The following is a 72,089-nucleotide window of genomic DNA, read 5'->3' as shown; positions in this document are numbered from 1 at the left end:
TGTTGCTTACCAGCATAGAATCGAGAGGGCATACCAAAGTAAAGTTGTTCCTCGACAGTTCAGGGAAGGGGACATGGTACTCTAGAAAATCTTCTACACACCTGCAAACCCACACGCCCATTAGGCAAGTTCAAACCTAATTGGGAGGGCTCATTCGTGGCCGCCCGAGTGCACGCAGGCAATTCTTACAAGATAAAGAATCGTGAGGGGTGCGAGCTCAACGACCCCATCACATCTCAGAAAATACTACCTGTAACGGGCTCAAAAGAGTGGTGAAAACCTGAAAAGGACATCATGAGTGAAAAAAAAAATGGACGCGGTGAAAACCTAAAACGGCATCACGGGTAAAAAAAAAAAAACTCTAAGAAGGAGCTTTTGATTAAAAAACACTCAAGTACAGACAAGTACTTGCAAGTACTAACAATACGGCACAAGCAAACCCTAAGGATGAAGACTCCTCCTAAACCCTGCAGGTTTCCAACAAAACCAACTTAGAAATATGCGGGTGCGTGATATGAATGGAAAACCGAAGTGACTTCGATGAATCCTGGAAGAACTTCGATACCTCTCCAAGATGGAAGCTCAACAAGAATCCAAAGAACTCTTCATGGACCCGCGAAGCACATAATGAAAGCTCTAAAGGTAAAAAGACAACTTTGAGACTTTTGAGTTCTCACGATCCCACAAGGAATCCTATCATCATCTTTGAGTAAAATATAATTAAGAAACTGACCACCAAAGGGGCCACAGGTGGAAAAACTGTAAGGCCCGTCTCTTTTAAAAGCGCTTTTTCAATCTGATTGTTAAAACCCTCAATTTCCAAAACCTTTTTGGAAAGGACTTCCTCCATCACTACAAGAGGTTAAAATGTTAGTCGATCTGGCCTCGTTCTCGAAGCCAACTTCCAATGGCTGTTATGAAGGCTTGAAACTAGTCAAGCACTCCATGGTTGTATGAGTATAACTACAACCTATCACATATCAAAGAGGGGTGAACCTCGCCAATGACGATATTGGCCAGTCTAGGAGCGTTTTTCTCTCGATTGGATCCCCTGAGGCAAAATGAGGCACGCTCATCCCCGTGTGTGTGTATGATGTCCCAAAGTCCAATTCAGAATAACGTCAAACTTGTGTGACATAAAAGAGCTAAGGTAGGATAAACGTCAAACTCGTGCGACGTAAAAGAGCCGAAACAGGATAAGCGTCAAACCCATGCGACATTAAAGAGCCAAGATAGGAAAAAATGTCAAACTTGTGCGACGTTAAGAGAGCCGAGACATGAAAAAAAAAAACGTCAAACTTGTACGACGTTAAAGAGCTGAGGCAGGAAAAAAGGTCAAAACTCGTGCGACGTTAAAGAGCGGAGACAGGAAAAACGTCAAACTCGTGCGACGTTACAAAACCGAGACGGGAAAGACGCCAAACTCATGCAACCTAAAAGAGCCGAGGCAGATATCGTCTACCCCTGTATGACGTGAAAGGTCAGGTGTATTCAAGGCACAACCATCCTGTTTCAATGAAAAGACGTCAAACTTGTGCGACGTAAAAGAGCCGAGGCAGGTACCGTCTATCCCCGTATGAAGTGAAATGTCGGGTGTACCCAAGGCACAACCACCCTGTTCAATGAAAAAAAGTCAAACTCATGCGACGTAAAGAGCCCAGACAGGTATCATCTAGCCCCGTATGACGTGAAAGATCGGGTATATTCAGGGCACAACCACTCTATTTCAATGAAAAAACGTCAAATTTGTGCGACGTAAAAGAGCCGAAGCAGATACCGTATAGCCCCATATGACGTAAAAGGTCGGGTGTATCCAGGGTACAACCACCATGTTCGATGGATTTCATCTGTCCCCGTATTGACGTAAAAGGGTCAGGTGTATGGTCCATCGCTGCATGACGCTAAATTGCTTCAAGGGCTCTATAGTTGCAAGAGTTAAAACTGCTAACCAACCTTGCTTTTCGAAATATCTTTATCTTTTCAAAATTTTCACTATAAGTCTTGTGTTTTCCAAAAAAAAATTTAATTTCTTTGTTAAAATCGTAACATGTCCTTCCTCCGGGTTTTATTTCAAAATCTCCCCCTATTTTCAAAAATTTTAAAAAATTCTTAAAAAAAACAAAGGAGCTTGGACACCCATATATGATGATTACCGCGTTTGCCGCGATTGTCGCGTTGCTGCATCATCTCTCACTTCGAATTCGGCCAGACAAGTCTCTTCATATGGAAAGTCTTTTCCTATAGGCAGCCTTAGGAAACCCTAAGGAGATCAAAGAAAATGCCAGGGTTAAAAATTCAAACCCTGAAGTTAAGTGGCATGGTTAGAAAATACAACTCGGGTTTCAAGCTTGTGTAACTCACCGACATCTCACGCCGAAAGCCCTAGAAGGAAAAATGCCCTAGGTGGGTGAGCTCGGTGAACGAAATGACTTGGAGGGATAGTTGGTGTGCCCCCTGACCACGTGACCTCAAGAAGAAATTTAAAATATCTACTTTATCTTTGACGTTCGCCTGCCCCTCGAAGGACAGGGAAAGCCAAAATTTCTACTTCTTTTCCACTCACCTACTCCACGAAAGACAAGGAGTGCCAAAGAGGGGCAACTATGGACACCTCATTTTAAATCTGACAAATTCTATGGTTTTCTGAACCCTTAGGACCTCATTATCCTAGTAGACCCAATTTAATTACCCAAACCTACCTAAATCCTATCCCAATTTGAAGTAGAGTCCAAGAGCTTTTCCAACTGTCTAAGAATCACTTGAATCGGATCTATGGATAAAAAAGATATAACAAATGACAATTTAATCCTTGTGAGACCCAACTGTCAGGCCTTAGGCTGGGATGTAACGGGCCCGACAGGCCCAGACACGGTCTGATAATGCAGACGCAGTATTTATATGCAATTAATGCATTTTATGATGCAGTAAATGTGTTTTCTTTAATTAGATAAGGCTAAACCTTCAAGATACATCCAAAAAATTCTGAAAAAACTCCAAGCAATTTAAGAAATAATCACCAATGGAATCTTATAAATACCCCCTCTCCCTAACCAAAAAGAGATCAAAAAAATCTTAGAAATTCTTGAAATTAGGAAAATTATCCAAAAATGGGAAAAACCCTTAGAAAATTCTTAAAAATTTAGGGAAAATCCCCAAAAATCCAAAAAAATTAGAGAAAATCTCAGAATTTATATTCAACCTCTGGAGATCACAAAACCCTTAAAAAACTAAAGAAATTCTCCTCCAGACGTCGAGAAAGACCTACAGCTTTAGAAATTAGTTTAAGGTGTTAAATTCGAGAGATCATCATCGAAAGATCTGTCAAATTTTCATCGTAAACAAAATGTAAAGGATATTTTGGGAAAATAATGTTAAGGGTAAGTTTGAAATGATGTAAAAGAATTGTGTACAATTCCAAAATCACAATTCCGAGATTGAGAGTGAAGAAATTGCGTTGAATTGAGCTCTTTGTGTGCATAGTATAAATTCTAAAAGTAAACCTTCTTCCTCCCTATTTTCTAACCGACCATCCTTGACTGAACATAGACAGATGTACGTATGGACTTTATGGTGGGACTTCCCAACACAACGAGAGTGTGACTCTATCATGGTGGTAGTAGATAGGTTCTCTAAAATGACCCAGTTCATTCTTTTTTGAAACACTTTAGACAAGACTCCCGTTGTTGATCTTTTCCTTAAGGAGGTGGCCCTAAGGCGGTTTATGGTTAGCCACCAAGCAAAGCGCTTGTCCTAGTCCCAATGCCCAAGGGAGTACAAGCTAGCAATGATGCAAAAGCTTTGGCCGAGCACATCGAAGTTTTCTATCAACAAGTTTGGGAAAACTTATAAAAGTGCTACGATAATTATAAAGCCAATGCCAACTTGCACTTCTAAAAAAAGACCTTTAAAGTAGGAGACTCGGTAACGGAGCACATTAGGCATGAGAAAGAGGCATTTACTATAAGCTTAAATATAAGAAGATTGGCTATGGTCTAGTTCTTTAAAAGATGAGAGTTGGAATGCCTACAAGATCGAGCTTCCCAAAGGATAAGAAAGCAGGGGTATTTTGGATTATTTTTTTTTGTAATAGACTTTTCGAGAATTTCAAAAAAGCTAAAGGGTTTCATTTAAAATTTGAGCCTTGGAAAAATTAGGAGGGAAAAGGTAGAATTTGAATTTAAAATTTGCTTGAGAAGAGGCATTGTACATGGGGATCGTGTCCATTAATACTCCTAAGAAGGAATGTTAATCCTAGACTTGATTATAAACCCTAGGCAGAAGATCAACGAATAACTCGGTGAGATCAACAAGATATAGGCTAATTTTGCCAAAAATTGGGCTGAAATTAGAAAAAAAATTAGAGAAACCAACAAGCCTTGGCCCATAATCTGCAAATCTTAGACTTGATTATAGTTTCTTGGCCTTGTTGTTCAAAAAAATCTAAGCTCTGATACCAAATTAATGTAGGAAATTTGCTAAAATAGTAAAATTAACAAGAATTTTAGGCCAAACACAAGCAATAATTTGGAGAAACCTCCTCCCCCAAGCTAAGATTCTAAAAGTCTAAATTTTTCTCTCTTTCAATTCTGTAAATCACATGGAATGGCTTCAAGGACTCCCACACACCTCTCAAATAGTCCTCATTAATGTTCAATGGACATTAGTTGTCCATACAAGTAAGAGAAATTGACCCTTATGTCTTAACTTAAACATAAAATTTAAAATGCATGTTTTACACCTGATAAACCAAAGTATACTATAAACAATACTTATCTAAACAACTCTTAAAAAACTTAAAAATATGAACAAATCTTAGAATCACTAAAAAAACTTAAAAACCCTAAAACAAATCCTAAAAATGTACATAATTTGAAATTATACAAAAAATTGAAATAATAATATTTTATTATCTTACATCCCATCCATTGTTAGAAAAACTAGGCGCTCTAACTGTTAACCACCATATTAGATCGGAACCGATTTTGGGCAGTTTTGGTGATCGACCAATATTTTAAAAAAAAATTCAAAAGAATATATATAAATTATCAAAAATAAGGAATATGGTTTGTAATACATTTGTTAATATTCTTTACATTATGGAAAAGATTAAAAAAAAAAAATTTATTAATACTCACTTTAATTAAAAATTGATTCGTTAAAATCTATTTTTCATTAATTTTCAACTTCATTTGAATGTATTTTGTTTTAATCATTCTTTATATGCTTTTCATATTTTAATTGATTTTTTAAAAAAAAAAATTATTTTTTTGGCCGCCCGAGACTTGCCCGGTTAGAACAGTTGAATTGGCCGATTTATCGATTAGGTCAGTTAAACCGCTTCCGGGCCATGTCCGATTATATGTTCGGGTTTGATTTTGTGAACACTGATCCCAACATACCAGTGGTTCAGCCAAGACCGGGTGGTCCAGTTCTGTCTTGGTTACTATGCTATACATAGCTGACATATAATTTCAATTTGTCAAATATTTCTTCGCTCAAGCTCTCCCATGCTTGGGAGGAGGAAATCACCATCGAGACGTACCGATGTAACATGAAGCATAGTCATCCGAAATAAGAGTTTTATAAATAGCATGCTGTTTGTGTGCTACCGGTTCAGTCGACCCCACCAATTCAGTGAGCTCGGTCAATAAAAAAAATACAAAGTTCAAATTTTTTTTGAAAGTTCAAACTAGGTTAGGAACTTCAAATGATTCTAAAAACAATAATTTGATTCTATTAAAATTTTATAATGGATGAAGTTTTTATAAGGCCTAGGCTTTATGAAAGCAAAATAAAATCTCATCGCAAATCCACATCCAGAAAGCATTTTTGATAACGAAAATATCCATTATGGCTCTAAAATCAATTTCCAACACCAACAATAAATTTCAAACTAAAAAAATGGTACAAATCTTGCAGATATATGAACAGTTATTTTTAGGGCGAAATGGGCAATCTTCATAATTTGCGATAATAGACACTATTTTTTTATAGTTTAAAGTCCTAATTTGTTTTCCCAACCATAATGTTCAAGCCAAGATGATTGTTGCAAAGGTTTTTCAATGCTTGAATTGCAATTTTCGATGAGTTATGGGATGAGGCATTACTTGCTTCAATAGGGCTGTAGCCCTATCAAGCCATTTTCCTTTTTTTAATATAATTTTGGGGTGAATAAGTTTGAGTTCCTATTTAGCGAGGTTCTTATCAGTCACTCCCATTGTTAGAAATACCAGGTGATCTAACCGCTAATTGTCCGATTAGATCGGAACCAACCAGTTTCGGTTTAGGGCAATTTTGGAGATCGATAGGTATTTAGAAATAAATTTCAAAAAAACATATATATAAATTCTCAAAAATAAATATTCTTTACATTTTGGTAAAGATTAAAAATTGTTTTGTCGTTAATACTCACTTTAATTCAAATCGATTCGTTAAAATCTATTTTTTCATTAATTTTCAATTCTATTTGAATGTGTTTTTCTTTAATCATTTTTTAAATATTTTTTATATTTTATTAGATTTTTTTTTTGTATCTTTTTATTTTTTCATCACTTTTTTGACAGCCTAAGACTTGGCCGATTAGAACGGTTGAATCGGCCGGTTTACCAGTTAAACCGGTTAAACTGCATCCAAGCTCATGTCTAGTTAACCGTTCAAGTTCAATTTTGCAAACATCGGTCCCCCCACCAGTTTCGAGTTAAATGAGAAAAATCAGCAGGTCCCATCTATCTTTAAAATGCCGCGTTACATAATTCACCTTGTGAAAGTCTTTGGATATATTTCAGGCGTGGTCGCACTATATGGAGTACACCTAGAGCTGACCAGCAGACCTCATTTTGTATTTTCCATCAACTTCAATACTGTAACTGTCACACCCCCGAAATCCAACACCAAAGGAATTGATTTCCCCCATATTTACCAATATTTCTCCACAGGACTCGCTAATTTTCTTAGTATATTTCTGTTGGAAATCTGTTTAGGGGTCATTCTCATGAGCAGAAAGAGGGGGAAAAAAACGAAAAGAAAAAAAGAATATCATGTTTCCAGGAAAATGGAACCGATCATCAACAAGAAAGAAAATACGAAGGGATAAACAACAAGGGAATCAAATGATTCAAGAGAAAATGAAGCCCAAGATTTTGTTACACATGAAAGGACAGCTGAATGTTATTGACGCTTCAAAATGGTGAAGCAAATGATTCAAGATAAAATGAACCCAAAGATTTTGTTACACAACAAAGAATGGACAGCCGAATGTTATTGAAGCTTCAAAATTCACCATTGATGCCTTCCAGTGGTCCAACAAAAGAAGAAACGAATAGAAATTTCAAATGAAAGGAAAGCACAGCATTGACAGTTAGTTGAGACTTTGGGTTTAAGAACACCGTTACCTTTTACCTACAACCTGGCATCAGAAAAACCCAAAATTCGAACTGTGTTAAATGACGAACGAAAAACTGATCATTTTCCATCAACATAAAATGGGAATAAGACAAATGGCACTAAGATCAGGCAAAGTGAAGGGCGTCAAGAAGGAAATGAGCACCAGCCAATAGAGATAATGCGGGCAAAGTGAATGGAGTCAAGAAGGAAATCAGCACCAGCCAATAAAGACAAAAAGCTTTTTTGGTCCGAGTGAGAAACTGAACCATGCTGATTTTCCTTGTTTTTATCTGGTTCAGGGCCTCGGATCAAAAAAGTTCCATGTGTGATTCAGGATGTATACCGGATATCCCACCAGGTTTACTGTACTGCAAAATAATATCCAATTGCACTAGATTCTAAACATTTTCAGAGAACTGCAACTGCCATTGAGGAAATGAAAACAATAAGCAGTAACATCATGAATGACGGACACTGAATAAGCATTCTCAACCTCAAAACCCTGCATAATTTCTACCTCTTGTGGGAAAACAGGTATCTTTATCTACATTTGTTTTGGGGGATTGGGTGTTGGTTTTTTTTTTTTGGGGGGAGGGGGGGAGATGAGGAGAGAGAGAGAGAGAGTTACGTGAAGAGCTGAGGCCTAGTGCGAGACATCTGAGGTCGCTTCATAGGAGAGAGAATGAGGTTTCGCAGAGTGGCAGAGGGGTTGGCCCCACCGCCGGTAGCGCCCATTGCGGAGGATCCAAACATAGGGCGTGGGGCCCTCCTACCTGTCAATGGGTCCCCTGAAACCGGCACTTGCTTTGCTGGAGAAACGCCAGACACGTCGAAGGTGCCACCACTGTTGGCTCCTGAGGAATTCTTCTGCCTCGACTGTGGGGCCCACATATCTTCTCTTTGTCCTGGAGTTTCAGGGGTGGAAACCGACCCACCACCTGCATCATATAAATCAACTATTTTCTTGGGGAGCAATTGATTCAACATAACGAATTTCGCACACTAAACCGTAATCTTAAGTTCCACAACAAAAAAACTGAATGGTCCCCCTTACTCTTCAATGGAAAGCAAAATCAAATGGGAGTTGCAGACATATAATTCAGTTATTCGAGGAAAGTAGGGCATATACAGCTTGTGTATGGAATATGATACCGAGCCAGGGCATCCATCTACTAAACGATGGAGAATAGCCAAGTTCCTGATCATACATAGGCTGTGTATGATACTCTTCCTCTTCATATGATATAAATTACCTTGTCTGAGAAGGGGGTCTCTGTTATCCATCAGATTAGCAGGGCTAGCAAAGAGGTCATGTTCTGATCTTTGAAAGAAGTTATTTGCTGGTTGGATAGCTGATCTCTTCATGGACTCGTACTCACTTCTTAAGAGATCATACATCTCATCAAGTTTCCTCTTCTGCCTGATATTAAGTGCACGGATGATTGAGCAAGAGCCACACAAACTCACGCAATTAACATGTTCGCAAGAGACAGAACAATGTGTATTTGAAACTAACACAAAAGGAGATTTTTCTCTGAGGACAAGACAACCATTGGTTTAGGTTATTTCTTGAACAATAGGGATACTTATTGCTTTTCTTGAACAATAGGGATACTTATTGGTCACTATAAAATGAGCGGTTCACAGAGGCATAATCAGGGTAATTTTGCTTATGTCAAAAATGGAACAACTGGTAACTACTATGTAAAGGGATGTGAGATCATGAATTTTCATCTTCAGAAAAAAAAAGTGGATTGAGAATTAATTGGAAAGCATTTAATAACCATATGAAAGACAAGAACCTCATAACATAAACTCCACCATGCATTGGACAAGGCATGGAAATGGACATGTAGATTGTATGGGTTTGTAATTGTTAGAAGAAACAACTGGGAAGAAGCATAAGCTGTTGAAGTTCCAATATCATAAAGATCATGGTTCAATTACTCAGCTTGGGCTCAAAACTAGGGGCATGCCCGAGCCAAGTAACTCAGGCTTGTTCAAGTGGCCTCTCCAAGTAGTGTATGGGTCCAAACGGCGCTACAGAATAAAAAATTAAAAATAAATTTTTTTGTTAAAAATAATGAACAGAAAAGGGCCAAGTAAACTATACACTATATTAAAAGTTTGAATGAGATGGAAAAGAATATATAAACGATGGATTCATAAAAAGTTGGGAAGTAGTTAAGATTGATAGCCAAGAAATGCCTAAAAGATCGCATTCTTCGATATCTTGGATCGATAATCCAAAAAAATGGAGCGATTAAAGAAGATATCGTACATAGAATTAGAGCTGGGGGGGGCAAATTGGAGATGTGCAACTGGAGTTTTATGTTATCGCCACATACCAATAAAGCTGAAGGAGAAATTCTATAGGACAGCTGTGAGACCAACTTTGCTCTATGGGGCAGAATGCTAGGTGGTCAAGAAACAACAAACCCATAGGATGAGTATAGCTGAGATGAGGATGTTAAGATGGACAAGTGGCAAGATAAGAAGGGAAAGAGTTTGAAAGGAATACATTAAGGAGAACTCAAGTGTAGCTCCAATAGGCAATAAGATGAGAGAAAGTAGACTTAAGTGGGCAGATCATGTGTGGCGTAGACCCAATAGAACACCTGTTAGGAGATGCGAGTTGAGTCAAGTGGAAGGCTCAAAAAAGACAAAGGGTAGGCCCAAATGGACGTGGTTAGAAGTAGCGAGAAAAGATATAAGAACTTATGGCCTCACCGAGGGTATGGTCCTTGATAAAGCAGAATAGTGGATCAAGATTCGTATAGCCGAACCCAAATAGTTGGAAAAAGACTTTGAAGATGATAAAGATGATGGATTCAAAATAAATTGATTTGTAGCTGGAAACATTTTAGAGAAATACATTACAAGAAAAACTCACAGATCATCATCAAAAACATCAAAATTATATGTTGTGTATTTATGCATTGATTTTACAAAAACAAATTTATAGTTTTATATATATATGCGAATGTTTTATTTTACACAAGTTTGTACACTAGAAATTGGCTTGACAAGAGGCCAAGTCCAATGATGAGATAGATTCAAAGAAGAAAGACTATTATTCAACAGAATTGATAAAATCATGCACATGTAATGTTTCATAAACTTAGCCATTGTGTTATACTGGTTATACTGTGTTATCACACCTCAAGGATTTTGTATATCCATAACATGATATTATACAAGAATACGCGATTGTTACCAAAGGCTCTATAACTGTGTCCCTAAGTGTTGTATCAAAGAAAGGTACCTTGTTTCTAATAAACGAACCTATTTCCGCCCTAGCAAAAATAGGGCTGACCCAAAATTTTGTTGTGGTTTCCCCTCCTAAACACCTTACAAGAAGCCCTTTATTCCATCCTCCCAAACCTTTTCCCCTCTCTCTTCTCTTCCCTCGAAGTTTTTATGGTTTTTCCCAATCTAAAAACAGACTGTGATAGTGACAATTTTGTAAAGAGTTCATCCACAAGTAAGCAGTATATCTTTTACAGATTTAATACAATATAGTCATCATCATCATCAGGGCCCTTTTCCAACTAATTGGGGTCGGCTATACAAATCTTGGTCCACCATTTTGCTCTATCAAAGGCCAATATCCTCAGAGAACCCAATATAGTCAATTTCATCAAAAAAGATATAATACAAGTGGTCTATTTCCATCCTCAGGAAGGGACACAGGGCCGCTCCACTTGGGCCAAGGCGCTAGGTGCCCATTTGGGTGTTGCCTTGGCCACCTAGGTGGGCTCCTAAAGGAACTTCCGCCGAGGCAAGGAGCGCTTAGGGCATTGGCCCCCCTCAAGGCACCGCCTAGAGGCACCAAGGCAGGTTGTTTTTTAGAACACCCGGTATTTGTTAAATAAGCTAAAAAGTGTCATGTTCTCATATTTTTTTCCTGTAACAGTGACAAGCTGTTTTCAGATTTCTATACAAAAAGAGTTCTGATTCTCTATTCCAGCAAAGGTTGTCAATAACTACCATGTTTGTTCCATGACAGCCTGTCCCGTGCTTAAGTGATAGACATCTTACATTTTTCCATTTCTTTTTTGTTACAATTTTACGTTTTTTACAATTTCTTTCTTCTCATCAACTGTTTTTTCAAATTGTACATTCAATGGCTTGCCATTGAATGATATCAACTAACTCAAAGAAACACTATAGGTACGATAATGTGCACACTATACGGTGTAAAGGATTAAATTGCCACTGAATGATGATATATGAGGTACAATTACCTTGATTTCTCTGCGAATTTCTCCTGAAGCTCCTGTTTATCCTTTGAAAGGCTCTCAACCTCCTGCTCCAACATTTGGCATCTCTTTGCCATCTTCTGATATGCCGTATGTACTTGCTCCAGTTTCTCTGAGAATTTTTCTTGTATAGCCTCACATTTCTGCCTACATTGCCCAACGATCTTATTCATTTTGTACTGCATTTCAAGATCCTTCTGCCCAATGAAGAACATCACACTTCTGTATGCACTCTTCATGACTGACTAGCTTAAGGAAGACAACATTTCCAGCAAACATAAGAGCATAAGTATTTTGAAGTTACCATACCATACCTTGATTTTAAATTTCAACCACAGTTACATAATGCTGTCTATTTTGATATCTATTTTCACCATAGCAAAAAAAGTGATATCTATTTTCAGCTGTTTATGAATTATTGCCAAAACATTCTGGCCAATCTAGAATTCTCATAGTCAGAAAGACACATCAGAGCCATCTTCAACTGAAACTCAACCACAATTCCGTTGGTTTCTGGCGGCCTCAAGTCCCTAAATTCCCCATCCAACGGAAATTCAGCCAAAACAGGTGGAATTCAACCACACATGCACCCATTACGGATCAACTTCAGGGACAGGATGAAGTTCATATTTGACCCTTGCCCAAACAATTACTCTAAAGTTTCAAAATCTACTGTATACATAATGAATAACATCTTTACTATTATAGGCAAGCATGGGATTTGAACCTGTAACTCAGCATCAGAGAGAGCTTTTAAAATACTATGTTAAAGGGAAAGGGATTTGAACCTATAACCCAGCAGCTGAGACAGAGCTTTTATAATACTACGTTAAATGGAAAAACTTTGATCAGCTATGACCTTTGGTATGTGAATCATAAATCCGCAACCACGCATGCACACATTATGGATCAACTTCAGGGACAGGATGAAGTTCATATTGGGCCCTTGCCCAAACAATTACTCTTAAAGGTGTCAAAATCTACTGTGTACACAATGAATAACATCTTTTACTATTACAGGCAAGCATGGGATTTGAACCTGTAACCCAACAGCTGAGACAGAGCTTTTATAATACTATGTTAAAGGGAAAAACTTTGATCAGCTGTGACCTTTGGTAGATGTGAATCGTAAATCCGCTTTATTTATTTATTTATTTTGTTATGAAGCACAGACCTTATACTCTAGCAATGATCAAGCTCCTCAATTTCACATAGTACTGCAAGAATACCACGACCTTTTTTTCCTTTCTCTGTTTTTTTTTTACCTTTCCTTTTTTGGATGGCCAGGCAGGGATTCAAAATACAAGACATACAGGAATATAGTCTTTATGCCCCAGTCAGTAAGCCAAGTTAAATACATTTTTTATGTTATTTAGACACCAGATTATTGAATAAAAATTGATGGATTAACATGACTACTTTTAGTAAGATTAGTAAGTACTAGCAATCGACAGGAGTGCAGAATAACATTGAGACACACTGGACTGTCAAGTTCATAATACTGGCAGTTTCAGTTTCTTGACAAATACAGAACTATGAAAGCTTGTTTCTGGAGAAGTATGTGGTCTCTTAACAACTAAGTTGACCTATTGTTTAGTCATCACCATCATCATCATAGCCTTACCACATTTACTACCCTATTGTTTAGTAAAGAATTTAAATACTATAGTTCGGACCTTGGGATATTCAGCCAGTGCTTCTAAATATGGATTTGCAATCGCCCAGAACAATAAACAGCTCATTGTAACTATCAGGAACATATATCGAACCTGTTATCCTCTCTACACTACTAAGGCAGAAAAATAAGTGTCGAGGTTTTGTAAATTATTAGGTCAGTTTTGGTATTGATGGCCTCACCTAGATTTTTTTCCATTATTTCTTATTTGGAACATGAACCAACGGCTCAGGATACCAGCCCATTGCAAAATTTGGGGGATCTAATTGACCCATTGCATTTTATGTGGTACAGATCTATGGAGAGAATATCAGGCAAGTGATGCATAATATATTATGGTATGCGTTTTAAAAACTTAGAAGCATGGCATGTGGAGAATCTGAAGATTGAACAACAAAGAAAAAAGGATACGAATTTGTGGAGATATTCCAGCCATGACCATCTGCATCAGGCACACGAGCTCAGATTGATTAGAAGAGAAAAATGTGAATCCCAGTAGAATATTTTTCTGTCACTTTTTTCTTTTCTGATATACAGATGAGAGACTCTTACGTTTATCCATTCATCATTTGGATTTAGATCCACAGGTTTCATGAGGCTGAAAAATGCAAAACAGAAAACTCAAACACAAAAAATGAAAAAATTCTATAAAAATACAATATTCTGTTGTATCTGCTCATAGAAATGGGTGCATGAGTGTAGAAATTCCGACATTTTTATACAAGTGTGTGCATTGACATGTTTGTGTATGCTGCATATGCATTTACAAGTTTTTGAGGGAGAGGGAATACTGCTAGATCTTTGTTTTTTTTTTTGAGATGCAAGATGTATTTGTTTCTAAATCCAAATGATGCATCAAAAAACATGCAAGATGCAACATGTTTGTGCATGCAGCATGCTGTATTACAGGGGAAGGCAGAGGCAGTCCAATTTGCATTTTTCCTCTAGTTTGAGTTAAATAGGTGTACAGCAATCTGAAATCTCTAGGGTTTCATGAACAAAGCTAAAGATACATAAAACTTGTTATAAAAGAGTTCTAGGGTGGGCAAGAAAGGAAACTGCCAACCTTATCAGTCAACAATTGACAGTCTCATGCTTTCAGATATTAGACAATATACCCTAGGTAATACACACCTACTGATGACAAAGGTTATGATAATGAGTTGTTGTTCATTTGTAAGTACTCGAATTTGATTCCTGTGAACATCAAGGTATGCAATAGGGACTAAAGTTATGTATCAGTGTTTTGGGCAAGATACCAGGTCCCTAGATGCAAAAGTTCTCCAAAAGGTATGACATTAATCGATTGTTAATTTGTTATTACGGACTGAACGACTGAACTAGTCTAGTGAACTTGAACGACTGAACTACTGTAGTGACTTATTAGAGGAACTTCAAGGAGGTCTACACCCAGAGTTCGCAAGTAGGACTGGAGAAGGTCTCAGTGAGAGCTTGTTCTCCACACAATTTAGAGTTCCACATAACATATATTGTGCTTCTTGAGCAAGAAATGTACATCTTGTGGTTGTGATCATTACCGTGGTATATTCAACCATATGAAGAGGAATGATTGGGATCACCAACAATAAAAAGTTCAGTGTATCTCACCTATAACCTACCAATGGGAAGAGACACAATTGGTAACTTCCCATCAAATGAAGCAACTTGACTCATCCCCATACCGTGAACCATAGATTTACTTGGTAGTACCGCTATGGCAGGAATAGATGGAGGTTAAAAGAATATTTTTTCAAAGGACATGCAAGTTCTTCAATATCAATTTGTTTCTCTAAAATACAAAAATAAGGGGCATTCAAAGAGCAAATCTAGATAACTTGCAGACATTTCCAACTGGATAGAGTACCACAAACGACATCAATGGATGCCAATGTCAAGGGCCAAGAACAGACTACATGTCATGGTCAAGTTGGGTCAAAACATAGGATGATGAAGATTTGACTCTTTGCCAGACAAATGACAATAATAATTTGGAATTTTTTCCTCTTTTAAAAGACCAAAAAAGGAGTATGTGAGATAATCGAGTTTGAAAATCTTAAATATCTACCATACTAGCGATGGACACGTGCTCCACACATGTTTTGAGTTATACGATTTAGATATTTCTATTTTATCATACCTAAATACATGGAGGTCACAATCAAACCTACCTATCAAATGTGAAATTCAATGGCCGGGGTTATGTGATGAGTCTTGAAATTTTTCTTTCAGCCTTTGAACCAAGACAATGCAGAGTCTAAGCCACATGATTTGAGATCCAACGGGCAATAGTGATTATGATTTACTTGTACCAAAAGCAAGTCTTATCCTATGCTTTCCCTTTTTAATAACATGATCAAGGGAAATCCTTTAATATGTATTATTAACAAACTCGAATTTTCCATCTGGTTTGTTCAAATAGTACATGTTGAATAAATTAGTCAGTTAAAGAGTTCTAATAAGATGTTATTGCAATAGTATATTGTATTCATAGGTTCTTGAAATTTTGCAACACAAGTTTCTCATAAAACGATGAAATAGAAACCTCACACCCAAAACTCAATTCCAAAATACAAAGAATAGAATTAGCCATGACTAATCAATGCAAAAAAACATAAATAGATGATAAGCTTTCTATGAAAATATGAAATTAATAAAATAAAAATAAAATATGAATTTTAGTACTATTTGACATCCCCAAAACTCAGAATCCAATAAAATAGCTTAGTTTGATTTTTACCAAGGAGTACATTGAGATTTCTTTTTCTTTCTTTTTTAACAGTAGATTAGTTCATGATTTCTTATTATTTTTACCTTCTTTTTTGTGTAATACAAAAGAAGATAGAGAGAGAACATATTATAAAATACTATGTTACTATAATATAATATATTACAATATAATAATATAATATATCATACTACATTATAAAATAAATTTAATAGGAGCCTTCACGTGAGCTCATGTGGGCCTAGCAGCAACTTCATTCCTCTTTTCAATGAGAAGCTTAAAAGTTTGTTTAAGGGAAAAAGTATTTTGTGCTCCTATAATGCACATCTATCACTTAAAATGGATGTTAACAATACAAATGAAGAAAACCAGATCAATTTTTTATAAGTTCACCTGCAGTAGTACAGAAATCAGATAAAATACCATTATAAAATATATTTATCAAAAAATACAGAAACCTGCGGGAACATGAAAAATATATTTATGTTAGGATGGCATACCGAATCAATGAAGAGATACTATTTAGACATGCAGTTGCGAGCGGAACTCGCGCTTTATATGTATTACAGATAATGTACTTTATATGCTTAAACTTGTCTTTTACTCAATTTCAAGACATTTCATTGCCTCCCTACTTAATTCACAATTTTCAGTTTTGGGGCTTTTAAAATATTTTACAATTCAAAATTTATTTTATTCCTTGAGTCATGTCTCTTTTCTATAAAGCAAGCAATCTCTTTTTAGCACCAGCCAATAAGACCCAGTCACTCATCAAGCCATTATGAAGTCCCATTATCAGATTATTATAGGAAAGTAAAGAAAGCATCAAATACAAAATTGTCTGATAAAATCAATGCCTTCATAGGTGCATGTGTGTGAGTATGATTATAAGAGAGAGGGCGGATGGGTTTGGCAGAGTGGGGTGTGTTGCTATTATTGAAGAAAAAGCATCCATCCTGTGATATTCCTTTCTCTTAAGCATGTAACCTGGAACCATGCAATGAATCAAAGAGAAAGCCAATAGTGCAAAGACACCATATTTAAGTTGTTAGATAAAAAAGGTGAACCACATGATACTACTAGATTCTAAAACTGAAATAAGCAACTCACCTTCTGGAAAGTATCTGATCACAGATGGGACATGCGGCATCATTGCTAAGAATCTTACCAGCATCATCTGTGCCTATTAATTGTTGTCAAAGAAAAGCTTTAAGCATGCACACGTTTAACTATTCGAACAGGGTGGTAGCATATGAATAAATGAACCTATATTTCAGTAAGAGGATACACAAAATATGACCACAAGTTGTTGATATTGCACGTCCTTCCAGTTCCCGCCAGCAGGCATTGCACTTCATTTCAGACTTCACACTTAACCCTGACTTCCATAGTCGTTAAAAGGGTAGTGATATCTGCAAAGAAAATAATATATTTGATCTTCTTACGTGAACAGCATCTTTAATTGTATAACACAAAGCGTCTTACTTAATAGATTTAAACAAATTTTTTTGAGTGAAGATTTATTTAAATAATTTGAAATAAAAAAGGTGAAAATTATCCCCATTTCAATATCACAGCTAAGTCTTGAAGCACCATAAACAAATCAATATTTATTACACAAAAAATATAGACAACTTAGAGATATGAATGCAAGAGATGTTAGAAAAAACTCACACTTGGCAAAGTCAATAAATGGGAAACGTCAACTGAATGCCCTAAGCTTTTCTACAAGTGCACTCCCATATAAGAGGAACCTGTTATAAGAAATTTCAATTCATGAAAAAAGTTGCAGAAAAGCTGAAATCCATAAATAAGTAGAACAGCTAAAATGCACATGAGACCCCATTTCTCAACTATAACCTACATGTACAAAGTTGCATGCGCTCCATATTTCTTTTGTTTGAGAAATTTAAAGGTGATAAAGGAACACTCTGTAAATTTAAAGATTGGCTTGTACCATATTTAACAATGACAGGTATCACATATTGGCAGGATATCTTTCATACATTGTCAAGTAAAGCTAAGGGTTTACTAGAAAGAGATAATGCACAACTTCAGAGAAAACATAGCATAGTCCCTTTGCCAACATACTATTAATCAAATTAGGAAAATGGCTTGTTACACCATATTAACATATATTCCATGGTCAGAAATGACTGAATACAAGAGGAAATCTGTGAATTTGGACATTTTTATAGATTAGATCTTAATTTTGTTCCCGAAATTCTGACTTACACTGGCCATAACTGAAACCCATTTTTGGTTGTAACATAACTTCCACCGGAAGAAACAATCATGCAAATTTACTATTGAACTATTTTGAACAGGTTGAAGTCAATATCTCAAATGTAAAACGAAACTTCAGCTGAATATACACAAACCTTGGTAGATTTTATCTTTGTACGTACAAAAACCTACCCACAAATTTGGGTGTGAACACATACGTGCATGCATATGCATCAGTTTATGTTCGTGCAAGCGTGTTTGCATATTCAAGTGGAAACTCTAGTTGAAGTTTGGCATTTTGACTTCAGCATGGCCAAAACAAAAACAAAAGATCCAACATGACTTAGAACAGCATTGTAGCTGTATAGAAGCTGATAACTATCATATCACCAATTTCTTAATCACTATGATATTATATTTTCAATGTATTAAAGGAAAAGACAAGCAAGAGATAAAATTCAGAAAACAACAAACTCGTAAATAAACTGAGGAAATGCAAAAAGGCGCTTCTTTTAGTGTTCCCAAGCAGAATACACAATGAGAACGAAAAATTTAAAAAAAAAGTCAAAGAAGTTATGGTGTTCAAATAGAATGAGCAAGTTAGAAGCTTCGGAAATATTAAAAAAGTGGGAACATCAAGGAATTTCTTAACATTCACAGGAAATGGAGGAATGAAATCCGATAACAGAAAATAAAGAGGTAGAAACTATTGAGAATTTGCAGAGTAATGTCATTGAAATTCCGAAGTATGGAAACTCTGAAAAAGTCAATTAAATTTTCAGGAACAGAGCCTAAAAGAGTACCAAAATTGAAAAAGAGGAAGCAAGGAGAAAATGAGATTTTTACGGGGGAGGTTGACAAATCCAAGAGAAAAAGATAAAACGCATAAAACTTCAAGCCTGTAAGTGTCATGGAGCAGATACTGAATCACCAAAAAAAAAAAAAATTACAAAATTAAAATTAAAATTACAGAAAGAGGGAGAAAAGGAGAGTATAAAGGGGGAAATGCTATTGATAAAATCTTTTCAAATTTCAAATCATTTGCATAATCACAAACACGGATAGAAATTAGCAATTTACAGTCAAAGGTAAACGAGAACAGAGAATGTCACCTATCAAATTAAAATAAAAAAAAACAAATTTTTTGACAAAGAAAATAACATACCTGAAAAACCTCATACCAAAGTAGCCTATTCTAAAGCAAAAGCAAGAGAAAGAGTAAAACACCAAAAGCACAAAGCAATGAAAACAAAAAGGTCAATGTAAGAAAAACACCAAAATATTACGAAAAAAAAAAGCATCCAATTGTTATAAAAAAAAAAAAAAAAACCATTTCATGACACAAAAATCCAAAGAACTCAAGAAAGTATACTGAGAGAAGAGCGATTTACACGTTTCTGAGCAAGATTTACAGTGAAACAGGAGCTTCTGAGTAGGAATTACAAGTGAAAATTAGGGTTTCTGAGATGAAGCAACTTACAACGAGTGAAGCTACTTCAGGAAGACCGGTGTCTTCTTTCTCCCGCCATGTGATTCGAAATGGAGGGCCACTCGAACCGCTATTTATAGGGTATGTTGGAAGAATACGAAAATGCCCCCATCACTTTGCCATATTTGCGATCTTAACCGCATCAAGTTTTGTAGGCGGGATTGGATACAGGTAGACCATTTATCTCTGAAATACGGAACCGGTTTCTATGCGGCCAAGCCGGCATACGTAGAAATGCGGGCTTAGTAATAGTTCGGCATACGTAGAAATGCGGGCTTAGTAATAGTTCTATTTTGTGGTGGATTTTTTGACTTAATTTTTAAGGATACATGTAATATCTAACATAGGGATTATGACTATGAATAAATAAATAAATTTTAAAAATTAGAAATAATAATTTTAGTAGAAAACATTTGAACCATTAGTTTTTATTGTTTTTAAATATAACTTATATAGAACATCTACTGGCATCTATCCTTAAGATGCATGCTTTACACTTTGTGCACGACATACGTAATCATGCAGTCCAGCCCGTATGAAACAACTTTCCTTGAAACAAGGAGGTGATAATTACTTATAACCATGGGATGTGAATTCTGATAGCATAAGTGTGTCACAAAGTTCAAGAAATTTTATTTTGAAGTTTGAGCTCGGTCAATAGAATAAATGAAACCATACAATTTCACATCTAATAGTCATGGTTAATTATGATTACCTTATACCAAAGGTAAATGGTCTTACTTTTCCAAGGCCCATGCCTTTCCTAAATGGCTAAAATGACCCTTGTCGCAAGAGGTTTATTATTACTCCCCGAGGCCCAAAAGAATAATGGAATTTCATAGCAATTATTTATAGGACTGTATACTATGAGACTATTTATCTTTGTTACAAGGAGGCCACAATACTCTTAATTATTAAATGTCAAATTGGATGAATTGAGATATCTTATGAAGTTCGAGAAATTTATTTTGAACCTTGAATCTAGTTAATGACCCTCTTACAACCATCCAATTTGAATTTTGACGGACAAGAGTAATTGTGACCGCCTTGTATGAAAGTAAAATGGTCTCTTTGTACACATTTTCATTATTAATCTGCTCATATAGCTTGTAACAACTAGTTAGATATGCTTTCTATAAAGATAAGAACTTCTTAGATAAATTATGAACAATTGTTTCTTGTGGGCTGGACCGCATTTGTACAATATGCAATCCAAAGATATAAAGCATTCATCTCAAAGAAGGATGTATATAGCCGGTCTATCTAAAAACAATTGTAACTAACTGTCCAAATATTTTCCAAATATACTTAAAGTAATGATACTATGTGACCCTCCCACACCCACGTAAGTAGAACCCCAAATGATCACCATTAAATTTTGACACAGATCTCTAGAAAAGTTATCAATAAATCCATTCACCCAAGTCCCACACCCATGTCATAACTTTTATAGAGATCTGTGTCAAAATTTAATGGCGATCTTTTGGGCTCCTACTTACATAGGTCTAGGAGGGTCTCATAGTGTAATTACTCATATAATTATTATGGGATTATATACAATGAGATCATTTACCTTTAATATAATTAGGTCACAATTACTTATAACCATCTAATGTGAAATCTGATAGCATGGATGTGTCACAAAGTTTGAAAAAATTTCTTTTGAACTGTGAGCTTGGTCAATGCAATAAATGCAACCACCCAATTTCATATCCAATGATCAAGATTAATTGTGACCACATTATACTAAAAATAAACAGTCTCAATGTATACTTTTTTAATTATTATTTCTAATTTTGAAAATTAATTTATTTTTTCATATTCATGATCTTCATATTAAATAATATATATTCTATAAAAATTATTATCAAATTATATTTAAAAAATACATTTATTGCCAAGCCCGCATTTCAACATGTGCAAGGTTGGCCGCATGATAACCGCGTCCATAAATTATTAGTGTTAGAAATCAAACTAAAAAACTTGAACAATTGTTATATGTTTTGATGTATTTTGGACCTGAAATGTCAAACGACCGATATATGATATAAGGGATGCAACATAAAGAGGGTGAGGAAAAAAGAAAAAAACAACTATATAAGTAGGTTTGGAAATTAGGGCATTGGAGATTTAACATAGACCTAAAAATCTATTGGATACTTGGAGATGGAAGGATTACCTCGGGAAAGACATCGATGTGAAACATAGGAAAAGGCATTTTGTGGATGTTCACCTAAGGGCATTTATCCTAGAAAAATTGTTTCATGCGGGCTTCATTGCATTTTTACGTAACCGCATTTCTAAATATGCACAAAGTGTAAAGCATTCATTTTAAAGATGGATGTAAGTAGGATGCAAGTAGGTGTTCCATAAAAAAAAACAATGAAAACTAACGGTCCGAATATTTTTTTATTAGAATTAACAATTTTAATTTTTAAAATTTGTTTATTTTTTCATATCCATGATCTCTATGTTAGAGATTACATGTCCTTAAAAATTAAGTCTTAAAATCCGCCTTAAAAATAGATTTATTAAGAGGCCTGCATTTCTACATATGCGGGCTTGGCCGCATAGAAACCGGGTCCTATATTCTATCAACCAAAGCAAAGAGGGCATTGCTACAGTAAAAACTGTTTTAAAATACAAAATTTGGAATTAGATTTTTAAAAGATCAGATTTGGAGAAAAAAACAATCATATGAACTTAAAGTATACAAACGTATTCATATATTTGTGCACACAAATGCATGGATATATTTGTGCACCACTTTGGAGTGGATTATAATTTTCTCGGGATCAAAAGAAATAATAAGCTAAAACAAATGAGCAAAGTAAACTAATAACAGAAATAAAAAAAATCAAATCAAGGTTGTAATTTAGGAAAACTTTATATACTTCTCCGTCATATGCATTTTATATACTCCCCCCTATTCAGCCATCCAACTTAAATGGACGGCTAAGGTAACTTGTCTCAAAATGTCACAATTAAAAAATATTTTAAAAAAATAAAAAAAAAAACAAAATACCTATGAAACTTTCAAAGGCATTTTGATTATTTATTTTATTGGGAATATATTTTTATATGGGTGAGGTTTGTATAAGGTTGCCTCCTTATACTGTAGAAGTAAGGCGCTCCTCTAAAATTTATTTAGAGATGTCATTTCAGTATTGAAAAACATATCATGGCTTCAAAATCTCTCTTTATCCCCAGTTATATCAAGGTCGAGATGATCAATTGAAAGGTTCTCCAATGTTAGAACATTCTCCACTGTAGGATTTTTGAGGTCCACCTTACTTCAACAATATAAGGTTGCTACCTTGTATAAACTTTTTTTTTCTTTAGATGCGAGTTCAAGAGAGGAGTAGACACCCTCAATTTGTTGTCAAAACACTTTGTAGAAAAAATTAAAAACAAAATAGTAGGCATGACACTGTGATTTGTGTCGTCTCAGTCGTCCATTCAGATCGGATGGCTAAAATATTGTCACTTCCATGTATAGAAAATAAATGATCTCTTTGTAGGCAATCGAATTATCAATATAAGTTGGAAAATTGTTTCATGTGACCAGGACTGTATTTCTACATTTACGGTCCCTGACGTATAAAGCATCCATCAAAGATAGATGCAAATAGGTAGTCTATCTAAAAATAATTAAAACTAACAGTCCAAATATTTTCTTAATAGAATTGTTATTTTTAATTTTTAAAATTTATTTATTTTTTCAAATTCATGATCTCCATGTTAAAGATTACATGTCCTTAAAAATTACGTCAAAAAATTCATCTAAAAAAATAGAACTTTAAGAGGTGACTCATTTCTACTACATGGACGCATAGAAACCGTGTCCATATGAGTATGTGAGACTTAAATTTTATCAAAATGAAAAATCCCCTTATGTATTATTTTTCTTTCGAAACTTTCTCCAACCCATCTTTTTCTACATTTATGTAATATTTTCTTAGGGATCCCCTAAATCCCCACGACATCAACCCCTATTTTAAATTTTTATTTTTAATATTTTGTGGATACTGATACTGATCGTTGTAGCAATCCAATACGGATTTGTGGGATAAACAATCCACCCTGCCGGTCCGGGTTTTTAAACGATGGTTCGAAATATGGTTCCTCTTTTGTAGATGTAGGGATTTTTTTGATAGAGAAGCTTTTGCCCATAGGGGACTATAGAAAGAGTTTTAAGAAATTGATGCTTTAGGGATTAGGATGATAGTATGTCCGCCTCATAACATTACTCCTCTTGGGAGTCGCAACTATTTTATGGTCTACTAAGGTTATGTTATTCGTTGTACTTGTGCTACTTGGATAATGTGTTTTATAGATGACTTAAAGTTGTATTTTTAATTAATTAATTAATTAATTAATAGTTTTTGAAATAGTTAAAAAAAAAAAGTTGAACTTAATTAAAGAATTGTATATAATGAGACCATTTACCTTTGGTACAAAGAGGTCACAATTACTTATATTTATATGATGAGAAATCTATTAGCTTGAGTGTGTGACAAAGTTTAAAAAAAGTTCTTTTGAATATTGAGCTTGATCAATAGAATAAATGCAGTAACCAAATTTCACACCAACGGTCAAGATCAATTGTGACCACCTTGTACAAAAAAAAAAAAATCGTTGCATTGTATATTTTTCCTTTTAAAAGACAAATTTAAATATTTTGTGACAATTAAACTGCAAATCAATCAATACACAATTGAGCAAATATGTTCAACGACAGGCACATTAAAGTGCAGTACCACTATATCGAAGACGTGATTGAGAAAAATAAGGTGGCAATTACTTTGTCATCCTTTAATCTTATTGCATATCCCTTATCTAAATGGCATGAGTCTGAAATTATTTTCAAGTGTATTTTCTGTATGGAATTTAAAAACTTGTTGAGTCGGATAATTTTTACAATTGTTGGCAGATTATCGTGTGAGTGAACAAATTCACATTTGAATGAAAATTCTTATTATAAAAACTATGAATACGTCACGAGAGGCATATATGCGAGAGCGTGATAAAACCTCACAACTAATAGGGACAAAGTTATTGGGTTTATGTGTCATTTAAAGGCCTTATGAGTACTTGTAAAATAAAATAATATGGTGGAACATGAACTCCGTGGGAGTGTGGTCCCTCATGAATCATACTAAGCAAACGATGTTTGCTAATACCTAACTGTGCTTGACAATCTAGACCAGTCAGTTGGAAAAAACTCATATTACCTGGGCATAGAGAACAAACTGAGAAGAGTTCTAATGGGTCATCCCTTGATGAGGTCGGAGCATATGCCCGGATGAGTGAGCCGAGGGACTGTGTGACCCTTGTGTGTGATGGTGGCCTACAGAGACAGGGCCCAAAGCCTCATTCATGTGTCATCCACGGCATGCATATTGATAGATCGTTCGGGAAAGCAAGTAAGCCACATTTCAGGGTGAAGCGTATGTATGCGCGAGAGATACGCATATACACCATAGGAAATGTGGTTGCATAAGGTCTCGGTGACATTGACTCGTCTCTAGAAGAAGACCTGAAATTCACAGACTGGGATTGCGACCCCTTAGCTCATCAGGCAAACTTTGGTGACCCGCTAATGAGCCCCTGCTTGGACTGTGGGTTATGGGAAACACTGGGTCGGTATGATAAAGCAAGTGTGGTCTGTAGTCCACAGTTGAAGGTGAAGTACCCCATGATTGTTGATTTAATTCCTAAACTATATGGATTTTTTTCTCATCAAATTAATTTAATTGTGTTTGTTTTATGATGGTAATTATTTTAGAATTATTATTTGATTTTTTATAAACCCTTGGATATTTTATTTATAATTTTTGTATTTATAAAATTAAAGATATTGATTTTACAATAGTTTAAATATTCAAACAATATTCTAAAATATTTTTATTAATTTTAAATATATAAAAATATTATGACATGGACCCACCATATTTCTAAAAGGTAAGGCCCATGAGTGGCTCCCATGGGTGGTACGCCCCACCCTTATTCTCTTTCCTATTTTTGTGGTGATATGACATATGACCATATGGTTAGAAGATATTGACTTGATATATCTTTGAAATATTTTGTAGAAAGATTTAGTAGACTTGTGTTATTTTATAGTATGCACAATATTTTGATTAGATTTAATTTATTTAATTTCTATTGATGGGAAAATAGTTTAAAAAATGAAGATAATGGTTCATGCACCTTCCATAATGTTGATGGTCCATCTATGGAATGGATGACTCAAATCTCTCACCCCACAAGTCACTCAAGATCAATGGTTCATATTCAATAGAAGAGGCAAGCCAAAAAAAACCGTACTAAACCCTAATCTTGTTCAAAGCCTATAAAAATGGATTGTTTCACCCAAAAATCTTTACATCGTATCTCTTGTACCTACTTTCATATTTCTCTCTTATATCTTACTTAGAATTTATCTCTTTCTCTTAAGAAAAGGTTCTCTCTTTCTTGAAAGCCAAAAAGGGTGGCACGTCCCACTCTCTCATCTTTGATCTCTCTCTCCCACATTGTGAAAGAACCCAAGGGTTTAGGTTATGAAGTTCTTCTCTCTCATATCTCTCAACTATACATTTGTGGCTAAGGATTTTAGGGTTTAGCAAAAAAAGAATTCATCCCTCCCAAACTAGGTTGCTAAGGGAATTCACCTAGGGTTTGAGTTTGTGATCAAAGGGGTTTATGTTATTGGTATGGCTTAGCCTAAACTTGCTTTCCCGGTTGAAAATGAAGGTTGATCATTGATCCCGTGCCCTCGGATGATGGTGACTCGGTGTGGGGTGTAATAAGCCCGGTTATGGTAATCTTCGATCCTCTCTTTTTGTTTCTTATCATATTTAAATATATTGTCTTTATATTCCCAAGCATAAGAATTGTGGATATTTTTTTTGTTTAAAGAAAATTGGTTAAATGACATCAAGGTTTTTAAGATCTTAAATTTGTTAGTTTTATTTTCTTTGAAGCATCAATTATTGTAATAAGACTACTTGTAAGTGATATTTGCCAAAAAAATAAAAAAAAAAGGGTGAAAAGAAGAAAAAAAAAAATTTCCCCAATAAGATCGCATTAATCTTTATTTCAAAAATTTATTGACAAATACTAGCATTCCAAATATGGAGATATTGGCACACATGGACATGGTCCCTCTTAGCATATGTACTCTTAATGGAAAGAATCCCATGGGAGTAGGAGTTGTGTGTTTATTTAAATAATATATTATTTTAAAATATAATATAGGAATAAATAATTATTTAATTATTTCTAAAATTAAATTTGGATAACGTATATTTTTAAAGGAAAATTGGTTCATGCGGGCTGGATCACATTTCTACATATGCGATCTAGAGGTAAAATGGATGCAAATAAGTGGTCCATCTAAAAAACAATTGAATCTAATGATCCAAATGTTTTCTTAATAGAAATAATTTTTCTTAATTTTCAAAATCTATTTATCTTTACATATCCATGATCTCCATGTTAGAGATTTCACGTCCTTAAAAATTAGGTCCATAAATCTATCTCAAAAATAGATTTTTAAGAGGCACCTCATTTCTACATGGACTCGTAAAAACCAAGTCCTATTTTAAAGGGTGTTGTTTGTATAGAGTCGAGGTTCTAAACAATCAAAGTAAAGTGCACCTTCAAATGGTGTCGAGAAATGTTGTTTCAATACTGAGAATCTTTGTGATAGCCTTGAAATATATTTTCATTTCTAATTATAAAATTTAAAACTTAAAAAATAGTGCAGATTGAGCAAATCTATGAAAACTTGAAAATCTTGAAATTGATGGTCCAAAATACATTACAAGATGCACTATTTCCAAATTTTGAAATCCATTTTTTTCTCATGTCCATGCATTTTGATGTCGAGATGATATATTTGAGGATATTTGGGCATTAAAATAGCCATTTCTAGTGAAGTTTTTGAGGCCGTCTCTAATTTGATTGTTTAGAGCATCGGCTTTATATAAACCTTTTCCTAATATATATTATATTATGGATATGGTTTGTATAGAGCCGAGGCTCTAAACAATCAAATTGGAGCCTATCTTCAAATAGTATTGAGAAAAGTGATTTTAATACTGAAAAATCTTTGTGATACCCTTAAATTATATTTCCATCTTTAATTATAAAATTTAAAGCGTTAAAAATAGTGTAGATCGAACAAAGCTATGACAACTTGAAAACCTTGAAAATTGACAATCCAAAAAAGTGTGCACTATTTTCAAAACTTGAAATCCATTTTTTTTTTCATCCACATGCAACCTTCACTAGTGAAAATTTTAAGGTGGGCTCTAATTTGATTGTTTAAGCTTCGGCTCTATATAAACTTTTCCCTTATATTATTATTTTATATATAATATAATAATTTATATATATTGTATTATAATATATAATACAAATATAATATTATTATATTTGTAACTTTCTCTGAAATTGGCAGCGCAGGGGTGCCTATGGTCTCCCACTTTGTTCAAGGGAATAATAAAATGGGGAAAAACAAGTTACGACTTCCCCCAATATTACTATTCTCAAATAGGTGGAAACTACATTATATAAAAAAAGTGTGAGACTTTCCCCTATTTTCTCCATTTTCAAACGCGACCTTAGAGTTTTGGTATTACGTATCAATTGAGCATCTTGGACGCCCTCCAAGTTCTCAACTGAATTAAGAGACACTTTGTCCTTTCCATGCATGTCATTTCTCAGTCAGTGGAAAGGGGCACTCTCTTTCACTTGCATACTTCTAAACTGTGTTCATTTTTTTTTCTCACCTTTCATTTTCTATTTAGAAGTCCACAACGTGATTATGATTTTCTAATATTGAAAATTTGAAGTAAAAACTATTAAGAATCAAATGGTAAACTTCAAAGCTTGCCCTTTGAAAGATTCAAAAGGGGGAATTGAATTCATAGCTTGACTCATTAGTCACATTCCATCTCATGGGGTCAATATGATAGAGAGAGCATGCGGTGTTTCCCAAATTGCTCTAAAATTCCGAATTTTGGTTCAACTTGTCGTGACGACACGGTTTTTTAGAGTCCTGGGGCTCACTTGTAGATAAGTGTCCCTTATTCATGATCCATTCTTGAGACGGATTTTGGAATGGATTTTGGACCTGATTTTCTAGTTATATATAATTTCTAATATGGAGATCATGAATGTGCAAAAAACTAATAAATTTAAAAACTACAAAGAGTTATTCTTGAAAGAGATTTTTGAACCGTTGATTTTTACTGTTTTTTTGGATAGACCACAATTCCACGTCCATATTTAAGATTGGAAGTAGGATTGCTCATGGGACAGAAAAGTAGTTATGCATCCGACATAACTATTTTTCCAATAATAAAAGCCGTGGTGACATGGACGTTCAATCCTGTGACTTAGGGTTTAAGGCAGAGCTCCAAAGGCCAGGATAAATGGTCTACAACCCCCCTGGGCCATTCCAAAATAGAAAAAGTTAAAAAATAAATTAAAAATAAAAATTTTTTAATTTTAAATTTTAAATTAAAAAAAAGAAAGGAGACGCAAAGCTGATATTATTGAACAACTAGGCTAGGTTGGGTGGATGCTTTTGGAGATTAGTGGTTTAGGAACTTAGGATCACAACGGGACAATCTAATGTTCAAACCCTAGTTTTTTTGCCAGTAAAGTGGGGGGGTTAAGAGGGAACCTTATACTTCGTCTTTTGCTAATAACGCATCTACATTCCTTGGACGGAACAACGGTAGGATTTTAAGTTCAACACTCCGCCAATCAAGAAAAGTGCTTAATGTCATAATCATGTACATTTAAAAAATTGAGCTACATCTTGGGGTAAGTTCGAAACAAATAAAATAAGGTGGAGCAAGTTTTTCCCTTAACTTTCTTGGTACTGAATCCGAGGTTACCTTGGATTCCAGTTCTCCAACTTATCTTTCTACAAAAACGAATAGAAATAATTAATTAAACCATTTTTCTTGGGTACAATGACTGTCCCTAGGTAGTTAGGTGTTCTGCTCATAGAGCTAGATAATTTTTAGAAGGGAAAATATCTTATTATTTTTTATTTTTAATTTTTATATCTCATTATTTTCAAGAATTGAAAATATTACTGGTAAGCAAAAAGGCTCCAACCCCTAAACTTTTTTTATCATGTATTAGTGACATCAACAACTTATGAAATGATTTTATCTCTCTTTCTAAAACTCTATCTCTCTCTAAAACCCAAACTCCATCTCTCACTCTCACATCGTCTTTTTCTCTCAAGACTACATCTCTCTCTAAAACTTAAACTCCATCTCTCTCTAAAACTCAAACTCAATCTCTCTCTCATACAGAAAAAGATGTGCTCATGTTCGAGCTCAAGCTAAACCCCTTGGCTGGTAAACTCACCGAGTAGCAAAGAGACAGAGAGATGGAGTTTTAGAGAGAGAGATAGAGTTTGAATAGGGTGTCATTTAAATATTTGTTTGAATAAAAAATTTATGATTAAAAAGTCCATGAAGTCGTAAGGATGAAAAGATGGAGACATTTTACTTACAAATAATATTTTCAATTTTTGGGTCTCATAAAATATGAAAATTAAAAATAAGAGATAAAAAGATATTTTTCCTTTTTAAAATGCTATGACACATTCTATGTTGTTAAATTTCATATCGAACCGCTATAAATAATTGATACCTTTTGAAAAGAAAATAATATTATAGTATATAATCTCGAAAAACCATTACCGTCAACGATCACCATTCCCGCCACTGACATGACGGTGATGGCCCATGTGAATTAATACAAACCACACGTGTCACGTACGCCTCTCCCACGCCATCAAGGAGGAAACCCTAGGGCTAGGATTTCTTTTCATGTTAATGTCATCAAGATTGAGTCAAATGTTACCCCATCAGTTACTAAAGTCCAAATGAAACCCTAAAGAGCGCTTTTGGGTTGCTTTTGGTTTTCAACTTGCAAAAAATACGGTGCCCAACTATCCCTCGTGCTCTAAGACTCTATAGCATTGTTTCAAATCCGGTTGGGTTGGAGCAGATAGTTTATCCACGATCCGTGTTGGATCGTTGAATCGGTGATACGATCGAGTCGAGATAAATCCAAATTGCTAACTCAAAAAATAATTATAAAATAAAATAAAATAAAAATAAGAATAAATGTTTATAGGGACCTAAGAAATATTAAATAACATATATATATATATATATATATATATATATATATATATATATATAAGAAAACTCTTCTCAACGCCTATAGGTGACAATGAACAGTGATTTCGTCTATCCTCATCACCATCCTTATAGGGGTATTTTGATCAATTTATATTTTTTGAATTATTTTTTTTCATATTTTTATTAGGTGCGTCTCACTAAAATGTATACACGCTCCAAATTTCAAATAATTCTGATTAGTAAAAAAAAATAAAAATTGAAATACTACCAGACAACTGTAACTATGCGATGAAATTTGGATGGCGATAAGGGTAGGCGAAGTTACTGTTCATTTTCGCTTATAGGAGTTTTGTAGTATCTTTCATATATATATATATATATATATATATATATATATATATATATATATATATATATATATATATATATATGGAGTAGATTCTGTCAACCCACGGGCTGCTACAGTATCAGCCAATGGCCCAAATTCAATCTAGGCTGCTCTGACGGTTGAAATTTTTTATTTGAATTTTCATTTTTTTCTACAAATCCAAATCACTTGAAATTTTAGGCGTTCATTTTTCTTATCAAGGCGCACGTAATAAAAATATAAAAAAAAAAAATTTATAAAATATAAATTGACCAAAATACTCTAAAATATTTCGAGGGTATTTTGATCAATTTATATTTTACGAATTATTTTTTTTATATTTTTATTATATTATTCTATTTTTGAAGAATAGACGCTCCAATTTAAAGTGATTTAAATTTGTAGAAAAAAAATAAAAATTCAAACACGAAATGAGATCATGACTGTCAGATTAGCGCAAATTCAATCAGGGCCATTGGTTTACACTATAGCTATCAGCCCATGGGCTGATAGGATATTTTCCCATATATATGTACGGTTTGTATAGAGCCTAGGCTCTAAACAATCAAATTAGAGCATACCTTCAAATAGTGTAAAGAAATGTGGTTTCAATATTACAAATCTTTGTGATAGCCTTAAAATATATTTTCATATTTATTTAGAAACTTTAAAGCTTCAAAAATATTGTCGGTCGACGGATCTATGAAAACTTGTAAATCTTGAAAATTGAAGGTCCAAAAATGCGTTGCAAAATACACTATTACCAAAACCTAAAATTCATTTTTTTCTCATGTCCATGCATCGATTTGAAAATATTTGGGTATCAAAACAACCTCTTTTAGTTGAATTTTTGAAGTAGGTTCAAATTTGATTGTTTAGAGCCTCGGCTCTATATAAACTTTTCCCTATATATAAAATGGAGAAGGAGAATAAAGGGGGAACTAGATGGGACCCACGCTATCCTAAAACTAGTTCGGTCCCTATTGACTCTCATCAAGATCGATGATCTAGAGTGAAAATCATCGTGGTAAAAACATTGCTCTTGAGATTAGGACTTGAACCCAACGGTGAGTTGGACTCCTGTTGTGCCAAGCCTAATTACAATAGAACCCAAGCGGTCAAGGAAGAATACATCATACACCATTGGTGAATTTAATATATGAACATGATACACCATAGAGCATCCACAACATTTATGGCGATATACAGTTTAGATTGTGTTGAGGATTGATATCTTGTATTCTGAGGAAATAAATATGTCAAGTTAGAGTTAAAAGGACAACTCCGAAGGGCCGTTAAAAGCCCGGAGGGCCGGAGGCCCGAAGGAGTGTCCGGTACAGGTAGATTTGGTTGACTTGGTCCCTGCAAAGGTTTTGGGGCAGCAGCCCCCAAGGAAAATTTTTGATATATCCGTACATAGGATTCGATATATCTGGGACTTGATATATATCCGTACAAAGGTATTTCGATAATTTGTACATATATTGTTGGTACGAGAGGTTTTTTAGGGTCAAGCAAAAAACATAGATTTCTTTATAATCAGAGATAACAGAGAGGTGTGAGAAAGAGAGCTATTTGTAACCCTATTCTTCATTGCCAGTAAAGAAGCTCTTATCTCCTATATACGTAAACACGTTGCCGAAGCTCTTATCTTCAGTAGACGTAAGCACGTTGCCGAACCACGTATATCTTTGTGTTGTGGTTGGTTGTCTCTTTCTTTTGTATTTGTTTTTTCTTTCTTATTTTTCGTGGATTGCTTTTTGTTTCTATATATTGATCATAATTTCTCCGAAATCATCAGTCCACACAACATGAGTCAAAGAAAACGAAATGCATTCTAAATTTCTAGTTGTGTACCATATACACCACTATTATGCAAACTGAGATTCCTTCTTCCTTGTTTTCACGAAACGTATCACAAATTGCTTACAGTGAACGAGAAATTGACTGCAACTTTGAATTCAAAGGCCTAAAAATGCAAAATTCACAGGCAATGTCGTAATTGTGATGGTAGCTCCATAAAACTCTCGTCTCCAAGTCACTATAAATTTCCAAATATGAAAACGATGGTCTAATAAATTAACATGCTTCCAAAAAAGGGTATAAGAAATTTTACTCATGCGACAAACATAGACTTGAAGACGTGTGAATTAGCCCTTGACTTTTTCAAACTCCCACTGTGCATGCCTTATGCCTAACTCCAGTGCGTGGAAAAAGGTCGAATTTTTTGTTAGGTGATTGATACATATGAATTTTGTTTGTTAAATTAAACGGGACGAAAACCAATTTTGAATGTAGATAAATAACAAAAAGCAAGAATAATGATCGAGATTACCATGGAAAGTTCAGGTAAAAATGGAATTATGACGGTTACTGTTGAGCAGAATGGAATTAAAACAGTACAAGAGGGAGAGAGAGATTCCAATTTTCATGAAAATGACGAAACTAGCTATTGATTTCTCGGGCGAGCCAGCGAGCCAGCTCCGACTCGGGCGAATACCCTCGAGTTGGGTGTCCTACTTGTGAGTCTTAAAAAATAAAAAATAATTCAAAATTCAAAATATAAGAAATCCATTTTTATCATGTTTTCTATTATTTTGACAAAGATTGAAAAGTGTGTTGGCTATGAATACTCTTTTTTATATTTTTGAATTATTTGTAAAATGCCCTTTTCCCAAATTGATTTTTCAAAATCTATGTTTTTTTCACTACTTTTTTAACTTCATTTCGATGTGCTTTTGCTTAATTTTACTTTAAACATATTTTCCTAGTTTATATATATATATATATATATATATATATATATATATATATATATATATATATATATATATATATATATTATTAGCAATTTTTGACGTGACTCGACTTAACTCGGGCCAAATACTCAGCCTGAATCAGTCAATGGTAGCAACCTTTCGCGATGCCACTTAACTTGAAAAAAGACATGACAAAGTGCCCCAACTATGAAAGGAAAAAAAAAAAAAAAGTGTCTCACATATTTGTTTATGGATGTGGTTTGTATAAGGTTGTGACCTTAAAAATGAAATATGGAAGAGGGGGAGCGCGAGGAGTTTAGGGGGAACAGAGCTGGCGCCGGAACTAGTTGGCTCCTAGGTCCTAGCCCAAAACTAGTCCAGATCGGCAATTCCTTATCATTGAGATTCTACAAAAACCTCGCCTGGAGGAATTTTACAATCCTGAATTTTTTGGATATTACTCCTCAAACAAGGCACCAACCTTAGAAAAGGAGAAAAAAAAAATACAATAAAAAAAAAAGCTAACAAAGTATAACTGAATTGAATTGAGACCATTCAATTTTTCTAGGGTAGATCTAAGTTTTAAACAGCTCAAAAACTAACATTTACAACTTTCTAAGGAATGTACCAATTATATCGTCAAACAACCTTACAAATTCATTAAGGTGTTTAAATGATCCTATTTAATACAGCATGGTTTGCTTTCAATTCCATTTCAATTGGGTACCTCATCAAAAATAAAAAATGACCAAATTAGCCTTAAAAATCACCGAAATTTATTCTTTCTTACCGTAAATCGCTATTATTTATATTGTTTGATAATTTCATAACTTTGGCATCAAAAAGATAAGTTAATTTGATTAACAGTAAATCATCAAACAATTCAAGTAGTAATAATTTATGGATCATTTTTGTATTATTTCTTGACGAAGAAGAAATGAAAAAGCAACCCCTTCCATGTTAGATGTGATCACTTCACTACCCTAATTATTATTAAAGATGATTTATAATGTACTTTGACCACTTAAATTTTATATTCAATTTTCTAGTTTCTTAAGTACTTTGCATAGTAATTGTGATGTGAATCCCTGCATTCGAGATCAAAGAAATTCATGGCCAAGGGAGTCAGTAGAGACCCCAAAGTACTAAAAGTAAAACCAAAGAATACTGAGTTCTAAGGCATTGATTCTCTCATCTATTCCCTATGAACACAACACACACGCATTGAAAACAATACTGTCGCCGTGAACGTTACAACATTGTTGGATTTGAACCAATAAATTTTCTGAGATATTTTTTATATTTCTAGAAAACGGGCTAGAGGCTGTTAGTTTTTTATTTTTTTGGTAGATTAATGGGGATTATAGGCCCCAACCCATTTTGAAAATAGTCAGATTTTTTATTGCGTTAGTGATAATGGAGGCCGTGAACTTTAACTAGGGTATAGTGGTTCGAGCCAAGTAGTTAGGATGGCGATAATCACCCAATCTATGTTAACACTAGAAAAACATAAAAGATATTTTACCATAGAAAAATATTTATATAAGTTTGCAACCTTACTTGCCGAAATAAGAACGATATTTTAATATAGAAAAATATTTATACAAAGTTACAACCTTACTTGTTGAAGTAAGGTTGCAGTAACCTACATAGTTTATACTATTTGGACAGTGCAAATTGGGTATTAACTGGAATGATGTTTGACTTTTTGACATTGTAGTAATAAATGCTGCAGATTTACAATCCCAACTAAAGTGGATGGTATGGTACATCCAAACCTTACTTCTACAACTAAGATTGTCGCTTAAACTGCACCTTTTTAGTATTTGTATCTTTGAATTCTCAGTATCTTTTTTTCTTCATCATCATCATGCAAGTCCTATCCCAATTGGACTCGGTATCATTCTTATTTTTTGATAATTTTTAAAAGAAAAATATTTTATAGGTTGATACCTTAAAATGTAGAATTAAGGTTTACCTCTAAAATCCTTCAAAAAAATATTATTTTGAGTCTTTTGGCATTGAAAAAATATATAATTGATCATCTCGGCATCAAGACATATAGAGATGGAGAAAAAAAGATATTTCAAATCATAAAAATATTATATCTTTTTTTTTTTTGAGAGAGTTAATATTTGAAAATATTATATCTTATAACACATTATATGGACCGTCCATTTCCAATATTTTCATACGCTTATAGATCTGCTTGATTTAAACTATTTTTATAGTTTAAAATTTTATAATTAAAAATAAAAATAAATTCTCACACCATCCAAAAATTTGGACACCAAAATTACACCTCTTGACAAAGTTTGGAAGTGTATCTTACTAATCGCACCCTTTAATACCTCTGAATTCTCAGTATCATTTGATCTTTTCATAATTTTCACAACTTTATTTTTATTTCTAACAATAATATACAACCTAACCCTTTTTTTTTTTTATCACAACTATTCTATACGATTTGTTAGTCCAAGTTGTTGCTCCTTTTCAGCTTAGGAAGAATACAAGTCAATCCAATGACTGCGAAAGACTTCAGCAAGTTGACGGGTCCCACCCAATATAAAGCGACAAACCGCGTTCCAAGCAACAAAATAGAGAAATATTGTTATTATATACATATATAAATATGCATCATGGTGCAGGAAATTGGTAACTGAGAAGCTCCTCTTAAACCTCCTCTCCCTTCTCCCCTAAGCGAGAAGCTCTCTCTCTCTCTCTCTCTCTCTCTCTCTCTCTCTCTCTCTCTCTCTCTCTCTCTCTCTCTCTCATTTCAGGTTCCTTTCCTTTCTTCCTGGTTATCTCTCTCTCTCTCTCTCTCTCTCTCATTTCAGGTTCCTTTCCTTTCTTCCTGGTTATCTCTCTCTCTCATTTCAGGTTCCTTTCCTTTCTTCCTGGTTATCTCTCTCTAATATTTTGGCATGGGAAACTGTGTGGGTAGCTGCTTTCATGGAGAGACAGAGAGAGCAGAAATCATAAAAGTGATTAGGGAAGAAGATGCAAAGGTCTTGGTATACAGACCTCCAATAATGGTGAAGGATATCCTCCTCCAACACCCTAACTGTGAGGTCATGGTTCATGATATGGAACCACAAAAAGAGCCCACAAAGCCATTGGACAGTGACCACATGATGAGCCCCAATGTTGTGTACCATTTGGTTCAGAAGGAAGAGGAAGAGGAAAAGAGCAAATTTTCACCCAAAAGATTGGGTGGAGAGAAGGGCGTTTTGAAGGTCAAAATTGTGCTCACAAAGCAAGAATTGGCGCAACTTCTGTCAAAGTGTGGAGAGAAGGGAGGTTCAGTAGAGGACATATTGGAGGAGATCAAGAGATTGAGTATTGGTAAAGAGACAGCTTCCTATGTGACGCAGTCTAATGAGATGTGGAGGCCTACTTTGGATAGTATACCTGAGGAGCTACCATTGTGATGGGTTAAAATTTAGGGCTAACAGTTTAGAAGAAGATCCCCTCTGGATACAGGAGAGATTGTAGGCCATTTTCTTTCAAAAACATTAAGAGATGATTGAAGATCCTTCTGTTGAATGGAGGAGAGATTGTAGGCCACATGAAGAGACGATTGTAATTTGTTGGCTCTCTTTAGAAACATGTACACATAACATACTTCAAGAACTTCTTTGAGTAAGAGTGACTTTCTTTATCTTCATGGGGGTTCATGTGTGTATGTGTGTGTGTGTGAGAAAGAGAGAGAGAGAGATTAACTGAGCCTATTATAAAAAGCTGTTGGTTATTCTCCACCATTCATCAATGTGAATGAACAGTGCCTTTGGGGTGGACTATTATACCATACACCTTGGTTTATGGTGTCTCCCACATATAACTCTTTTTTTCCAAAATGTTATATTTTAAATTAGGAAAAAGTTTATGTACAGATGAGGCTCTAAACCATCCAATTAGAGCGTACCTAAAAAATTCCAGTAGAAGAGGTTGTTTTGATGCTCAAATATTCTCAAATTGATCATCTCGACATCAAGACGCACGGATATGAGAAAAAAAATAGATTTCAAGTTCTGGAAATAGTGCATCTTGTAATGCATTTTTTAACCGTCAATTTTCAAGGTTTTCAAGTTTTCATATATTTGCTCGATCTACACTGTTTTTTAAGCTTTAAATTTTATAATTAGATATGAAAATATATTTTACGGCTATCACCAATATTTCCAATATGAAAACCACATTTCTCGACACTATTTCAATGTGCACTCTACTTTGATTGTTTAGAGCTTCGGCTCTACACAAACTGCACCCTTTAAATTAGGAAAAAGTTTATATAGAGCCGAGGCTCTAAACAATCGAATTTAAGCCCCCTCCAAAATTTCACTAGAAAAAGTCGTTTTCATGACCAAATGTCCTCAAATTGATCATCTCGACATCAAGATACATGGATATGAGAAAAAAAATGGATTTCAAGTTCTAGAAATAGTACAATCTTGTAATATATTTTGGAGCGTCAATTACTAATATTTTTAAGGCTTCAGAGATCTGCTCAATCTATACTATTTTTTAAGCTTTAAATTTTATAATTAAAGATAAAAATACATTCTAAGGGTATCACAAAGATTTCCAGTGTTGAAATCACATTTTTCGATACTATTTGAAGGCTTGCTCTACTTTGATTGTTTAGAGCCTCAGCTCTATACAAACTGCACCCTTAAATTATTATTTTTATTTTTTACATTTCTTTAAATCCGATCCAACCGAGTCTGAACAACACTGAAATTGATTTTCATTAAACAATAACCCTCATCGGTTGGGAGGTCAATCCGATCCTGGTAACTGTGGTTCACATGTTGTGTACTGGTGCATATAACATGCGGCGCACGGACACAATGTCTACTGTTCATCCTCATCAATAGATGGCACTTATGAGCCGTTATTGCTGCTCATGCATCCCATAATGGAAAAAACCAGCGTTTTAAAAAACGCCGAGTCAAACCGGACTCGCCCGGTTTGACTCGGAATTCGCGAAAAGGGACCGGATCGGTTGAAAAATCGGAAATCGTCCGGTTCTAGAGAGAGCCAGACGATTCCCCACAGTGACTCGCCGATTCACTGTACGGAATCAGCGAGTCCGAACAGTGAATCGACGAGTCCGTACAGATTTTTTTTATTTTTTTTATTTTTTTTTAAATTTTTTTTTATTTTTTTTTATTTTTTTTTATTTTTTTTATTTTTTTTTTATTTTTTTTGTAATCCATGATAGATTTTTTTGTAATACTTGATCGATTTTTTTATAATCCATGATCGAATTGTTTTTGTTTTTTTGTAATCCATGATCGAATTTTTTGGTTTTTTGTAACCCATAATAGAATTTTTTGTAATCCATGATCGAAATGTTTGTTTTCTTTTCTTGTAATCCATGATCGCTTTTTTTGTTTTTTTTTTTTTTTTGTAACCCATGATAGAATTTTTTGTAATCCATGATCGAATGTTTTGTAATACATGATCGAAATGTTTGTTTTTTTTTTGTAATCCATGATAGAAATGTTTGTTTTTTTTTTTGTAATCCATGATTGAATTTTTTGTTTTTTGCTTTTTTTGTAACCCATGATAGAGTTTTTTGTAATCCATGATTGAATTTTTTGTAATCCATAATCGAACTGTTTTTTTCTTTTTTGGTAATCCACGATTGAATTTTTTGTTTTTTTTTGTTTGTTTTTTTTTGTAATCCATGATCGAATTTTATGTAATCCATGATGGAATTTTATGTAATCCATGATTGAATTTTTTGAAAATTTGTGATTTTTTTTTTTTAATCCATGATCGATTTTTTTTTTGTAATCCATGATAGAATTTTTTGAAAATTTATGATTTTTTTTTTAATCCATGATCGATTTTTTTGAAAATTTGTTATTATTTTTTTTTAATCCATATTATTCAAAGAGAAAATGAGAGAGATGATGATTCTGAGGCCACCTTATCCCAGCCATATTATTCACATATCGAGTCCCAACAGCAATAGTGTAGGGATGAGCACGAAATACTGTAAATTAAATGCTGAATGGCGGTTCATGCAGGGAAAGAATATATCAATATTCGCATATTCATTCAAAAACATGAAAATTCTTAATGGAGTACCCTCATTTTTTATTGAATTCCTAAAAAACAATATTTATAATGAATTTTAATAATTTTTTCGAAATTTTTTTTAAGCTTTATTCTAACCGATTCACCCGATTCCCGATCCTGATCGCCGATTCGCCGATCCGGATCTGTTTTTTGGAAACCCGATCCAAGTCACCGATCCGTTTTTTAAACCATTGGAAAAAACATAAAATTGAGCGAACCATAAGGCAGACGATGGCTTATCTAATTATCTCCACCGTCATTTTGATGAAGATGGATGGTCGATATTCTGCTCATGTTCCTTATCACGCATAGTATATTTCCCCTTTTCAAAAACCTTCCATTTCAAAAGCGACCCATTTTATTTCTTCTTTTGTTTACATTCTGGACCTTTTTTAATTTCTTTTGTTTACTTTTTTTTTGTTGGACTATGGACTTTTTTAATTTCTTTTGTTTACTTTTTTTGTTGGACTTTGGACTTTTGTAATTTCTTTTGTTTGCTTTTTGGGTAGATATGTGAGTACCTATTTTGAAAAGAGTCAATTATTTCAAAGTGTTAGTATGAACGGAGGTTGTGATCTTCAACTGAAAGGCATATCGCACTACCATCATGACCCAGCCTTATTTTTAGGCTACCTCCACTACGACCCTAGCCCTATTTCAGATTACTACCACACGACCCCAGCACTATTTCAGATTAGTACCGCTAGGACCCCAACCCCATGACCCAGCCTTATTTTCAGACCACCACTACGACCCTAGCCCTATTTCAGATTACTACCACCACGACCCTAGCCCTATTTCAGATTACTACCATAAGAAAAATAGATTTTGAGTTTCTAAAAGCCCATTTTTGTGACTGAGGCACATACATGGGTATATGATTTTTTTTTTTTTTTTTTTCCAAGGTTAGTCTAGGATGTTACCTCTCAAATTTTGGGGTTTTAAAAATTGGTGTGGTTTGTATAGAGCTGAGGCCTACACGATCAAAGTAAGGAGCTCCTTTACATAGTACCGAAACATATTGTTTCAGTATTAGAAATATTTGTGACGGCCTGAAAATTTATTTCCGTTTCTAATCATAAAATTTAAAGATTAAAAAATAATATAAATCGAGCAGATCTATAAATAATTGAGAACTTTGAAAATTGACGGTCTAGATAACACATTACAATATGCACTATTTCTAAGACTTGAAATTTATTTTTTCTCATGTCCATACACCTTGATGTTGATATGATCAAGTTGAGGGTTGTTCAGCATCAAAACATCCTCTCTTAGTGAATTTTGAGGTCTGCCTTAATTTGATTGCTCAGGGCCTCACCCTTACATAAACTTTTCCTTTAAAAATATTCCCAAGTCAAGATCTACCGCCGGGAGTGAATCTAGGGTATACTCTAATGCGAGCATATAATCTTTTCACATGTCCATACACCTTGATGTCGATATGATCAAGTTGAGAGTTGCTCAGCATCAAAACATCCTCTTTTAGTGAATTTTGAGGTCTGCCCTAATTTGATTGCTAAGGGCCTCACTCTTATATAAACTTTTTCCTTCAAAAATATTCCCAAGTCAAGATCTACCGCCGGGAGTGAATCTAGGGTATACTCTAATGCGAGCATATAAATCTTTTGGTTGAAGTGACTACTAGTATTTAAAAATCACAACTTTCTGTCTCCTTCTTCTTTATATATCAATAATCATATGAAATCCATTTAGGGTATCAAAGAAATGCTTTCAACTACCGGTAGAGTGCAAAAATTGGAGTTTCATGGGTGCATTAGGTGCATCTCATTAAGTTCAACATCGAATACTACAAGTATCTCTCCGTATTGGCCAGCACTTGTGTAGAAATTAATCACCGAAGCTACATGGAAGCAAAATATACAAAACCGGTTTTACGGGTCCCAAGCCCAGTAAAAGATGAGGGTGTTCTTAAGCAGGCAGATAGCATAGAACTTTGCTAATCTTGTTTTAAATCTTGCTAAATCTTGTTTTGAATCTTGAATTTATGAGTAGAATGGCGGAACATGATTCATGTAACGGATCTCAAATATTTGAAATAAGACTTCGATGATGATGATGACGCTAGACAAGCTTTAAAGAGTCTCCCTCCCCACTCTTTTGGATTGGCAAAAAAGAATTTGAATATCAAAAAATAATCATCATCTTACAATTAAAGGACAGTAAGGGAGATGATATAGAAGATCCAAACATAGTATTCGAAAGGAAATGATAACACTCTCAAGCAATGGTTTAAAAAAAGGATCGGTGACCTGGATTGGGCTTCAAAAAATCGATCCGGATCGGCGAATCTACGATCCGGATAGGGAATCGGGTGAATCGGTTCGAATAAAGCTTAAAAAAAATCCGAAAAAATTATTAAAATTCATTATAAATATTATTTTTTAGCAATTCAATAAGAAATGATGGTACTCCATTAAGAATTTTCATGTTTTTGAAAATATGCGAATATTGATATGTTCTTTCCCTGCATGAACCGCCATTCAGCATTTAATTTACATCACACAAAAGGATAAACATATAATTATCATGAAATAAGTATATCAACATACATAGACTACAATAAAGAGTAAAATTAGTAACATATGATCTAAAAATAAAATGATAGACGACGTTATTGTTCTTCTTGGTCACGCTGGTGCCATTGATTGAATTCGTTTAACAATTCATTGATTCGATCTAAAAACGAATCATCGATATTAGCAGGCGTCTGACTATTCCCAAATCCCTGAGTGTTAGTGTTTTGTTGTGTTCCCAATCTAAAATCCCCGAAGATTGTCCATCCTTCATGCTCACCTGCACTGTCGTGCTCATCCCTACACTGTTGCTGTTGGGACTCGATATGTGAATAATATGGCTGGGATAGGGTGGCCTCAGAATCATCATCTCTCTCATTTTCTCTTTGAATAATATGGATTAAAAAACAAAAATAACAAATTTTCAAAAAAAATCGATCATGGATTAAAAAAAAAAATCACAAATTTTCAAAAAATTCTACCATGGATTACAAAAAAAAATTCGATCATGGATTAAAAAAAAAAAATCACAAATTTTCAAAAAATTCTATCATGGATTACAAAAAAAAATTCGATCATGGATTAAAAAAAAAAATCACAAATTTTCAAAAAATTCAATCATGGATTACAAAAAATTCGATCATGGATTACATAAAATTCGATCATGGATTACATAAAATTCGATCATGGATTACAAAAAAAAACAAAAAATTCAATCGTGGATTACAAAAAAAGAAAAAAACAATTCGATCATGGATTACAAAAAATTCAATCATGGATTACAAAAAACTCTATCATGGGTTACAAAAAAAGCAAAAAACAAAAAATTCGATCATGGATTACAAAAAAAAAACAAACATTTCGATCATGGATTACAAAAAAAAAATAAACATTTCGATCATGTATTACAAAACATTCGATCATGGATTACAAAAAATTTTATCATGGGTTACAAAAAAAAAACAAAAAAACAAAAAATTCGATCATGGATTACAAGAAAAAAAACAAACATTTCGATCATGGATTACAAAAATTCGATCATGGATTACAAAAAATTCTATCATGGGTTACAAAAAAAAACAAAAAACAAAAAATTCGATCATGCATTAAAAAAAAAAAAAAAAATTCGATCATGGATTACAAAAAAATCGATCAAGTATTGCAAAAAAATCTATCATGGATTACAAATAAAGAAAAAAACAAAAAAAACAAAAAAAACAAAAATAAATAAAAAAAACAAAAAAACAAAAAAACAAAAAAATCCGTACGGGACTCGTCGATTCTCTGTACAGACTCGCCGATTCCGTACAGTGAACCGGCGAGTCACTGTACAGAATCTTCCGATTCTATCTAGAACCAAACGATTCCCGTTTTTTTTACCGATGCGATCTGCCTGTGGCGATTTTCGAGTCGAACCGGACTTAAACACTGCTCTCAAGAGATGAGAATATAAATTATCAATTAAAGTGAGCGACAGGAGTACATGCAGTGAGTACTTCTATAACTATAAGAGAAAAGTTACTTTACAAAAAGTCCATCTCACCTCTTATAAATTTCCTCCGCATTAATACGACGGATGGGGTACACTTAGAAACCCCACCTTGCTGGATGGGTTAATGGGTGTTGGGTTGTTTGGGTAGGACCCTAACGAGGACCCCTAATGGGTCTCTAGTTGGACCTAGACCTCACCTAGACCCTTATTGGGTTAGAACATTGGGGTTTTAGTTCATTGGATCCAGTGGGGTTTGGGTCTAGATAAAAAATAAATATATTTTATTTTATAGTATATAAATAAAATTACATATATTATGAGACCATTGATTTTGGTACAAGGATATCACAATCACTTTTAGCCACAAGATATGAAATCTAATAAATGAAAGTGTATGACATATCCTCAACTACTCGATTTTAAATCTAACAGTCAATGATGATTGTGACCTCCTTATATTAAAAGTAAATGGACTCATTATATACATTTCCATATATAATGTATACAAATATCAAGTTTCATAGGGTTGGGTCGATATCTACCATGTTCTGACAAACCTGATAACGTCTAGGATGGACCCAACACAACATAAGTGTTAGGTTCAAATCATTTGGACTTTGACCCGACTTTTAATTTCAATATTTGGGTCCGCATATCGTCCCAACCCAATTGCCACCCCTACCGCTTGCTTATCAAAAAAAAAAAAAAAGATTTTCCTCTCTCTTGGCTCTCCTTCATCACTCTAGTGCTAATTTTGCCTCCTTATCATCAGCCTTTAAAAAATTAGATCGGCAGGGCGGTTCCTCTACCCCCAATTCTAATATGAATTGAAAGGATTGGTGGTTCAAATCGTTTCGGATCGGTCATCTAGAAAATAAAAATAAAAATAATAATAATAATAAATATTTTAAAAAAAATTTATGGAGTGAAGATGGTGGACCAAAGACAAATTAAATATGCTCAAAGAAAAAAGAACAAAAACAAACAGAAGGGTTTAAGAGTGGAAGACCGAAAGCATTTTGAAACCAATTTTTCCTTACCAATTTCACATTAAGATCAACAATCGAGATGAAAATCGCTAGATTTTAAAAAACACTGATTACCATCATTACTGGCAAAAAGTTGTATTGCAACTTGTATCACACTAATTTTGTTGCGACTTGTATCACCACTCCCCTAATTTTGTGGGATTCAAAATGCTATGCCTCTTAGCGGACCACTAAATCCTGGGCTACGATTTGTGGGTCCAAGCGCACCATAATGTTTTGTCACGAGATCCAACCTAAAGGGTTGGCCAATAGCAACTACACGTACATGATTAAAACCATTAAAGTTTACAGTTGATCAAGTTTGCTTTTTCCTTATTATCGTTCACCTATTTATTACGTCACAGGGCATCATCCTACATAGGATTTTACTATTTGCATGCGCGTCACATGTGGCATGAAACCATTCGAATTCACGGCGTTTAATAAAGGGCAAAATTTTATATGGAGCCTAGCCTCTAAACAATCAAATTCTTAATAAAAAAAGAAGAATTCAACGGGTAATCAGATTGTTTAATATATTTATGATTTTCCCAATTGAGTGGAGGAGATAGTGAGAAACATCCAAGAGTTGGTAAAACGAATGGACAATGATTCCCTAAAAAATTAAACACGACGACTTACTTGCCCAAACTAAAAGTTACAAAGGAAAATTTGAAAATAATTCTCTCAATAAAAAAACATCGGAAACCTTCTTTTTTTTTTTTTATTGACTTTTTTTTTTTCCTTTAAATAAAAAATTGTTTCAAATCCAACCATGGTCGAAGTGGAACATGAGTGAGATGCTACTTGCAAGGCAAGAGCAACTCAAATTTAGGGGACCCCTTCCTTGTTGAGCTATTAAAAATAATAATAAAAAAAAAACGACCCACATATATGAATCTTTAATAATTATCTCATTTTCCGGTTTGTTGAGCAGTGGTAACGACCGGTGCCCTATGGGCTGGGTACACCCATGCCAGGCCCGAGCCTGTCCTCTAGGATCCTAGACCTAGCCATGTACTGGCCCGGCCCATTGCGACCCTTGCTCGTGAGGACACCCAAGTTATAGCATTCAAAATATGAGACACACAAGGTACATTTCCCTCAAATAAGGAAATCTTGAACTTATTTCTATCATGGTCAAATTTTGTTCTCTCCATCAGGGCACGTTGTATGAGAAAATCCTCGAAGGAATCCGCTGTTAATCAAAGTGTATATTTTATGCAAAGAGAAGATTTAAATGAAGGAAAACGGTTTGATAGGCCCCCAACCCTATAAAAATAAATAAAGCCTCAACTCATGAATCATCGAAAATTTAAGTATTGAAAAACTTTTAAAACGATCATCTCGACTTGAACATTATTGTTGTAAAAAAAAATTAGAATTTTAATATCTTAAAATAGTGTATATTATAACAAATTATCTAGACCGTCCATTTCACCCTAAAAAATAAGTGTTCAAAGATTTGCAAGATCTGTATCATTGTTTAAAGGAAAAGGTTTATTTAAGATTGCAACATTAAAATGTAGAACTATGGATGCACCTCAAAAATCCATCGAAAAAGGATATTTTAATATTGAAAAGCCATCTAATCAATCATGTCAACATCGAGATGTATGACTATAGAAAAGAAAAAGATTTTGAGTCCTAAAAATAGTGCATCTTACACCACATTATCTAGACTGTTTATTTTCAAGATTTTCATATGTTTATAGATTTACATCAAAATTATCTATTATGATAAAATTAGAAGGTGCGTCTTAATTTGATTGTTTGAGGTTACACCCTTATGAAAACGACACCCTTTTGAAAATTTCAAAATTTATTCACGGTGTAGAGAATAGATCTTAGAGTCGTTATAAGGGTTTCTGATGCCCAATGTGCCTTCGGGAAGAGGATTTGAGGTGAGGCTTTAAGAGAGAGAAAGAGAGGGGAAGAGAGAGAGAGAGATTATTAATATGAAGATCAAAACTACATACAAAAACATGAGAGAATATACAAAAAGAGGTCTCAAAAGAGATCAACACTAAAAAAACTAGAAAAGAGTGAAGCTTAAAACTTTATCTGATCATCTCCACACTTTGTGTTTCAGGGCTCTCCATGATGCTCTCTAGACCAGGCCTCCACACTCCATTACTTGATTTTAAGAATCCACCACTATCATAACCATAACTTCTACTCTTTTTAATCTCTAACAACAACTCTTCAACCCTCATTCCACCCTTCTCTTTACACTTGAGAGCCAACCATTCCAATTCTTGCCTTGTCACAACAATCTTAACCTTGATACCACCATCCCTAAGGCCACTATCATACCCTAAACTACCATCCTGAAAACCACTATCTCTGAATCCACCATCACCAGATGCCCATTTTTCTTCTCTCTCTTCTGGATTTGTTTGTTGGCCACATTCTAGACTTGGGTTGCAGGTCTCCATGCAGTTGCCCATGATTTCACATACAGAGACACAGAGAGAGAGAAAGTGTGTATTTATGAGTGTTAAAGAAGTGGTTGGGGTCGAATGGGAGATGTGGTTATTGGAGAAGAGAAGCAAGTGGAGTTGGAGACAAAAGAGAGAGGATGAGAGGGAGCGGAAATAATGTGTCGGATGAAGTTTAGACTGGGGTTTTGAACCAGTCTATGAGGACCATTAATTTATTATGGGTCAGTAGTGTGAATGGAACCTTGGGGTAATGGGGTGGGTCATCTCTCTCTCTCTCTCTCAACCAGAGCATTGAAAGGGAATTTGGGGTCCCCTCTTTTTCTTCTAAGAGCGCACCTTAGATTCGTATGCTCGTATCTCTTTCCCCATACCCACTGACCGCTTCGACAACTACTAACTAAATTGGGTTGGAGCCTGTCATCCTCATTAAATTACCCAAAAGAATATATATATGTAAAACCACTAACATTGGATTCATCTCTCTCTTGTTTCTATTTTTCAGTTTTTCACTTTTGAGGAAATATTTGGTATTATTTTAAGGAGTGTGGTTTGTATAACGTTGCAACTTTTAAATATTTAAAGTAAAGCGCACCTTTAAATTTTATCATAAGATGTAATTTTGATGAAAAAAAAAGCTTAGGCTGACTTGAGAATCTATTTTCATCATTAATTGTAAAATTTTAAATTCTAAAATAGCTTTAATCAAGTAGATCTATAAAGTATAAACACATGAAAATCTTGAAAATGGATGGTCCAGTTAATGTGTAACATGATGCATAATTTTAGAATAGAGTTTCTTTTCTTTTTTGTTTTTTTTTTTTTTTTTTTCCATATTCATACATTTCGATGTTGAGGTGTCAAGATCACCTTTTTCCATTGGATTTTTTAAGTACACCTTGATTTTATTGTTTAGGGTTGCAAAAATGTAACTTTCTATTTACGTATAGAGAAGTACTGTACTTTTTACTTAATGGAAAATGCAAAAAAGAAATTTATGCTTAAATATGGAATATCTTCCTTCACTGTGTTTAAGAGTCAATAGAAGAGAAGACTCGTGTAGAGCACGTGAAAGGGCATATATCTTATTACCCCATTTTTTTTTCTTTTCTTTTTTTTGTTAAAATACGATTTTGTATTTTTTTCATCTTTATTTAATGAAAAACAGGTAAGGGGTCTTCTCTGCCACTAACCTATCTAAAAAAAAATAAATTATATAAATCCTAAAAATGAACTTGATAAACATTCTACCGCACCTAAGAGCCAATAATAGTTTTTTTTTACTTTTAACCCCCAGTAAAAAAAAAGCACTGTTTTAAAGATTAAACTACCATTTCCATCCTCTACTCTACCCTTTAAACTCTTTTTCCCACCCCCCCTCTCTCTTTTTCTCTACCTGCCTTCTCTCTCTTTCTTCTCCGCCCGACTTCTCTCTCTAGCTCGCTCTTTCTTACTACCTTCCTTCCCTTTACGTCTCTCTCTACTCAAGTAGAGAGAGAGATTGATTTAATGGGTAGGGTAAAAAAAGGGAAGGAAAGTTTATTCTTTAAAAACAAGAAAGTTTTTTATATAGCCGAGGCTCTAAATAATCAAATTAGACCCACCTCAAACATTCCACCAGAAGACGTTGTTTTGATGCCCAAATATCTTCAAATTGATCATCTTGATATCAAGATGCATGGACATGAGAAAAAAATGGATTTTAAGTTTTAAAAATAGTGCATCTTGTAACACATTTTTTGGACCGTCAAGTTTCAAGATTTTCAAATTTTCATAGATATACTTGATCTACAATATTTTTCATAGTTTAAATTCTATAATTAAAGATAAAAATATATTTTAAAGCTATCACAATCACCTTTTTACTAGGGGATAAAAGTAAAAAAAAACTCTAAAAAAGTTATGGATGTGATATTAAAAATATTAGAGGTAGACAAAAGTCCATTTTGGGGATCTATAATTTTCCAAAAAACAAAAAAGAAGGTGCAAGTATTTTCAAGGGTACCTAAGGCGTACTTTGTATGCTTGCATTATGTAGAGACGCCCTTAGCCTATGTACAAATAGGGATGGCGCTTGCTTTCTTTTTGTTACAAGTTGACTATTGAGGAACCAGTTGCATACAGTTGTAACTGACGAATGGTTAACCATAGTCAAAATAATAACGAGGTACGATGGTTCACAATGTGTAAGATTGGACAATTAGATAGCATGGAAAAAGGTCATAACCCTCTTACGTTTTGTTATTTTCGTGTACAAGATAAATATACAATCTTCTGTTTTCAAGTGTTTCAATGATAAATTTGACTGGAGAACATTATGCAGACTAATTGTTATCGGTAGGAAAATATTATCCTAAAATAACGCAATGACATGTTGACATGAGGATCACTCTTCAATTTGTTTTCAAATACCTCCTAACATAAAACTCTTCATGGCCCCAATTTCAGGTGCGCGCAATTTTTCCGACTTCTCCTTCTCATATAGTTCTATATTTCTATCGTTCCATTTATTTATGAAAAATATTTTTATACTTCCCCTACGACATAGAAGATATGAGCTCCCCCTATCCAGCTGTCCAACTTAGATCAAGTGAGCCACTGATTGTTTGATCTAGATCCGACACCTCAGAGTAGATCAAGTGAATTTGGTATGTGTCATCATCTCGATTGGGCACACCTAAAAACAATATTACATTTTTAAAAAATATATATATAATGATCAGAATACCCTGAAAGTTTCAAGAGGTATTTTGGTCATTATATTTACTGAGAATATATTTTTTACATTTTTATAGTACGAGTTTAAGATAGGAGTGGACACCAAAAATGTAGTGTCAAAATATTTTGTAAAAAATAAATTAAAAATAAAATAGCGTAAAGACGTGAAATTGTGATTAGGGTCATCTCAACCGTCCATTCAGAGTGAATGGTTGGATAGGGGAAAGTATATAAGTTTTATGCAGTAGAGAAAGCATAAAAAGCTTGCCCGTGATTGACTGCAGGGAATGTGCAAGGAAAAAAAAGAAAGGCCCTCTCTTGATCATGCTCCCTCACATCTCTCTTTCTCTCTCACACAGTTTATTCTTCTTCCTTTTTCTTTCTTCTTTTGACAAACAGTCTCTCAGTTTACTCTTACCCCTATTATTTTCAAATTCATCACGTCTCTCTCTCTCTCTTTACTCTTGCCTCTCCATTATATTCATATTGGCTGCATCTTCATCTCTCTCTTGGGAACCTTTACCATTCGTGGACTATAAATAGTGTACACTGGTTTAAAGTTTAAACATTTGCATAACGTTTTCAACATACCCTTTTCCCCGGATGGACCATTTCAACGCTGAATCTTTTTCTCTCACTTTAAACCCTCAATACAATTAAAAGAAATGAACCACCTTCTTTCTCTTTTCTTAAAGTAAAGACCATGCCATCAAGTGCAGACGGATATTATATTGATCTTCTTTTATAGCTTATAAAAAACACGTTCAGACGAGGAAAAAATGAATATGGTGATACCTTTTAGTCATTCTAGAATACTCCAAGATTTAAAATCCAATAAAATAAGTTAAACTTTATACAACGTTAAACTTTAGGACACGATTTTTATGAGTCCATGTAGAAATGTATCACCTCTTAAAAATCAATTTTTGAGATGAATTTTTTGACCTAATTTTTAAAGACATGGAATCTCTAACATGGAGATCATGATTACAAATAAATAAATAAATTTTTAAAATTAGAAATAATAATTCTATATCTCTAACATGGAAATTATGATTACAAATACATAAATAGATTTTAAAAATTATAAATAATAATTCTATTAGAAAGCATTTGGACAGTTTGTTTCAATTGTTTTTAAATGGACCACCTATTTGCATCCATCTTTAAAATAGATGCTTTATACATCGGGGACCGCAAGTTTAAAAATGAGGTCCCTACCCATGAAACAATTTTGCTAAACATTATCCAAACATAAATATTTTTCTTATTCTAGAGTTTCCTATGTTCTTCTTAATTTTTAAAATAAAAGACGTTTGATATTTTTGGTGAATGAAAGTAGTCCATTTGGCAGACAGTAGATTTAGGCCTTCAAGATATCTTGTCTTTTTTTTTTTTATGGGGGTTCTTATTCCAAATTTAAAATGTACAAAAATTGTCTCAAAATTCCTAGAGCTATGTGTGTTGGACCTCGAAATAGTTACTAGCACATTCGCGTATACAAATTATTCCATGAAGGACATGTTTGTAAGTATTCATTATCACTAATCAACTACTATTTAATAAAAGTAATCTTGATAATGAATTATATATTGTTTGGCAATGTGTATTATAAAATTATTCAAGATAAACTTATGCGTAGTTTTGCATATAAGTTAATCTTTTTGAAAAGTAATTTGTTGAAAATTACATTCTTTAGCCAGAAAAACTACAAATAGTTTAAAATTACAAAAAAAAAATAAATAATTAAATATTATTATAAAAAATGTATATGACGATACCATTTATTTTTATACAAGAAGATCACAATTATTGTTAATCACACGTAAGTAGTGGTCGTATCAATAATTGAGCACAAAGTCCAAAACAAATTTTCTGAAAAGCTATAACATTTTAATATGTTAGATTTCATATCCAATGGCCGAAACAATTTGTGATTTTCTTGTACTAAAAATGAATGGTCTCATCGTTTGTAATCCCATTATATTATATTGAATACAAATTACGTACCAAACATCAAACAGTAATTTTCACAAGCAACCAAAACCCATTTGGATTCACAAATTATAAGTGGACTAAATTAATTCCCTTCGGCTGTTAACGACAAAGACATCCCTCACAAGTTCTATGCGGCCCAAGTTAATTCCCTTCGTATAAAATATAAGGCACAGACAGAGAGAGTAACAAACATATGATTGGAAAAGTAAAACAAGAGTGAGAAAGATTAAAAATATGAAAGAATCTTCAACTGGGTGTCAAACCATCTAAATCTATACTATACTATTATTTGGACTTCATGGCTGCAACTTTATCTTATTGAGGCATAAACCATCTATTTCATTTTATGTTTTCACTAAAGATATAATATTTCAAAATGGGAATTATATTACTCAAACATGGTTAGATGCATGTTCCTCGGTTAAAAAGATTTACCGGTTTCCTATCGCTTTTCCCGACACCGCGAAAGCGAGAGATTGGCGTAAGGTTTGAAAATCTACCCGTGTCATCTGCAAAAGTCATACTTTGAAAAACAATTGGGTATGTGCATGTTACCTGTTTGCACAAAAGACACCTCTGGATCCCTCATTCTATTGCATTAAATAATGTTTACTTTTATTAAAATCTCTCTCCCTTTTCTTCCCTTAGGGCAAAAATATGGCACATTTCACATTACTTTCGTATATTAAAGTCTCTCCCTCTTCCCTTAGGACAAAACTTTGGCTCATTTTACATTGCTTTCGTTTATTAAAATCTCTCTCTCTCCATAAAACGCACACGATATCTCATTTCACGAACACCTAACAGTTTAAATAGCAATAAAAATTACTGAGATCATTTACTTATGATACAAATTGGTTAAAATTAATATTGACCATTGGATGTAAAATTGGATGGTTGCATTTATTCCGTTGACCACGCACAAACTTCAAAAGACATTTTTTCAAACTTTGTGCTACACCTAAGCTATCAGATTTTATAATAACACAAGTAAATGGTCTCATTGTATACAATCCCTAAAAATTAAACCAATCTCTCCTCTCTCTTTTATCCCGAGCTAGGTGCGTGTTTATTATTTCTTTGCAGAACTTTCCAAAACCCATTGCCAATAATCAATATTTCCAGCCCACAAATGGTGATAAATACATAATTGGGATGTATAATTCCTTTACTCATGCTCAATTAACCAAAAAAAAAAAAAGGCAAACACAGAAAAAGATTAAGACCACCATTCTCCATTAGAAGCCAAGTGATGCCAAAAGAGAAGTTTACACAACCTACTATCACATAAACCATGACAGAAAAATTCTGATTCATAAAGTCTTTAGACCTAGGAAAGGGGCAGAGTCGTGGTATTGACACTCCCATATTTAGTTACCACATTGGGTTTCTGATCCTACTAACACCACCCATTGACACCTAACTTGCTAATCTATCTGAAAAAAATGGGTAGGGGGCATGTCTTCCCATTGAATTATCCAAAAATAATAAAAAAATAAAAAAAAGTCTTTGGACCTGGACCATTTGCATATCGGTGTGGCTTAAGGCCTCAACCTAAAACATTCAAAGTAATGTGCACCCTCTAGACCATGCCAAAATATGTAGTTCTAGTGCCAGAAACAGCCTAAAAATATATTTTGGCCCCTAAATAGGAAATTTAAAGCTCACAAAATAGTGCATATCTAGTAGATCTATAAGTACTAGGAAATCTTGAAAATAGAAGGTCAAGATTACATACTACAAGATGCACTATTTTCATGACTTAAAATTATTTTTGTTTTATTATATTCATACAAGTGGAGATGATCAATTGGAGGGCTTTCAAGCCTCAAAACAATCTTTAAATATCGGTTTTTGAGCTGCACCTGTTATAGTATAAGTTTGACACCTTATATCAACTCTCTCCTCTACATATTACCGTAGAACCATAGTTTTACAGAAAGGGATTATCGAAAAGAACAGCAAAGACTCATGAAAAGCTTTCACTCATAGCAAGCGTTGGCATATATTTGCATATCACAAACCATGTCAATGAAAGTAAAAGTCCAGTACTAAATTCTTCTTAGGTAACTACTTACAAGTCAGCAGATTTTTGGACCATTTACATACTTCCCAAAGGATCTGGGAAAGGAATAAGCAAAAAGAACAAGGATTCATGCAAAGCTTGTGCTTACTGTAAGCGTTGGCGTTTCTTTGCAAGGTTCTCAAAGACTTGCTGTACGTCTGCTGATGTGACTGGTTTTGAAGGGTCTAAGTTTCCCTGCATGCATAAAGTAAGCATCACAATTTAACTGTTTGGTATCAAGGAAATTGGCTAATAAATGAAACTACATCAACAAAATCCTGCATTCTAAGACCCAGAGATTCCATATACATAATTGTAATCTCCAAATAGATATGCCCAAAACTGAATTAGCCACAACCCAAAACACCCCTTGAATTCTGGAAAGCCTAGCTGAAGCCCCCAAACTTAGTACCAGGAAAGATCAAATATCACCAGTGTAGATGCACTCATCCCAAGGAATAAACTATCATTAGTATAAGTCATAATCCAAACCCCACCCAAATGGGGAAACCCCATTAGCCAAGTGTTTGAAGTCCTTAGCTTGCATGTCCAATTGTCGACATGTGCACCACACTTACCCTATACTTTTGAGTCCTTAGGACTCAAAATTTGGAAATCAGATGGTAAAACTTGTAAACTCTGACCCTAATTTTCATATCCGTTCAACCCAAGAACAAAATCAAACTCTGCAATCCAAATAGAAAGTCTTCAAAATATGGTTAAAATTCCATATTTCAAAAATATAATGACTTGAATTTTAGGTCCAAAATTTAGCCACAAGTGACAACATTTGGCCCAAACTCAATTTTCCAATTTTTCCTAATTCTATCTTTCCTGACTAACGAATATTGGTTAAGATCCATGGCAAATTCTGACAGTTCTAATTCAGCCCTTGGACAGAACTGTTCAAAAAAAAATTGTATGTCATGCTCATGCCCCTATATTTATATATGAGAGGGAGAGAAAATAGAAGGGGGGGGGGGGGGTTGTGAGAGAGAGATAAATAAGGTAAAGAAAGAAATAAGGGGTAGAATTAATTCTGGGGGCATTATGTTGTGACATAAAGTCATTCTCTATCTAGTTTCCAGCTCTATAGTCTATACCATTTACTTCTGAATGCTGGTTAAAATGGTGAATTGCATTGGGGGCTGTGGAAAGGTAGCCTCGTCAATGCATTTTAAATGATATAAGGGACAAGGAATCAGAGTCCGCGTCAAATTTGCTGCGAGTCCTATTAGAGTTTACATGCCAACCATTAGCAAAGAGGATAAACATAAATAGAACTTTTTGTAGCTCTAGATAGAAGCCCCCTTCAGATTGGTGAGTGGTAGAGTGCTTAGGCGTATTTCCTCATATAGGAGAAAAACAATAGGATCTTCATAGGGTGTTTGTCAAGAGTTGTGAGACGAGCTGGGAATGGTTTCCTTGGCAACCATCAGGAATGAATTGATATGTAATATTGGGGACTTATTGCCAGGTTTCTGAGAGAAGAGGTGAAAATAGAGTTAAAAGGAAACACATAATAACCCTCTTAACTCATTCCTTGAATTTAAAATCACTTTTGGCACTGGGTCAAACTGGATCAGGAGTCGTAAGGGATGGAATGGAAAGAATGCGCCATGTTTGTTCAGGGATGAATCTATTGAAACTGAGGCCCCAGCTCTTCTCTATAGTCCAACATTCAGAGCATTTCTAAGATTGTTTGCAGCACCATTGATCATAGAATAAGATTATTCTTTTTATTTTTAAATATAGGAAAAAGTAAGGGAGATTCGTTGAGAAGCCAGTGATTCCTCGTTGGCCCCAAGAATACTGCATGGTGGGAGCCAATGTACATTTGCTCCCTCAAGCAAAACTATTTAGCACTCAAATTTTTGGGATGTGACCCACTCAACCTAGTGGCCAACTGTTTAATCACACCCTAGGATTGCACAAGACCGTCCAATTTATGGAAGTTAAGTTTTAGATGTTTGGGTGCTCAAAACCGTTTTCTTTTTCACAAAAACACTCATCTAGTGATTCTAAAGTCATCTAGTGATTCTAAAGTGGATCCCAAATTGTCGAATCAAGAAAACTCCGAAGTAGGCCAATGGAGAAAATGGATTTTTCTACCTCGGGAGCATAGTTTACGTGTTGCTATCTAATCTACATTTCAGTATGAAGTAAGAAAAGTCAATCTATAGGAAAGCAATCAGGCTAACTATTGAGTGATCAGCTCGAAGTGCTACCCTTTGAATTCATCCCCAATTTACAAGCTCTAGGCATTGGCTTCTGCATGCTTTCATATGCCAAACTATTAAAAGTGCTCATTTGCCATGATTACAATGTAAAACTAAACCTTCCCTATGAAACTTGACTGAAGGCAAATGCTCACAAAAGCACAAGTACGAAAACCGCAACAGGGGGAAGAACTATTACTGCCGTTCGTTTCCATAAGTCATGCCAACATGGTCACTAGTTTCACAAATTTTATAAAGCATCCACCATTTTCAGAAAAGAAAAACTATCCCACAGCTTTCAGAACAGTGATTGACTACTAGGGTGACTCACCCTGACCTGCCCAATCTCCCCAAACTCAGAGGTTATGTAATTGATACATAATTTATTATGTTTAATTTATAATTGATTTAATATTTGATTCAGTCAATTATAATTGACTTATATTTAAGCTTTTTATACTTTTTCATGGTTTTATGGTTTCTAATAATTTTTCTATTTTTTTCATTTTTCTGAAAATATTATTTTTAACCAGTTTTCTATTGTTATTTTTCTTGAAAACTTTTTTTCTCATCTTTTATATGCTTCTTTTTTGTCGTTTAGTATTTTTTGTGATTTTTCCAAAGTTTTAGATATTTTTCTTACTTGTTTTGGGTTTTCTAGGTCATTAGGCTGCTCGGTGTGGACTCGGGCGAATCATTGTCTTGGGAAATATAAGAAACCACTGAGGTTCTAAATCAAAGACTCTTACCCCGCAGAGCTAAAACCAGTGGCTTTTTCAAATAGCATTTCATGAAATGGTCGGCATGTAATCTCCTGATAATAGATGGAAAACTTTGATAACAGACATACCAGGAAGGCATGAAGTTCATTCTTCATGTCGGCAATGCCACTCAGAATCTCAATTTGCTGTACACGACCGAGATTGTTAAGGAAGTTCATCTCAACCCCTTCCTGCTGTTGCAGTTTCTCCTCCCTCTTTTGTTTACCTATCTTCTCATATTCCTCCATTGAATCCTCTTTGTCAAGCAAAAACCTGATACCTTTCTCAGTATAGATATTTTGGCAACTCACACACCTACAAAGAATATCCCTCCAATTCTTCAATAAAAAGAGTGGCTTCTTGTCTCTTTCAGTGAAAGGTGTCTTTAAACCTACCCCTACAAAGCATTTTGGGCCCAAACCATTATCGTCTAAGCATCCATTCTCTTGTTTTAAACCCGCATTTTCCTTCTTAGCATTATCATCAGCAGTAATTTCATTACTATCAACAATCTTGGAAGAAATATTCACCTTTGGGTTCTCAGATGACCCAATCTCACACTTCTCAAGCTTCCCAAGGGATTTTGAAAGCTCCTTCCCACAATTTTTCTCTGATACATCATTATCAGCATTACTGATACCTGATTTCTCCATATCATTAGATATTTCTGGGTTATCAGAAGAAGAAAGACTACTCTTCACCTTCACAGGGGATCCAGAAAGCACATTCTCATGCGACTGCTCTTTGATGTTGCTTGGGGCTCCTTTTGCTTGTTTGGCTCGTGCCCAAATGTCCGGAGGGTAGAACAAGAGAAAAGGGAGCTTAATAGAACAATCCTGACAGATGAATTCCTCATATAAAGGTTCCCCTTCTTCATCTCTTGGGATCTGCACATGCAATCACATGAAAGGGGATCAAACATTGGTTGAAAGGAAAAGTAGATTGGAATTATGTGGTGAAAGTACATTTAATTAAAAAAAAGGATACCCCAGAAGGGCAACTTTATTCTCATTTCTTAAAAAAGGTGATGATTTTGTGTGTGTTTGTGTGTGTGTGTCTAACTGGCTACCCTAAAATAGTGTATGTATTAATAACATAAATAACTTAACCAATTCATGATAAGGGCAACATTTGGGTTCTTTATCTCCACAATGCATGGAGCTTTGTTAAAGGGTGGCAAAGTCCAAATGCTGCATTGGTAGTTGTCATGGGGCTATACCCTGTACAGTGCCAAGCCAAAGTTGAACCCAACCCAAGGCAGGCCAGCCTTCCACAAGCAGATACAAGAGTAATGAACAAACAAGCACGTAAAGCTTAACAAAAAAGGGCCCCGCCCCGTTCTTATTACCTTTATATACTTAGTTCTACATAACCATGGATGTCCCCCCGGGAGAAAGGCAGGGGTGGGACACGTGGTCATTGCATGGCTACTAATGCCTACATAGACCATCTACATGTGCACTCACCGTCTCTTACAACTTCTGGCCGTTGCACAAACTCATGCCTGGGCCGTTTGCATAGCTTTGAATTTGTATCCCTTTAAATCATTGATGGTCATTACACCTGCCCAGCAAGTGTATGATTGGCTAAGTCTCTTTCACATGGGCCATGCCGATATCCCATCAAGTCACGCTAACCATGTTTCAACCATTCAAGACTCAGCTTGTCGGTCTTGGTGGTCCACCATGTCCCACCTACCAAGCCATCCATGCCTGCCATCTTGCCCAAGGATTCACACCATGGGCGTGCACATCTGTGCATCACGCCACACCATGCTCGCCTCCTCCTGGAGGTCGGTCATGGCTAAAGGTACACGATATACGTTGGTCCGTCTAAAGAACTGACCCTCCAGAAGCGACAGACATCTAGATCGCCTAAGTTTCACATGTCCATACAGAACTTGTGGGTCTTTTGTAATTTGTTCCATGGTTGCTAAGGGAGGTTCTGTGCACTTCGCTTATCCCATATGCATGAAGCTGAGAAGGGTTCTACCAAGTCTCCCCCACCTTAACTCTAACCTGCTCTTGGATGTTGGTCCTGCGTCGCGGTCCCCATAAACAATTGCACAACAACGGTACAAAATATTTTATTTTTTCACGTAATATAAAATATGTATTGGCAATTTAACATTGAATTACAAAACAAGGTTAAAGCAAGCAGCAGACGCATCAACAAACATGTGCCCAGTTAAAATTACAAGTAGATTAAAAACACTTCCACAAACATATGTTAGTAACTATGCAAGCTCTCTTTGGCTCATCTAGAGATATGCTCAAACAGTGGTCACAAGTAACTGCACAGCATTATTACTGATGCTTCAGTGTTTCAAAGTGCAAAAACTTTGGCAAGGAGTGGGGACACTCCTCTGAGTACTTCAAAACTTGGTCCGATTTGCCCGAGTTTTCAAGTAGCCAATGTCTACAGTACTGGTTCTACAGTACTCAACTGAGTAGTGTACACAAAAGCCAATTTAAAGCGAAACTGAAATCAGTCACTTGACTCAGACTCAACTGGCTCGGATTGCCCAGAGGGTGACTTCCAAGGCTGAGTCAATTTTCTTGAAGTGATTTGTAGACAATTCTCTGAAAAAGGTACACTGAGGTCAATGTCATCCAAATCCGCCATAGGTAAATAATAAATATACCCCAAAAAATGCATTTTCCACGTATATCGAAATGTATGATGGTGAAGAGCTCGAAACCCGACATGCTTTTGCAAAAAAAAAAAAACACATAACTCTGCATATAGCGTAACCCACGCAAAAAAGAGAGAGAGATTATCAATCTACCCATTAGAGATGAACATTTTATCACTTTACCTCTCTCTATTGATTTAATTTCAAAATACCCATAATGGAACGCATGATCTTGAGTTGGAATAGTTGCAGATCAGTAGAATGTTAAATAGTTCATCTCTCATGGACATTTTTTTTATTTATTAATTTGCCAAAAAATAAAAATAATAAATAAATAAATCGTCGCCTATCAAATAATATTTTCTAGGCCTCCCCAAACTTTAAAAATATATCTATTTCACTTATCCAAACAAATTGTTCCATGCCACCCCAACATGAGCACATGCAGAAAACACAAAAGAAATTGCCCAAAATGTTGCATACTTCCAAAATCTAGAGCATGCTTTGCTAAACAATAGATTTTTGTTTTCACAAGAAAAATATCTCAAATAAATTTAAAGGAGTATACATTAGAGTTTGAGCATCAAAAAGTCTTTAGAGTTGGCATTTTATGGAAGTAAACTACAAATCTACAGGTGTGACAAACACTTAAAAACAGAACAGAAATAAATATGTCTAAAGAGACACAAAGGAGCACAACCTGTACACAGACACATTTATATTCACATTAAAAAAGGTGAAGTACAAGTAGAACACCCATAAAACCACACCTGCCACAGATGTGACCGTCATAGAGTCATAGAGGAGGTCACACAAAAATGGGAAGGTCAAGGCCCAATGCCTACCCTTTGCCTACTACACACAAAAACAAAAATGGAAAATCGAAGAAAAAGACATGGCGGTATCACTGAAAATCCTGTCCTCCCACAACCACTGTAGAAGACATACCCTAGTCCCCAACCACACTGGACAAACAAAAAGAGGCTTCTATAGGCCATCATCCCCAAAAAGCAAAAACAAAAAAAAAAGTCTCTAAAGGCCATCACCTCTTAACACTTCTCTCATGGCTAGCATCTCCTCCCGATGTTCCACGATATCCGGTTATCATCAAGTCCATGTCCTCATCCTCATCAACAAAATCAATATCATCATCACCAACACCACCACAACACCATCCCCAACACGATCACCATCACCATCACCAACACCAACACCATCGACATACACATCATCCATATCTCCTCTCCAAAGCCACATTAGCCCTAAGTTCACCTGCTGCATGCACATCTCCTCTCGCTCACAAAGCAGACTATCAAGCTCTTCATGCAGTTCCTTCATCTCAAGATAAATGCAATTGTAAAGCTAGCTCTTCATTCAAATTGTTAATCTGGGATCTCAAAGCCTTATTCCCCCTATGAAGCCCATAAATCAATTTCTTCCTCACATGTCCTCCCAGCGTGACGATGATGGGAAAACAAAGGCCCTTCGAGCAACACTCTGCTCAGCATCCTTATTATGTTAAAAAATGGTCCCTTCAAACAAATCGCACATTGCAATCACCATGGACTTACAGATTCATTAATGAGCCACACCAATGTTTAGACGGGATGCAGACCCTTGTGAGCTTACACCAACACTTGGAGCAAGCTTGTATAGGATGCAGCAGTAGGATGCCACACATAAGGTGTAGGTGATGAAGAATGGATTAGCTGAAAAAGCAAAAATCACTCGCATTTTGAAGTTCAAAACTAGCATGAGTACGAGCAAAGAGCCACATAGTACAGCTGACAACATGCCTTAATGAAAAGACAACTTCATTGGCATTCTTGATGGCCCCTTCCAATAAGACTGCCTACTAGACAGTCACAATTGAGAGAACCAAACATGCCATCCATCCCAGCCAAACTTGAATACTAGCTAGTATTCAAGTAGGGGTTTATGAGCACTCATGCCCCAAAACCAAGTGAATGCTAAAGGCACTCACTACCTAGAGCATTTTCCGAGATGAATGCCTTTGACACTCATTTGGAGAATATACTTCACACTTCATAATCCATGGGAGAACCATCTCATTCTAGACTCACAGTTTGTGCAACATGATTCCATCATATAGGCAGTTTACACGGATACCGACATGGGTGTCGGTGTCTATAAGTGTTGCAAGTGTCTAATACATAGGCCTAAAAAGCTAGTACAGACGGACATGTTCATATTTAATTTTTTCAAGTATTATATTTTTATTGATATATGAAGTTTATACTTTCTTAACACAGCAAATTTGGGTGGAGAAATCGCCGACATCACAACAGTTAGGAATTTTTTTCAAGTATTATATTTTTATTGATATATGAAGTTTATACTTTCTTAACATAGCAAATTTGGGTGGAGAAGTGGCCGACATCACAACAGTTAGGACTTTTAGAGCGGTAGTTGTTCAAGTCCTTTCACATTTATATTTTAATAACAAATAGAATCTAATAATAACATACATTATAGCTTCCTTTTCTATTTCACCTTATAAGGTGTCTTGGCAGATATGACGGTGCTATTCAAGATGGAGGAGTTTCAACTCCCATGAAGAACAGGTTGAATAGATTGAGGGAAAGTCATTTTATTATTAAAGGGTCGAAATATTGTATTATTATAAAATAGCTTGCTGGTGACAGGAATTGAACCAAAGACCTATCATAAAGCAATAATCCACTCTACCATTGAGAACTATAGACATTTTATGACCAAAGAATGCAACATATAAAATGACACTTGTATTGAAAGTGTCAACACCATTCTAAAAATGGTGATGTCAGGTGATGTCACTCAACATGTATGCAAAAGTGTTGGTGACATGTCGCCACGTGTTGAAGAGCAACATAGAGATCCATACAGAGTGTCAAGGTAATACCGCCTACAGGTTTGTTGGTCTAGAAAACCAGCTTGTCAGAAGAGATAGCTAGATGGCCTAGTAGAATAAATCAATATAGGACTTGCGAGTCCTTTGTAATATTTTCCATAGGTAAAGGAGAATCTTTGTGCTTTACTTAGAATGCAGGTAAGATGCTAAGAAGAGATTAACATTACTCTACAAGTGACCTGACTCTTCAGCACATGCGCAAAGGGCAGGAAGGCTAGGGATCATGTTATACAAGGAAGAGCCCCCATTATTAGGTTGATGTGTACATAGATTATCCTTCCAGAGGGACGGATATCTCAAGTCACTAAAGTTAAGTGTTGACTATCATCATCATCATTTTAACCTTTTCCCAATTAATTGGGGTTGGCTACATGAATCCTAGTTCTCCATTCTGCTCTATTAAAGGCCACATCCTCAATGAAGCCATAAGTCCCCATATATTTTCGAACTACTTTCAACCACGTCCTTTTGGGCCTAGCCCTTTCCCTTTCAATCCTTCCACTTAGATTAACTCACACCTCCTAACAGGTGTTGTACTTGGTTGTCACCACACATGATCAGCCCACCTAAGTCTACTCTCTCTCATTTTATCTCCTATTGGTGTCATGCCTAAGCCTACTCTCTCTCATTTTATCCTCAATACCCAAAAGGTTTCTTTGGGTTCTCAAGAGACTTGAGACAGGGTGATCACCCCTAATGGTTACTATAATCACATACACTTTCAGCTATGCTGTAGACAAAGGAGCTTAGAAAAGGTTTACTAGAGGAATTTAAGGTGGAAATAGATGCATTAAATGAGACAAAAGATTCAGCATATATGAATAAGTCAGGTTTTGAAAAAGGTAAATGAAAAAGGGATTGAGATGTGAATAATCACGAATAAGTTAGTGAACATTTGAGTAGAAAGATTGTTGATGACTAGATTTCTGCTTAGGAACAAAAATTTCCTATCTTTTAACTTCGCCAAATTCTACAGGCATTCAATTGTGTACACTCTACTAGATCTATTAGAAGCTCCATTAGCCATACTGAATAAAAGAAATACAAGTATAAATCCTGCAGACCATATATGTACCTCATCACCAGATTCAAGACCAAGATGATTCTCATGGAACCAATCCTCACAGATGCAGCACTGTATCATCTCCACCTGCTCCTCAGCATCAAGATCAGGATAAGGCCTTCCACATGTGCAATAAGAACCTTTGAAATTCTGATTGTATGAATTCTCTGTATTTTCTGGATCTTTAGCAGCAAAACGTTTGCAGAAAAACTCCCCAAACTTTGAATTCCCACAGTCACACCTGAATTTTCGCTTAGTCCAGAGTTCCACAACCTTAACAAAAGAATACCAACATCAATTGAAGAAAACGCAAGATATACTCAAGTAATCTGCATACTTTTGGGTTCTCTAAACAAAATTTGCCATAAGAATAGAATAGAGGGAGGATTCATAATTCGGGAAATCACCATCACTCCAATAGCACTAACTTATAGGGAAAAAGAGAACCCAAATCATAGGCTTCATTTCCATAAAAGTGTCAAGTATCCAAACTTTTTCCAACAACATGATTAGAGATAATAGAAACGGAAGTTCAAAGTTCAAACAACTTGACATATGCCCCGGGGCCAGAAATCTCATGGTAGAAATTGAAATAAGTAACAAATTTCTTTCATTTTGCAAGCCTACTTTGATCTAGAAAACCATACTATTTTGAAAGACAATTTTGCCTCTTGTGTGCTTCCTTGCCAGTATGACTTTCCTGGATTATACTTAGCCATAAAAGAAAAAAGAGAGACGAAGGATTAAGACTAGTTAGTAGAGCGAACGCTGTTAATAGAGCGAGTGCACTAGTCTCTTAGCAAGGTAGCTAGTTGAGTTGCTTGATTCCCTCTTATTTAAACGAGCGATCTAAGTCCTGGACTACAGCACTTGGAACCATAAATCTTCCCATAATGTAACGGTAAATAACATAGTTATGAGTCATTTGGTACACTCTAATTTTTATTTTGTTACTAATCATTAATTTAACTGGATTTCTTGGTGAAGTGATCCTATTCCATAGATGAGCTACATGCCCTTCTTTATCATCCCCTCTCCCTTTTTGGACGTGGAATGAAATTGGTTGACTACACACTAGGCTTTTCCTCGTCTCTTCTCATTTGTATAATGCGAAATTGGAACATGAGCTTCTCTCCAAGCTTCTCTTTCCACATCAGAAGTCAAGATGATAAATATATCCATTACATCTTCACAAACAACCAATTTGGTACTATTTTATGCAAATGTCCCAAGGTAGGTTCATTTTACACATGGGCTGACATATCGCTGTCTTTTCTTTTCTTATTTTGATGCTGTTAACTGTAGTATAAAAGGAATAAGTACAAGGATGTGCAGAGGGAGCCGACAGAGGCCTCTTGCCAAAAGAATAGACTACCCCAGAGGGGTAGCCCTTCACAAAAAAATGTTTGGGCTTAAAACAAGAACCCGAAAAGGGTAAGACAACTGAAAAACGAAAAGTGGGCTAAAACATCTGCCCCATACATGTGTATAATAGTAAAAAGAGTCCAAAATACAGTCTATGAAAGACCCAAGGTACTGGTAGACGCTCCATCTTTAGCCAGTTGATCTGCCAAGGCATTGGATTCCCCCCAAATATGCCTCCATTAAGACGGCCATATCCCTGCAAATGTGAGTAATCTCATCAAAAATTGGAGCTAAATACCAGAGGTGGGGGGGGGGAGGGAGGCCCAGATGCCGGGCCTGCCGCCCAAGTGATTATATTACGTGCATCTTCCTCATTGATAAGAGGTTGTGGCCACGAGGGATCGAAGAGCTTGAGGCCAGTGTGGAGTGTCATTGACTCAGCCAGTTGGGAGTCCGTGTGGCCAATGTCTTGGAAAAGGACATAACAATATTGCCAAGGTGGCCACAAAGGACCCCACCCACTCCTGCCGGCTTGGGATTTCCCAGTGAACACCCATCAAAGTTAAGTTTAGTAAGGCCCGCCGGGGGGAGACTAGTTGCTAGACCTGGGGACCTGCGGCAAATGGGTGAGGAGGATTTCTTTGCAGCGGTGCAAGAAAGTTGTGGTCGAGACTCCTCTAAAAGTCCTGTGTTTGGAGGCCCAAAATCAACCTCCGAGGTGATTTTGTGAAATAGGGCCAGAGGTTCGCATAGTGTCCCTTGGAAGATACTCGAGTTTCTTTCCATCCAAATCGTCCAGATCGAGCTGCAATGGAGGATTTCCAAAGGAGCCTCCCAATAGTAGGCCACGGCATGTCCTTTGAAAAGTTGTAGAGTGTCGATAGGGAGGGAGGAGTGACCTAGGAGAGTCCGAAGAGGCGAAGGAGTAAGCTCCACAACTCCTGAGCAAGACTACAATGTATGAAAAGTTGGGGGTTGGTCTCTTCCTCACTGGTACACATCGCATAACGATTATGTATAGGAACTCCCCTCTGTTGGAGTTGGTCAATTGTGAGGGTCTTTTTGGAACTTTCAATCCAGTTGAAGGCTTGCACTTTAGGAGGGACTTTGGAGGACCACACCTGAGCTACGATAGATTTCGAAGAGAGGAAAAGTGGGACGTAACAACAATTTCTTATAGAAAGAAGCCATCGAGACGGAACCCGAAGGAGAAGGGGTCCATACCAAGCAATTTGGCCCAGAAAGGGCTAGGAAATTTGAATGAAGCAAGGAGGACAGAGAGAGAAAATCAGTGGTTTCGGGATCAGTGAGAGGGCATCTGAAGGACGGGTTCCAAACTCTAAAATTACCCAAGAGGGGCATCTCATGTGTGATTGAAGATGATTTGTCGGTGGCTAGAGAGAAAAGAGAGGGGAAAAGGTCTCTGAGTGGGGTGTGGTGGCCCAGCCAGAGGTCGGACCAAAAGCAGATGCAAAGGCCTTCCCTAGGGTGGAAGCGAATGTTTTTCTAGAAGAAGGTGAGAGAGGACAAGAAAGACTTCCAAACCCATGTGGCTCTGCTCAGTGTTCTCCCTTCCAGCAAGGAGGGATCTTGTACTTGCAGCAAATGACTTTTGAGTGGCAAGAGGCCACCACCATTTGCAGAGCAACGTGGTATTATGTTTTCTCAAGATCCAGATGTCGAGTCCACCTAAATGTTTGGGTTGGCAAACTTTTTCCCAGGAAATTAGGTGATATTTTTTGGCATTGGCATCTCTTGTCCACAAGAAGTTCCTCATTAACTGTTCTAATCGGTTGGCGACTACTGCCGTCATATGGAACAGGGACATATGGTAAATCAGGGTGTTGGCCAGGGTGGCCTTGATGAGGGTAGATCTTCCTGCGAATGAAAGGAACCTTCCTTTCCACTCGACGAAACGTACATCGACTTTGTCAATGATGAGGGACCATTGCCTCTTTTTAGGTTTACCGAGGCCCAATAGCATGCCAAGGTAACTCATAGAAAGGTCTTCCACTTTGCTCTCCCAATGAGGAATGAGGGCTCTTGTTTAAGACCTAGTGAGGGCAACCCCTATCATGGTCGATTTCTCCACATTGACTTTGAGGCCCGTGGCAAACTCAAAGCATTTAAGGAAGGGGCGTAGAGTTTCGATTTCTTGTGGGACAGCATTTAAGAAGATGAGGGTGTCGCCAGCATACTGTAGGTGAGAGAGGATTGAACCCCTTGGACTGCTCTTGAAGCCAGTTAAAAGACCCAACCGGTACATGAGGGTGATCGATTGGCTGAAATCACGAAGAGGAAGGGGAAAGAGGGTCAAAGGCCTCTAGATGATGGGAAGTAGCCTTTTGGAGATCCATTGATAAGTACGGAGAAGAAAGGCCGAGAATAGCAGCCTCCCGTCCACCATCTCCATCTCTCCCCAAAGCCCATCAGGGCTATCGTTTCGTAGAGGATGCCCAATCCAAGTGGTCGTATGCCTTTTCCCAATCGATCTTGAAAATGAGCCCATTCGGACCATCATATCGCTATCTTTTCTTTTTGAATTTGAATATCCCCATCTTACCATGAAAAATCTAAAATATTATCATTTTCTGACACACTATTTTCCTTCCTTTGTTTGCTCTTAGTTTTTTTTTTTGAAACTGAACTTTCCTTTGTTTGCTCTTGTTACAGTAATTTATTTAAAAAAAAAAAAAAAAAACAGAAAACAAAAAAAGATCATCACAATATATCATTGCATCCAAAAAACCATTGACATCATGTATTTTCATATTTCCTCTAAATAAATGAAGAAAATCACACTTTCCCAAGTTACTTGGAATACAGAGTGGGGGATGGAAACCAAAGGCCTCATCATTTCAGTGATTGGAGTGCTTTAATACCATTGCTCCAAATCATTTCATTGTCTGATACTCTGCCAATCCTCATTTCAAGAAATATTTATTTTATTCTTTTTTATTTTGGATTTAACCATTTGGAAAATACTAACTGGGAGACCTATTGCAAAGTTATGGACATTATTTTGATAGATTGACTCAAAGAAATAAAATCTCAATATGAACATGAACCGTTCATCGCATCCAAGAAAATGGCATGCACTTTATTTTAATGCAAAGATGACATAAAAGCTGAACCCATATTCACATAAACCAAAGTCAGTTTCTCTTTAGGTAAAACTACCGAGGGATCTTGAAGGTTTGAAACCTGCAATAAAGTACCTCATGGCCATCATGACAAGACAAGCAACATGCTGTACAAACACCTGCATTGCCTGCCGGTGTACATGTCAGGCAAGAAAAGACAGCTTGCCTCTTCATATACCCCTTTATATATGTGCATTCCTCGCCCTCATCTCCTCCCAAGACCAAATCAGCCTCCTGCCAAAACAATTACATAGAAAAATAAATATATTTACTTGAGAGCAAAAAATTAGACTAGCAAAGACTCTTAACCAGGGGTTGAAATATATATGATTATGCATTGATTTCGTCCAACACAAAAAATCTATAAAAAATAGAAAGAAACAACTATATATTTAAAGTGCTTCATGAATTATACACATGGCATGTCAATGAAAACAACCACATGTAAGAAACAGAAGATACAAAGTGCACTGGTTTGAGCTAAACACCATCTAATATTACAAAAAAAAATTGCAATGCCTTTGGAATGAACAATTTAAAAAAATAAAAGGAAAACAACACATAATCGCTTTTTTGTATATAAGAGGACAGAAACTCAATCTCCATAAATCCCAAGATGAAGAAGGATGAAACAAAATGAAGCGTCTTCGGCTTTCTTCAATAGATGGTTGTACCAAGCAATAGCAGCAGAAACAGCTTAAAAAATAAAAAATCTGACAATATTACAAGCCCAGTATAACATGTTAACATCAAGTAAAACCAGAAGCAAAAATTAGAGTACCAAATATACTAAATTTTACCAATTACATGAATGTTAAACACTCAAATCATTTTGAGCATGCCCAAAAACAGCATGAGAAACCTAAATACCAAAAGAATACAATAAATAAACAATTCAATTTATCTCAGATTAATAAACCGCTAGAATGGCCTAACGAGCCCTAAAACACCATCTCCACAACAATCCTCCGAAAACCAAATATGAACCAAAAAAAAAATCATAGTACCAACTCTTGTGCCTCAACGCCCTTTATGTACTCATCAATTGTTATAGTCTGCTCAACTTCATCCTCAAAAGCATCAGCCATTTCGAGAAAACTGCAATTGTATAAGAAAAACCAATAAATCAAAAAACCCTGAGAACATGAGAACAGAATAAGGTTTTACGGGTGAAAATGCAAAAATAGGCAACACAGGCCTGACGAGAACGGGGACAACTGATTGAAAGAAGGAATCTTGAACCTTAATTGTAAAGCTGGATGTGTGCCCTAAAAGTCTGATGGAAATTAGAGCATAGAGAGTTGCAGTGCTTAAGAAGCTATCAAAAAAGCACAGAGAAGCTTACTTGAGTAGAGAGAGAAAGTCTAGAGAGAGAGGGAGCTTAGATCCCCAGAAATCCAGGGAATTTAGGGTTTGATGCCCTCCAAATGGCTTAAGAGAGGGGTAGAGAGAGCATGCGAATGCTTTGGGAAAAGGGGGTATGGTAGTGAGAGAAATGACAGGGCGGGCGGGAATAGAGAGTGTGCGGGGGCTTTGGGGTATTAATGGGTGCTAAGTTTCTCTCTCTCTCTCTCTCTCTCTCTCTCTCTCTCTAAATAAGCTTTTGGGCCTTTGAGGCATGCTTTTTCCCGCCAGAAATTGTGCTTGAATTGATGCTTTTTCCTTCTGCCACCAATGTCCCGATGGTGTAGAAACCCCTTTGAATGTCCTTTGCGTCTACCTTACAAATGTGCCCAAAATCTCTCTCTCTCTCTCTTGAATGTCCACCGGTACCTTTAGAAATGTGCCTAAAATCTCTCTATGTAAAATCAATCTCTCTCTAAAGAATGTGTCTAAATTTTCTCTATCTCACGTTATTTCTTTTGTTTTCTTTGTCAAAAGAAAGAAAAAAAAGAAAATTTTACTTTAAAAATAATAATAGATTGTATACAATGAGACTATTTACCTTTGATATATTGTGGTAATAATTATTTAGAACCATTTAATGTAAAATTTGAGAACTTTAGTGTGTCCGTGTCTAGTAAAGTTCGAAAAAAAAAATTTATATATTTGAGTTTGGTCAATGGAATAAATGCAGCCACCAAATTTCACAATCAATGGTCAAAATCGATTACCACTATCTTGTAGCAAAGATAAATGTTCTCATTCCATACTTATACTCTATTATGTTGTCACGAAGACTTAGCTGTGGATTAAATAAAAAAAACATAAGCTTGTTTAGAAATTTTGGACAACAAGCCGAAGCCTAAGAAACACAAGGATTAAGTCAAATGACGCTTACAATTGCAAATATCAAGGGTAACCATTAACAAAATAGAGCAATGAGGAAGGAATGTTTTAGTGAAATAATGTGAGGGATTAGTCCAGGACAGTAGCAACAATTAGGAATGAATACAATCACTCCTCTAGTAAATCTTCATATGAATTTATTAATACACAGATTTTTCTCTAATTTTAACCCCACATAGGTATTTTGTGGATTTACATGGTAGCATATATTTTTAAGAAAATTACATTTATGCTCTAGATGTAGGGATGGCAAAGGATCAAGTCCGGTTGGACCCGGACCCATACCCCAATAGCATTTGGGTCCAGGTTTTGGATCCAGACTCGGACCTGACCCGTGGAGTCCAACTTTTGGACCCATACCCATACCCATTGGGTTTCAAAGTCTATATTGTCGGGTCCATTGGCACCCTCACTATGAGTTTCTTTTTTATTTTTTGCTCTTTTTTTACCATCATATATCCATATTATTGGCAACAGGGTCATAATCATCAACCACTAGATTTCAAGCCATTTGATTTGTCCTTTAATAGCCAAAGATAACTATGAGTTCTTATTGTATATTATTCTTAATATACCCAAACGAATAGGGTTAAAGTATTTTATTTCCAACAATTTACCAGTACAGGTTGGGTCTCACAGGAACCGACCCGTAGATCCAGATGTTGGGCCCACATCTGAATCTGTGTCGGGTATTCCTAACAGATCCCAAGTCGGGTCCGGGTCCATTGCAACCCTTATCTAGATGGTGTCCCCCGCCCCGCCCCAAACTCTTCCCCTTTGGAAGTGTCTTGTGACAACATCCGACATTTCTAATTTGTTAGGAGACAATTTTATATCAAAACAAGTGATATCATTTCAAAACATGTCAATTGTGTTTAATGACGAGAGAGAGAGAGTGAGATAAATATTATTTTGCGGCTTGTTAGAGAGAATCTATAAATCCTTAGGTGGTGTTTTTCGGATTAGTAGATGGATTGTTTGTTGCAATATGCAGGCAATGATTGATACATGTAAACTTTTGGATTTTCACTCTTTAGCGAAACGGAACGATTTGAACCTATTATGTCAAAGAAAAAGAAAAAGAAAAAAAAGATTTGGATCAAGAATATACTATTGATTAATTCCCGGATCCAATTGATGCATCGTTTAAAAACTGTGTTTAGAGAAAAAGAGAGTGATATTTTAGTTGGAAAAAATGGATTTAGTTGTACAGAGAGAAGTTACAAAAGAAATGGCATAGTTAGAGATAAAAGATTTAGATAAAA

At 35.4% G+C, this 72,089-nt stretch overlaps 3 protein-coding genes across 15 annotated transcripts; 1 reads left to right on the top strand and 2 right to left on the bottom strand.

Annotated features, from left to right (window-relative positions):
• Positions 1–7,137: 7,137 nt before the first annotated feature.
• On the bottom strand, positions 7,138–19,823 carry HEI10 (RING/U-box superfamily protein). 9 transcript variants are annotated; one of them, XM_020672151.2, is made up of 10 exons: positions 19,752–19,823; positions 17,720–17,799; positions 17,334–17,457; positions 17,156–17,228; positions 13,873–13,918; positions 13,732–13,762; positions 11,631–11,886; positions 8,637–8,803; positions 8,012–8,321; positions 7,138–7,405 (listed from the first exon to the last, which is right to left on the bottom strand). In XM_020672151.2, the coding sequence occupies exons 3-10, from the start codon at positions 17,401–17,403 to the stop codon at positions 7,399–7,401; spliced, it is 960 nt and encodes a 319-aa protein (XP_020527810.1). In that variant the 5' UTR covers positions 17,404–17,457; positions 17,720–17,799; positions 19,752–19,823; the 3' UTR covers positions 7,138–7,398. The 9 variants fall into 9 exon arrangements, with proteins under 9 accessions (XP_020527810.1, XP_020527812.1, XP_006852683.2 ...); XM_020672153.2 differs by having other exon boundaries at positions 8,012–8,288; XM_006852621.3 differs by lacking the exon at positions 17,720–17,799 and having other exon boundaries at positions 19,752–19,807.
• A 16,906-nt stretch (positions 19,824–36,729) lies between these two features.
• On the top strand, positions 36,730–37,730 carry LOC18442402 (uncharacterized). Its single transcript, XM_006852620.4, has one exon. The coding sequence runs from the start codon at positions 36,994–36,996 to the stop codon at positions 37,498–37,500; it is 507 nt and encodes a 168-aa protein (XP_006852682.1). The 5' UTR covers positions 36,730–36,993; the 3' UTR covers positions 37,501–37,730.
• A 16,599-nt stretch (positions 37,731–54,329) lies between these two features.
• On the bottom strand, positions 54,330–70,105 carry LOC18442400 (PHD finger protein-like protein). 5 transcript variants are annotated; one of them, XM_088870211.1, is made up of 6 exons: positions 69,734–70,105; positions 69,543–69,633; positions 68,611–68,769; positions 64,040–64,300; positions 57,508–58,305; positions 54,330–54,633 (listed from the first exon to the last, which is right to left on the bottom strand). In XM_088870211.1, the coding sequence occupies exons 2-6, from the start codon at positions 69,621–69,623 to the stop codon at positions 54,544–54,546; spliced, it is 1,389 nt and encodes a 462-aa protein (XP_088726337.1). In that variant the 5' UTR covers positions 69,624–69,633; positions 69,734–70,105; the 3' UTR covers positions 54,330–54,543. The 5 variants fall into 5 exon arrangements, with proteins under 5 accessions (XP_088726337.1, XP_011626327.2, XP_088726349.1 ...); XM_011628025.3 differs by having other exon boundaries at positions 69,778–70,105; XM_088870223.1 differs by having other exon boundaries at positions 57,949–58,305; positions 69,778–70,105.
• Positions 70,106–72,089: the final 1,984 nt, after the last annotated feature.

Source organism: Amborella trichopoda, chromosome 1 (genome assembly GCF_054954075.1).
Source record: "Amborella trichopoda isolate Santa Cruz 75 chromosome 1, AtrichopodaSantaCruz75HAP2 v2.0, whole genome shotgun sequence".
NCBI lineage: Eukaryota > Viridiplantae > Streptophyta > Magnoliopsida > Amborellales > Amborellaceae > Amborella > Amborella trichopoda.
This window is presented reverse-complemented; position numbering and strand designations above follow the sequence as displayed.

What these genes read in the sequence shown, in the direction of transcription:
- LOC18442402 (XM_006852620.4), top strand. Translation starts at nt 36,994, where the DNA reads ATGGGAAACTGTGTGGGTAGCTGCTTTCATGGAGAGACAGAGAGAGCA.
- LOC18442400 (XM_088870211.1), bottom strand. Translation starts at nt 69,623, where the DNA reads ATGGCTGATGCTTTTGAGGATGAAGTTGAGCAGACTATAACAATTGAT. An exon ending in GCGTTGAGGCACAAGAGTTG is followed by an intron (nt 68,770 to 69,542) that starts GTACTATGATTT and finishes TTGTTTTGGCAG; the next exon opens with GAGGCTGATTTGGTCTTGGG. An exon ending in GTCTTGAATCTGGTGATGAG is followed by an intron (nt 58,306 to 64,039) that starts GTACATATATGG and finishes TTGCATGTGCAG; the next exon opens with ATCCCAAGAGATGAAGAAGG.
- HEI10 (XM_020672151.2), bottom strand. Translation starts at nt 17,403, where the DNA reads ATGAAGTGCAATGCCTGCTGGCGGGAACTGGAAGGACGTGCAATATCA. An exon ending in AACTTGTGGTCATATTTTGT is followed by an intron (nt 17,229 to 17,333) that starts GTATCCTCTTAC and finishes AACAATTAATAG; the next exon opens with GCACAGATGATGCTGGTAAG. An exon ending in GATCAGATACTTTCCAGAAG is followed by an intron (nt 13,919 to 17,155) that starts GTGAGTTGCTTA and finishes TGCATTTTTCAG; the next exon opens with CCTCATGAAACCTGTGGATC.